At 41.2% G+C, this 72,089-nt stretch overlaps 3 protein-coding genes and 2 long non-coding RNA genes across 6 annotated transcripts; 4 read left to right on the top strand and 1 right to left on the bottom strand.

Moving 5' to 3' along the window:
- The first annotated feature begins 181 nt into the window (after window positions 1–181).
- Window positions 182–1,677, top strand: LOC133706587 (uncharacterized). The gene is made up of 2 exons (XR_009844625.1): window positions 182–455; window positions 1,039–1,677. It is a non-coding gene; the product is annotated as an uncharacterized LOC133706587 (long non-coding RNA).
- Window positions 1,678–46,227: 44,550 nt separating this feature from the next.
- On the top strand, window positions 46,228–47,272 carry LOC133742478 (glutathione transferase GST 23-like). Its single transcript, XM_062170150.1, has 2 exons — window positions 46,228–46,605; window positions 46,758–47,272. Exons 1-2 carry the CDS (start codon window positions 46,291–46,293, stop codon window positions 47,115–47,117), a joined length of 675 nt encoding a protein of 224 aa, XP_062026134.1. The 5' UTR covers window positions 46,228–46,290; the 3' UTR covers window positions 47,118–47,272.
- Window positions 47,273–47,715: 443 nt separating this feature from the next.
- LOC133742475 (pentatricopeptide repeat-containing protein At1g77360, mitochondrial-like) lies at window positions 47,716–49,777 on the bottom strand. 2 transcript variants are annotated; one of them, XM_062170148.1, is made up of 2 exons: window positions 48,014–49,777; window positions 47,716–47,889 (listed from the first exon to the last, which is right to left on the bottom strand). In XM_062170148.1, the coding sequence occupies exon 1, from the start codon at window positions 49,505–49,507 to the stop codon at window positions 48,098–48,100; it is 1,410 nt and encodes a 469-aa protein (XP_062026132.1). In that variant the 5' UTR covers window positions 49,508–49,777; the 3' UTR covers window positions 47,716–47,889; window positions 48,014–48,097. The 2 variants fall into 2 exon arrangements, with proteins under 2 accessions (XP_062026132.1, XP_062026131.1); XM_062170147.1 differs by having other exon boundaries at window positions 47,984–49,776.
- A 419-nt stretch (window positions 49,778–50,196) lies between these two features.
- On the top strand, window positions 50,197–54,710 carry LOC133742477 (uncharacterized). The gene is made up of 5 exons (XM_062170149.1): window positions 50,197–50,596; window positions 50,701–50,778; window positions 53,275–53,356; window positions 54,012–54,151; window positions 54,349–54,710. The coding sequence occupies exons 1-5, from the start codon at window positions 50,312–50,314 to the stop codon at window positions 54,550–54,552; spliced, it is 789 nt and encodes a 262-aa protein (XP_062026133.1). The 5' UTR covers window positions 50,197–50,311; the 3' UTR covers window positions 54,553–54,710.
- Window positions 54,711–63,400: 8,690 nt separating this feature from the next.
- LOC133707497 (uncharacterized) lies at window positions 63,401–66,161 on the top strand. The gene is made up of 3 exons (XR_009845135.1): window positions 63,401–63,739; window positions 64,294–64,370; window positions 65,887–66,161. It is a non-coding gene; the product is annotated as an uncharacterized LOC133707497 (long non-coding RNA).
- Window positions 66,162–72,089: the final 5,928 nt, after the last annotated feature.

The following is a 72,089-nucleotide window of genomic DNA, read 5'->3' as shown; positions in this document are numbered from 1 at the left end:
ATTCCCCCCTTCCCCTCCCCCCTCCCCAAAACCAAACCACCGCAGGGAACCGCTTTTCCACATATTAAAAATCACATGTAGACGTCCACATCCACTGCCCTCCCCACGTGGCGGATCCTCGTTGGCTGGGCCGCAGTATAAATAATAATGCCCACATCCTCCTCTTCTGTAGTCACCAGTTTCCATAGGGTTAGATAGAATAGGCAGAGGCGGGGCTTTGATAGAGTTACTGGCGGGTCTCTAATTCGCTTGGTGCAGGTCGGGAACTGCTTCGGTTTATAGAATACCAGAGCCAGGTGGCGCGACGCCGCTGGCTGGCTGCGATTTCCAGCGGAGCGGGTCCCGCCTTGCATCAACTGAATCGGAGACCGCGGTAAAAAAAAAGAGAGAAGGAAACCAGGCCGCGTCAGAGATCTCGCCGTTTTGCTCTGCTCGTTCATCAGATCTCACCTCAGGTTCGCTCGCTCATATCGATTTTTTTTCAATATAATCTGATTTTTAGTATCCGAATTGGTTTTTGATACAAGAATACGGTAGATCTTGCTCCTTTGATTATAGAAACACTAGTTTCTTTGCTTTAGTTGGTTGTTATGATCTAAACTAGTTTTTTTTTTCTTTTTTTTTTTAATTGATCCAAGTTTGATGTTCAATGCTGTGGACTTTTTTTGGTAATCAATCGATGTTAAACATCTAATTGATATATATTTTTTTTGTTTTATTTTTGGATTTCTGGATCGGTAAAGTTACTATTATTCTAATTTCCACTAACAGATTATCCTTGGCTTTTATATCTTTTTAGGATATGTGACATCACTAATTTATTCTCTTTTCTTTTTTATGGAATTAATTCCATTCTGGGAAGCAGAGTTTGATTAATAACAGAAATGTTGTTTGGAATGGGATATAGATAAAACTTGAAGTTGTTGTAATTAATTTTCCAAATGCTGTTGCTATCTTTAGGGGGAAGTAAGTATCGCTATCGTTCATGTTTCTTGTGTGAGTTAATTATTGTTATTATTACTACCTCTTCGAAATTAGGTATTCCCTGCCAGCCCATGGGTCTTCACCTTTTTGCAGTGTGTGTATGGAGATAGATCAGATAGTAGCCTTTTGTGGAAATCTGAGAAAAGCAGAGAATCTTTCAAAACAAAGACTGTTGAGTGATGATAAGAAAAGAGGAAAAAAGGGCTTTAGGGTGTGTAACATTTACCAAAAGGGGATAAAAGTCTTGAAGGTGAGCCTCCTAAAGTCAAAGATTGCCAGAAAAGTATGTTCACATTTTGTTTTGTTTTGTTTATCCTTTTATTTTATTATTATTATTATTATTATTTTTTGGGATTGAATTTGTCTGTTCCCTTTGTGTGTGTTCATTATTATTTCCCAATACAGTTGTGTGTTTAAAATGATAATCCTCATAAGCCAATTTCGTTCATATCAACACAACTACAAAAGCAGAAGTTTAGGTTAAAAGGAGATCCACACAACAACTTCAAGGCAGTTACAATAGAAGCCTAAGAGACGCTTTGTGATCCGAAACACATAGATGGAGAGTGCATGTTTATATTCATTGTTGCTTTCCCTTTATACCTTGTATATGTACGATGTGTCACGAGTCGTGACCCCTTGCCATGGAAAATATTAATAACAATGAAAAGATAGAAATTGATGAAGCTAAAATCACAATGAGCAAACCCAAGAGACCACTGTCTTTTTCAGAGATTACTACCTTCTTCAATTGAAGGGAATACGTGCATGTTCATGCGTTATTTTCACTCTAACATATAGTAGTCGCAAACCCTAGCCTTTATCTTCAGTACACTGCCTTCTACATCCTCTCTCCAACCCATATAGTACTTCCCTTCCTCAAAAGTTTAGGTGTTTCCCACATCACTTGGAAGGCCTCTTAAGTCTTTAAGTGACAATTCTAAGGATTCTGCACTTATCAATGCCAGTCTGAAAAATATGGTTGAAGAAGGTGTTATTCAACTATAGTTCACCTTGCACTCAAATACAGAGTTCTCTGCTTTGTGTATGGACCAAATTTACAATTTGGATACCTCATTTAACAAAATTTTGCCTACTGCCTCATACTATGCAAACCCTAGAGTACCTGATGTGCATTTCCCAACATACTTATTGCATGGTGTCTGCAGATGAAGCTTTGGCTTGGTTTATTGGCAAAAGTAGTTACTCTGCTTTTTAGAGATTGATGAAGATATATCAGGCTTTCGAATGGTGTATTGATAAACAGATGTCATCTTTTTAAATGGCGTATTGATAGACTGTAGTGAACTTTGGTGGAGCATTATCATGAGGATATCCCTAACTAAGGTCCCCAGTTTTATCTCGAGGGTTCTGGTTTTGTCATATGCTACTTTCAGGTTCTTATTTGTTTTTTTTTTTCTTAGACTATAATGAATGCAATGCCATTTAATTCCCATCGTGATCATTTCAGTTTTCCGGCGGCACTATATTTGTTAGCCTAGTTTCACCTCTTTGGATGGCCGGAGAGACTGAAAACATGAATTGTTTGAATTATTAAAATACATTGTATACTGGAGTGATGATGAGTGTTACTTTTTCATTTATTTATGGTAAGGTTGATCTTACTTGGGATTATTGCTTGTGATATGTGATTCTGCCTGTGTGGATGTGTGCTTCGGTGTCACGGCGATAGTGGTAAACTAGTATATCACTAAATCTGCACATTGGTTCCGAACTTTCCTTTTCTGGTAATTATTTTTGTAATCTCTATGCTAGCAGGCGTGGAAGCGCTTTATACTTGTTGTAAGTTTAGTTGTAAATATACTGCAAGTTTAGTTTCCCACAAGTATTTTACAAAGAAAACAGTGAGGGACGATATATGTAGTTTCATAAAACACTAAATGGGGCTGTCTTGCCAGGTCGAGGTTTTATGCTTCAAACAGTACTGGGGGTGGAGCTACCATGACCAAGGGGGCCATGACACCCCAACCTCTTCAGAATTTTCTTTTACTCAAATACCTCAAAAAATTTTAAAAATTCATGCAATAGGTCATGAAAATTATGAAGCATTACGCTGGCCTCGTAATGTGATAAGCTAGCTCCACCACTGTTGTACTCATCGTTGTAGTGGAACTACATGGAGGGACGACGTACTTAGTTTTTCTCAAGCAGTTTCAATTTCATACAATGCGGTAGAATCACGAGTGAAGGTAGAGTGGTGCACCTAGGTTCCAACAGCAGCTTAGCATCCTCTTAATCTTAACCAATTGACTCCGGTGAATAATATTTTTTTTTGATTAAATAAGAACTTCATTAATAATGAACTGATTTTTTATTTATTTCTTCCTCTCATTCTTCCATTTACGGTGCTTTTGTTCATTACATATAGAGCCAAAGACTCTTTTAGCAACACATTTCCATATCGATGAGTTTCTAGGTGGTGTGCCTTTTAGTAGATTGATTTATTCAGGTTTTTTTTTCTTCTTCTTCTTCTTCATGTTTCCTACAAAGGTTGCTTGGTTTGCTTTGGCTGATTGGAGACAGTGGCGGAGCCACATTGAGACGAGGTAGGACAAACCTCACCCGATTTTTTTTTCATAAATATTTACCATGGAGTGTATAAATACTATTCAATTTTATAAAATTGCAACTGCTTAGTTTACTGTGATGGCAACTGTTCTCGTGGCAAATGCTTCGTCTCAGGATCAACCTTCAATTGCAACATAATGTTTTTTTTAGATATATTTTGAAAATTACAACTATTTTTTTGTTCCTTTTTTTTTTTTTTTGAGTTCCTTTTTTTCTTTTTTTCTATACTTTTGACGCCCCCTCTTAAGATTAGATTTTGGACTCGTCTAATTTGATTCTTTCATGGCTATTAGGGCTGGGCACAGGTTGAGCCCAACATGATTTCCATAAACTTGGGATCGGATCGAAAAATACGGGTCGGACCTAAAACAAGACAAGAACCGGACCGGAACAATTTTTGGCCCAAAATTCGGGCTTTCGGGCCCAAACCCTAGTCGATTTCTCTCCTCAACCTTTTCTTATTCTTTGCCTCAGCTGCAGCAGGAGGAGTAGCACCACCACTGGGACAAAGGCCAACTTCAACTTCTCTCTAACAACCTATAACAGGCAATAAGCTCTGTTATGTCCTACCCCAATTGATGCACCTGAACATCTATCCCAATTGAGATGAACCATACTAAAGTAGTAGCCCAATTGCTTGTTGAACAACTTATTGGCTCAACTGTGAGTTTATCGACTTTAATCTAACTCATACATTACTTGGGGCTTAACCCCTAGACTCGCATATTATTTTGCTCCTAGTTTTTCTCTCCAAAACCCTAGCAAGTGGGTTTCGCCTCCTGCCGAAAGTTCTGCTCGTCCGGCGATGTTCCGGCTTCGGCACTGGCTTAGCCTTGTCGATGTTGTGAAGCTGCTGGACGGTGCTGATGGTCAAGGGCTGATTTGGCTTTTGGCGGGCGGTGCCTGGTGTTGACAGCGGTGGTAGACATGGTTTGATCGAATCTCCTTTGTGACCTGGACGATTGCGGGCATCGACTCAAGGCTGCGTGGAACGGATTTGGCGGCGACGTTTTGCTGCTGCGATGCTTTTTCTCCATAGGATTTCACTTGGCGGCTTGGGCGTTTTAGTTATTGACGATGTCCTCTGTTGGTGGTGTCGCGGCGGTGATGGCGGTCTTTGAGGCGGGGCGGTGGTGGTTTCCCTTTCGCTCACGGCGGTGCGGTGGTGGCTTCATTTCTGGCGGCGGTTTCGCTCATTTGTCTAACCAAGCACAGGGAAGGGAGGTTGAATTGGGTCGGGCCAAGCTGGTTGGGCTGTGTGCTGTCTTCCATTGGGCCAATGGGCTGCTGCTAGGTCTTTGCTTCTAGTCATTCCCTCTTGAAGGGAGGTAGTGGGCTCCGGCCCGATCTAGGCATTTTCCTGCTCCAGTCTCGGTACCTAGCATTTGATTCCAGTCTATTGCTATTTAAGTTTAGTTTCTCTGATTGGACACCAATTGAGGTCCTTGGCAATTAGGGTTACTCTAGAAAGGATTTAGATAGTTGTTGGATTTGTCTCCTTATGGCTAGGCCAAAACGTTATGCTCCAGTTGTTCCCAATGAGGGTTACCTGTTATGTGCTTAACAGATTAGACCAACTAGGTATTACTTGGTGTAAGACATTATATAATGTACGTACCTTCTGACAATAGATAAGTAATGAAATTATCTACTTCTAAAAAAAAAATACATTACTTGGGGCTTAGTTTATAATTTTTTTTCTTTGAATAAGGTCAAAATCATATTAAACGAGTCGCATTGGATCCAAAATGTTACCCGAACCTGAAATAAAAAAAATACATTACTTGGGGCTTAGTTTATAATTTTTTTTCTTTGATTAAGGTTGTGGCAGTCAAAATCATATTAAACGAGTCACATTAGACCCAAAATGTTACCCGAACCTGAAATAAAAAAAATACATTACTTGGGGCTTAGTTTATAATTTTTTTTTTCTTTGATTAAGGTTGTGGCAGTCAAAATCATATTAAACGAGTCACATTGGACCCAAAATGTTACCCGAACCTGAAATAAAAAAAATACATTACTTGGGGCTTAGTTTATAATTTTTTTTTCTTTGATTAAGGTTGTGGTGGTTAAAATCATATTAAACGAGTCGCATTGGACCTAAAATGTTACCCGAACCTGAAATAAAAGATTCCCTGATCCTCAACCCTCAAGTTTTTGGATCCCCGAAATGTCACACCCCAAAACAATAATATGAACCCATTCACAAATACTGCTTATTGTATCACAACAAATCCACACACACACACACACACACACACACATATACGTACGTAGTCATTCACTCAAGAATGCCACGTACTATTACCAATTATAGTTTGCAGTTAAATAAATAACTCCCAAAACGATAAGGTAACTCCGTTCGTAAATGAACATTGTGAGATTACTCACCTCAGAATCCCGCTGCGTCTTCTTACAAAACCAAGCTAACACAATCACAAAACATCCGTCCAAGACAACTTCATCAAGTACCTAATCACATACGGTTTTATCTTAGTACACGAAACACAATTCGATTAAAGTTCGAAACTCCTGTTTGAACTAAAACCTAAAAAGTAACGCCAATCGAGACAAAACTTCATTCGAGACCTCCCAAAGTCTTTGGACCACTTCTAGGATCAATATGTCAAAATGACAAGTCGGATCCTCACGGATCGAAAACTGAAATAATTGCAATTATGGAAAAATCCTAACATTTCAAACGATCTCTAAAAGTTATAAACCATATATCAAAACAATCGTATCGACGAGTAGATGATACTAGTGAAAGAAACTTCCCCAAACATGGCCAGACGCGCCGCCATAGACAACTGGGCGTGAGCCCCACGCGTCGCCATTCCAACCTCCATTCCAGGCTAATCCAACTGTCCAAAATGGAGTTTACACTACAAGGATCGACTTTAATACCTGAGACTTGACCCAATTTTGCCTAGATCGCCGCCGTTAGCTGAAATATACTGTTCATCGTGAGTTGAAGCCCCTCCGGTGCAAATCACTCAACACCACCACCAAGGATCGAAAAAGGACGCTGCCAGGAGCAAAACGCAATCAGTTTCGAGTCCTGCTGTCGCCGGAATCAGAAGATATCACTGGGTCCGTTGCCGCCTAGCTTTGCCGCCTCGATCCGTCGCCGTGGGTGAGAATCGGAGCTAGAGACCATTGTAGGGAGGACTGGAAGGAGGAGAAGGAAGAGATCTGGGTTGGTGCTGTGGCCGGAGAACGCTGGAATCGGGAGTTACCGTCGGGTCGGTTCAAAAGGAAAACTTCCGAATCCTAGGGTTTCGAAGAGAGAGAACAGAGAGAAAAGATTTTCCAAAAAGAGAAACTTTCCGAAAATATCACATTGATTTCTAATTCAGAAACTTTCGCTGACCATAACTTTCTCATACGATCTCCAATTTAGGCGTGCCACATGTACACAAACTCGTATCGACGCACTCTACGACTTTCGTGAAGGAAGTTTTCGGAGAAACTTAACGAATAAAAAGTCAACTCCTTTACCCCTCGAAAATAAAATGTTTCGAGTAATTATTCGTCCGAAACACTTCCACTCCATCCACGAACCACAAAATTGTCATAACAATCAACATAATAATTTATGAAAAATCATCAGAAATTAAAAATGAATTTCTGGGGTATTACAATACCGTCATTTACCCCTTCCCGGAGCCTTGAAAAAAAAAGATAACAATAATATTGAATCATAGAATAAAATCTCAAGGGCCTAATTTTCATAGACCCAATATACAAATAGGTTATGATGGGCTTTGTCTAACATGATGGATATAATCAATCCAACTTAATATATACGTGTCCTGATTAAACAATGTCAAAATTTTGTAGCCACCCTATAAGAACCTGAATATCAAAAATTGACGACTATCTTGAAATACACAAAAATCTGCTCTCTGAAAATCTTTCACTTAATTTTTATACTCTGATCACGTGTTATCTTACCCGGAGAAGAAAAGTAAGCTAAAGTTTTTAGCAGCGTGATCTACGTAAGATAATGTTGTCTTATATCTGCATAGAAACATTAGATGATACATTTTAGAAGCTTGTGACTTTGTAATTATTTTCAGTGACTAAATCAGGATAACTAGATCGACTTATTGTTGTCATGAGTAACAAGTTGCGATTGAGTTCAATCAATTTTTATGTTGTTGTTTAAATTTGTGTAAGAATATGATGTGAAGCACTCAATTAGACCGAGATATTATTTAAACCATATGCTGAATCTTTTGTAATAATTTGTGGAGGTTTTAGTGATAATCATATTAGCTATTTCGTGTTATAAAATATTTTTATTCAATCATGGAAAAAGCCTAATTCAAGTGGCTGTTCGACCCGTTCAAGTTTCTCAAGTAATAATATTTTCATATTTGTTTGCTATGTATCTTTTAGATCATAATTTTGCGACATGTTTAAAATTTGGGAAAATTTTGCAAACAGTACACCAAGTAAAGGCCACTAATAATTCTTATACATAAAGTTCCAAACCAAACATTTTGGTACACGAAATCTGAAACTCGACCCACTATCAGTACACGACGTCAATTTTTGACACCAAAATGTCCATTATGCCCTCAGTTTTTTTTTTTAATAATTTTTTTTCTGTTATTTTTTTCTATTATTTTTTTCCTTCTTTTTTTCTGTTATTTTTTTCCTTCGTTTTTTATCTCTTTCTTCTTCCTTCTTCCGGGCTCACTCCCTCGCTTCCAACGCCGCCTTCCTCACCTCCACTCTCACTCCCTCGCTTCCAATGCCGCCCTTGCCCTCCAATTGGTGAGATTTATGGTCCTACAGCTTATATTTGTAACTCAGCAAATATTTAGTCATGTGAAAAGAAAGAAAGAGATAAAAACGAAGGAAGAAAAAAAAAATAACAGAAAAAATGAAGGAAAAAAAATAATAGAAAAAAATAACAGATAAAATGAAGGAAAAAAAAATAATAGAAAAAAATAACAGATAAAATGAAGGAAAAAAAAATAACAGAAAAAACGAAGGAAAAAAAATAATAGAAAAAAATAAGGAAAAAAAATAACAGAAAAAAAAATTTATTAAAAAAAAAAGAACTGAGGGCATAATGGACATTTTGGTGTCAAAAATTGACTCCGTGTACTGATAGTGGGTCGAGTTTCAGATTTCGTGTACCGAAATGTTTGGTTTGGAACTTTATGTATAAGAATTATTAGTGACCTTTACTTGGTGTACTGTTTGCGAAATTTTCCCTTAAAATTTCAATTTTTATCCTGCATCCCCCAAAGAGGTTTGTGAAATTCTTTTATCAATGTTGTTATTAGATTACTTTGACATCATGTATCATCTTTGAGTTCTAGATATGAATATTATTAATATACGTAGCTTAATTAGTGTATTACATTTTAGCGAGTTTTAAGATTTCTACAAATCATATTTGGAAAAATGCCTCGACCTAGCAGAGCTCTGCTAGGGTTGGGAGAGCGCCGCCCTCGGGCTTGGCCTCTCTGTACCTATCTCAGTTCTGAATGGAGTGCAATTACGGCGTCTTCTTTGGGGTCGCCCAAATCAAATCAAGCTATTGCCGTATCTTCTCGATCGCAGCTGTCTCTGTGCCTTAGTGGCTGGCAAGTGTGGTAGCCTGTCTTTTATTTGTTCAACTTCCTCTTGATGTGATGGTTTGTACAGTCCATTAAGGGCGCAGTCTTGTGGTGGTTTATCTCGGCCAAGGCAAGCACGTCTTAAGTATAGAGTTGAGCTTCCAGAGACATTGGCAGATCTTGCCAAGATCGTAGTGGCGCTAGTGTTTATCCGAGTCAGGTTCGGCTCGGCTGGTGCCTTCTTTCCACAAAGGACAGTTCTAGTGGCGTGGACGCTGTCTGGCTGATCAGCATCCAATGAAGGACTGGTGGCAAAGCCATTATACGATGGCGACGAAGAGATGCAATAGGGTGATTGCTGGGATGTTGGTTTGTTTGACCGCTTTCCGAGGTATCAACGTCGATCTGGCTAGGTGAACAGGTGATGTGGGTGTCAGGGCTTCTTCAAACTTTCGTCGTGGACTGACTGGTGGTACGGCACTATGTTGGTACGGCGACAACGGCGGCAAGGACAGACGCATTGTTGGTTTGGTTGCTAGGGCTACTCCTAATAGGGCTTGGGCTCTGATCTGTTTCTCAGATTTGGGCTTGGGATTTTTTGGGAGTCTCAGAGAAGTGGCTTTTGGGCTTTTCAACTTTTGGATCCGGATTTAGGATCCCGGTGAATTTTCTATAAAAATTTGGGGATCAGGATGATCTATGTTTTGGAACCTTATCTATCATTTTTGTTGGGAACTTAGGATCAATACCCGCGAGGAATTGCAGAGCTTATTGGTCTGAAGTTGTCAACGAGTCTACTGATGGATATTGTGAAAAAAAATTTATTGTCAGTTTCTTATTAGTTTACTACCCTCCTGAGCTTCACTCAATTGGTGGAGAAGTAAGAAGTATTGTGTTTAGAGGTTTCTCTTTCTGACAGCCTCACTGGAGCCGGACACTGTGTAATATTGCTTTTTCCATATCAAATAAAAATGGATGACCTCCTTCTACTCAAAAAAGATTTCTACAAATCGTTTTATTAATTTCAAATCATATAGGTGCTAATTTATACGTAACTTTTCTCTTTCTTCAAATGAGGTGAATACGATTCACTTTCTTCAAAAGAATATTAGTGTTGTTTGGTTATTCAATAGAATACAATTTATAGATTTTAGATTTTGAAATCCAAACATTTACTTTTATAATAGATTTTATCTACTTTTACAATGAGGATAGTCTGATTCATTTCATAGGTGTTATTGTATAATCCAATAATCTGAATTACATAATTAGTAGATTACAACTTTTAGAGTTACGATTGCTCAAATTCAAGTCACACGTTAAATAATTATCCACTTTCTACAAATGATTATTATATGATTTAATTTTCTATTGTCATTCTACAAATGAGGATGATATTATTTAGCACATTAATGTGATTCCTTTTTAGGTTGTTCAATGTATGCAAACAATAATATTAATGTGTCAACCTTATTTAGCAGATTACAAATAAAAAATTCAAGATTTTCAAAATCCAAATGACAACTTTACAAGTCATTGTTCATCTTGTACAAATGAGGAATTGAGGATAACTTGGTACATTTGATGGCTGTATTTCTATATTCTACTACTTTAATGTGTTTGCCTCTTTAGTAGATTACAATTTAGGTTTATATATTTGGAAATCGAGTAATGAGAGTTCCATAAATAGTTTTTTGGACGCCTATATATAGCTTGATTGTTGATGGTGTGATGCATACTTACACAATTTGCATGAAAGATATCACCTTAGAACCAATTGTTAGAGTTGGAGATGACTTCTAGTCGGTCTACGATTTACCAAAAACTATTTAGAGAATTAACATCTCAAGTGAGATTTCTGGTAAATCGTTGATTCGATTAGAATTTGCTTCCATGGAAGAGATAGTTGTTTATATCTAAATTACTTGCCTTGAAGAACAAATCTAGTAGGTTAGTGTTTTACCAGAGAAGTGAGGGGTTTTGCATTGGTACTTTCCTAGTAAATCATTAATCCGATTTTATATCTAAATTACTTAGCCTTGAAGAAGAAATCTAGTAGGTTAGTGTTTTACCAGAGAAGTGAGGGGTTTTGCATTGGTACTTTCCTAGTAAATCATTAATCCGATTAAAATTCAATTTCAGAAAGCCTTTATACTATCGTCAGTAACTCAGTATCATGCGAGGCATAAACTACACTCACCAATTTTCTTTCCTATTAATATTTTTTTATTTATCATACTTTATTTATATTGAATATGTAATTCTTTCCCTAACTTCTGACTCCCAAAACGTTAAAGATTGTTTAAATATGAATTTAAATGTGATATCATGTCTATTATAGCCGGCCATGAAACTATCTTTTTTTTTATTTTTTTTTCTGGACGACAGTGTAACTTCCCATCCCTGATGTCAGTGAGATTTGAACCCATGACCTCTACGGTGTTAGTTAGGCTAGTTAACCAGTAGGTCACGACTCACCGACTGAAACTACCTTGTCCTAGGCTCAAAATCTATCTTGTTTTTCAAGACAAGAGTGTTTCTATCGCGGTCGTGTCATTACTATTTCTCAATCTCTAGTAAGATAGCTTCTCAAATGTTTGTTGCAACTAGCACATTTTTCTCCCTATGTTTAAAAGTCACGTTGTAGCAATTGATCAACCTCTCTATGAAGACCATGATGTTTTATTTTAGAGGAAATGCTCAGTTATCCTAATTTTAGGGAGGTTAGTCCCCCTTCTTCCACCAAACTATATCCCCATAACACATATTATTAGAGATTTTGTTCCCTAATAGCCAATTAAGCTCTTCTTTTTTTTTTTGACTATTTTTCCCTCTCCTCTTTTGTCACATAGAGAGAGAGAGAGAGAGAGTGGGGTTATCGAAGAGTTTGTCGGAGATCGCCCAACCTTGACGGTCACTGGAGAAGTCATTGGAGGGTCCCCGGAGATCTCACCAAAACCTTTATTAACCCCAATAAAAAAAAATTATTGATCTTCAATAAAAAATTTATTGACCCACAATAAAACAATTTATCAAAGGTTGATAAAAAAATCTATTGAGGGTCAATAATGAAAGCCCCAAAATCACCTCTAAATTTGGTTTCTTCTCATCTTCTTCCTCAATAAACATTTTATTGATCCTCAATAAAGAGTTTTATTGAAGGTCAAACATTCAACAAGTTTGTACTTCTTAGAGTGTTGCTGAACTATAATCTTAATAAGATATTATACTTCTTCTCTTAATTCTTAATATGTATTCCACAAATTCATGTGTTGATCATCTTCTTGGATATCATATATTAAAAAAGAAAAAGAAAAGAAAAGAAAAGAAAAAAGAATCATTTTCAGACTCAACTGTTTGCTACTCATGTCATCAAAGATATGATTACCAGAGCAATGGGACCGAATCATGGATACTGGTTTCAAATTATAGCTTTGAAACTAATTGGTTTTTCCCATTTGCTTCCGGCTCTTTAAATAATCTAATTGCTTATCTAATATGCCCAACATAAGTGTAAACCTCATGATTCTAATGCTTCAAAGGTGTCTTCTTACATCCATATGTCTCTGTATTGCACGAATAGATAGAGCATCACCTTTCCACTTAGCCAAACACAAAGAAGCAATGGTTCTCATTACAAGCAAAAAGGAGATACAACACTATCTAGAAAATCAAATAAATACTAAACACCCAAAAGAATCTCCATTAATTCTCCATCTTTTTGTCGACATCTATACCGTGAAATGTGACCCCAAATGAATGATACCGACTACCATATGCAGTGCCAAAGCTGGCTAAGACCTAGTCCAACACCACAACCTCCACCTAGACCAAGACCCAAGAAATTAAAAAGTGCCTCCAAAACCCCATCCAACCCCAAAACCGCAGCCAATGCCAAATCCAAATCCAACCCCAGCTCCATTGAAGTTAGTAATCACCAGTTCTACTATTGTAAATTGCAAGCAAGTGATACCAAACCTTCAACAACACCTTCAGGGATCCAGATCCGATTTGAATACTAGACGACCTCATCGTTTTAGTTTCTATCTATCATTAAGTTCCAAAATTGTATTGTCACAAACAAATTACATCCAAGTTTTGCTCAGCTCCGCTAGAAATCGGAGCCCCAAACTTGGATGTGACTACTGAGTTGCACGGTCTGATTCTGGCTTGTTGACTGACTTGACTAGCGTGGTTTAGATTGAGCTTTATAACAACACCTTGACCAGAGTCTTGCCGCCGCGAAATTCCAAGTTGACAAAGCTCCGACTGCTCGACTCGTCATTGACCACAAATTCATTTTAGTTCAGGGTAAAATAAGGGGGGTGAAATTTGCACACCCCCTTTTGCATTCTGCACACCCTTATCAATATTTTAATATTTTCTGATGTTCTCTTATGTTTGTTTCCCATAATACCCTTCTTCTCCAAGCACTCAGTGCCCGACTTTGCTTCTCTCCTCTCTTCTTCTTCTTCTTCTTCTTCTTTCTTCCTCCTCTGAAAAAAACCCACCATTAACAGACTCAACCTTGAAAACCAACCCACCATTACCAAAGACTCAATCTTTACATCACACCCAACACCCAAAGACTCAACCATTAAAATACCGAGTCTCCCAATTCAGAAACTGGATCATGCAATTACTGTGTCAGTTAAAATTGATTTGATCGCGAGCAATTTTATCTTGGCTACAGCTTGATCGAGCGTCATGGCTGATGCGTTCCAAAGATTCCTTTGTTGATTCTGTTGCTGACAACTTGTTAGATTGATTGGAGGTAAAATGATAGGTTGTGCTCCTTCACCCCCAAATAGCTCGTCGCTAGGTTCCGAAACGCCGTGAAATCACACAACGGAAAATGGATGTGGACGTCAATCCTACCCGGTCTGAGGAAATTCGGGTCGACCTGTTGAGCAAGTCGTCCATGAAGTTCGATATGCCGGAGAGGCTGACCGCCGTCGATTTCTCGGCGAAGAACCGATCCAGGTCCTCGATGAGGATCACCGACTTGCTCGTGGTCTGTAAAAGAAGCATCTTCAACTCCGAGTCATCTTTAACCCTAGAGAGGTCGAGATCGTAGACGTCGTAGCCGAGGAAATTGGCCATGGCGGCTATAAAGCTGGATTTCCCGGTGCCGGAGGGGCCTTAAAGCAAGAAGCTTCGCTTTAATACGGCCGCAGAATCCGCCGCCTATCGGCTTTCCGAACCTTCAACACCAAATTCCGGCAGTTATTGGAACCCTTACTTGCTTCGCTTTGCCACCTGACCTTGGCCCCGAGAAAGTCGTCTTCGATGGTCTGGTTGGGGTCGAGCTAGAGGACGATTTCGTTGGGCTTTTTTCCGGTGAAATCGGAGTCCTCAATGGAGGTTAATGAGTTGAGATAAACGGTGACCTTGCAGTAGAGCTGATTCAAAGAGGAGAGAAGCAAAGTCGGGCACTGAGTTCTTGGAGAAGAAGGGTAATATGGGAAACAAACATAAGAGAACATCAGAAAATATTAAAAGATTGATAAGGGTGTGCAGAATGTAAAAGGGGGTGTGCAAATTTCACCCCGTAAAATAAAGTATAATATCATTTTTTTTGTATCATTTATCAATTTGTAATTTTTATATACAAGTGGGACCATGACCACAAAAGAAGATTAATTGATGAAAAGCCAAAGTATTATAGTGAACCAAATGTTAGTGAAAATGAATTATTGGAATGTGGGAAAGTTAATAACTCTAAAATATAGGCCATGTCAAACAAAGGAGGACAAGTTCCTTACTCTTCCTCAGCTTAGAGCCACTTTATTCTTAGATCCAAGAGATATTCCTCTCTTCTTGTTTTTTTACAGGCGCATCTTTAATCTTCAACTCTTCTAGCACTTCAATGAGGTCCAGGGTCTTCTCAGTGAACTTGGCAGAAAATTCTGCCATTTCTAATTTTTCAATTGAGCTACCATTGCCCTTGAAAGCCCTAGCTGAACCATAACTTTTTGTTTCTTAAGGGAAGCAATATGGACCTCAACTTTGTTCCTCTTTCCGATTAAAAAGTCTTCAATATTGGTACAATAATCAATTCATCACCTCTACTAGCAACAACATTGCGTACCGCCACTAGACACTTAAGGTTCTTAGGAAACATCACTTCCTTTGTACCGTAGATCAAAAGAAGATTGACAACTTCTTTATAATAACTAGAATTGGGTCTGCAATGGGGGTTGGTAATGACTATTGAGATGGGATGTACTTTCAATGTCATCCCTTCACATTGGCTTTGATAAGCTTACACAGTCTCTCTTTTCAGATGATTTAGATATCCTCGATGGTTCGACAAGAGCTCTTCACCGATGAGTAAACCCTTTCATCACTTTTGAAGCTTGCAAGGATTGGCCTATCACTAGCGCTTGGGAGCCTTGGAAGACCGTATCTGATTTATTATGGAAGAACTTGTTGTCATGGTCATTTGATATATTGTAGTCTTGTTTGGTGTGTTAAATGTTGAATATTGGATATATGTGTCCTTATCACTTGAAAGAACTTGTTTCGAAAAAGATTGTCCCTAGTTATGAGAACTAAGGGGGGTGTATTGTATATGGAATTAGTGGAACTTTTTAAGAAATCTATGGAATTTAAAAATCCAGGTGTATTCAATATAGACTTTCAGCAGTCCATGAAAGTCTTGGGGTATTCGATTAGGATTTTTAAAGACTTTATGAATTCCACCAAAATCTAGGGGTATTCAATTAGGACTTTTAAAAATGAATAAAAGTTCAGAGGTATTCAAAATTGCATTCATACTTATGGAATTAGAAAATCAAGGATAATCATGGACTTTGTAGTGTTAACTATACATACCAAATTCCAATAATTTTCTAGTCACCAGACCAAAGATTTGAAAAAGTCTATCAAAGATTTTTTTTTTTTTTTTTAAATCTATCACTCTGCGCGCGAAGAGGTTGGTTATCTATCATCTCTCTTTCTTGTTTCTTCTTATCTTTTCTCTAATCTTTCATGATATCAATATTTTTTGATACCCAACATATTCATTATAGTTGTTGAATGTGATTTTTTTTTGTTCAGTTGTGATACTTGGAACCCTAATAGCAATGGGTAAAGCTATAGTATGTTAACATTTCTCATACATCAACTATTTTTACCACTTTAAGGACTCATGTTACCACTTTGAGGACTAATATTACTATTTTGATGACTCATATGGTAAACTAAGAAAATTTACCACTTTAAGGACTCATGTTATCACTTTGAGGACTAATATTACTATTTTGAGGACTCATGTGGTAACTAAGAAAATTTACCACTTTAAGGACTCATATTACCACTTTGAGGACTAATATTACTATTTTGAGGACTAAAATGACCACTTTTAAGGCAATTGTATGCATGTCATACGTTAACATTTTGTAGAATTTTCCAATAGCAATAAGAAATGATTTATGAAACCCTAAGACCCAAATATTGTGGTCTACCCCTAAAACCTTGAATAGTGTTGCTACGAAATACTGGGTTTTGTCTTATTAATTATTCTCATCAATTTGAATTTATATCATGGTTCAAGGAAAGCTTGAACAATTGAATTTCGATTGATTGATTATAGATCAAGACATTGATCAATATTTTTATGATATATGTTAATAGGTGAAAACAAAATTGATGAGAATAATTAACCATAAACATCAAGTGATCTATATTGTATCTTTAAGTTGATTGGGAGATTAGAAATGAGAACAAACTAGCTAGACAGAGTAATAATCATTCATTTGAGTCAAGTTCTACTAGAAGATACTTGACCATTGAAGAGGCAACGAGTAATTATCTTGTTTTTCATTTAGACTGCATTGATTGTGTTTTTTGTTTTTATTTACTAGAAAATCTATAGAAGTCATTCATAATAAAGAATATAGATTTTCAAGAATCAATAAAAAGTCTGTTGTTAGAATCAATGGTTTTAAGAAATCAATAGCAGTCTATCAACTTTTTAAAGAGTATGTGGACTTTTCAAAAAGTCTATCATTTAAAAAAAGTCTGCACAAATCCGAATACAATACACCAAGAGTCTCCGGTTATGAGTGTGTCATTCTATAATTTAGTCTACCTTTACTAATTCATTAAAAATTATGATGTTGAACAATTTATTGGTTCAACTACAAGTTTATCTGACTTCAATCTTACTCATAGATTATTTGGGGGTTAGTTTAGTATTTTTCTCTTTGAATATGATAGAATATATAGGGTCTTTTTTTTCTCTTCGCAGCTATTAGAGTTTTTTAGGCTGTAAAGAGGAGGAATGTTGAGCAACTAAAGAAAGAAGAACATGTCAACTTGGAATGAAATTCTTGTGAATCCATATTTTATTTATTTTTAATTTTTTAATTTTTTTAGTTTTTGAGGTATAGCTTCTCACAATTTTTGTACTAAGGCTAATTAGAGAATAAGTGGAAATTTTTAGATTATAGCTCTTTCCTCTACGCTTTATAGTCAATATGAGTAATTTTGCTTAATATACCGTCATTTACCATTTCCTCCCCCATCTCCCTCTAAAAAAAAATGGGCTAAATACTATTTAGTCCCTGTACTTTGCCTCTCTCATCGTTTCAGTCCCTGACATTCTAATTTAATCTAAAAACTCCCTAATCTCACAATTTCCCTCTAATAGGTCATTTCTGCGACAAATTAGGAGTTGATCTTGGGTGAAATGTCCAATATACCCCTATGTTATTTCTTTATTTCTTTTCTTTTTCTTTTTCCTTTTTAATTTCTTTTTTTCGTTTTTTTCCTATTTAATTTTTTTTTCCTTTTTCCTTTTTAATTTCTTTTTTTTTCTTTTTCTTTTTCCTTTATAATTTCTTTTTTCCTTTTTTTTTTTTCCCTTTTAATTTCTTTTTCCTTTTTTTGTTTTTCTTTTTTCCTTTTTAATTTCTTTTTTTCCTTTTTTTCTTTTTTCTTTTTCCTTTTTCCTTTTAAATGACCATCATATCCTGCTGCATCAGTAGCGCCACGTCGGCGAACCAATCCATATCGACCTGAAACCCCAATTATTGTTCTCCACGCCGGCGGCCATTTTTCTTTTCCATCACTATTCTTCTTCTTCACTTCTGGTTTTGGTCAACTTGGCCATCAAAAACCACCATTTCAACCAGACCCAAAATCCAAATCACCATTTTGAGCAAGACCCAAAAACCTCAGAGTCTGAAAAAATGGTAGTTTTCAGTGAAAAATTTCCAAATTGAGGCCTGATGTGGAGAGAGAAAGTGGGATTTGAGTGGGTGAGAGAGAAGTAGGCTGTGAAAACAAGAGGGGAGTGGTTGAGCGGCGAATTCTGAGCTGATTGGGATCTACTTATGTTTGAGAGATGGCGTCGGCGACGATGGAGACGAGGGCGGATCCGCTAAGAGACAACGAAGGGAGATGGCTTCAGAGAAGGTGAAGAAGTGATCGATCAGCTCCTAGCCTCTTGCTTTTGCTCGATGTCCATCTATACACCGCCAAGCTAGGTCTTTGCTGGGTTTGATTTCAATTTGGGGAGAGAAACAGATGGGTTGTGGAGTTTGATCGGAATGGGATTGGTGGGTTGAGGAATGAGAAAGTAGACAGAACGAAAAGAAAAAAAAAGGAAAAAAGAAATTAAAAAGGAACAAGAAAAAAAGAAGAAAAAGCAAAAAAGAAATTAAAAAGGAAAAAGAAAAAAGAAAAAAAAAGAAATTAAAAGGAAAAAAAGAAATTAAAAAGGAAAAAAAGAAAAAAAAGAAAAAAAAGAAATTAAAAAGGAAAAAGAAAAAAAAAGGAAAAAAAGAAATTAAAAAGGAAAAAAAGGAAAAAGAAATAACAGAGGGGTATATTTGACATTTCACCCAAGGCCAACTCCTAATTTGACGCGGAATGAACCTATTGGAGGGAAATTGTGAGGTAAGCCAAACTTTTCACCAGCGTGATCTAGGTAAGGTAATGGTTTCTTATATGTACATAGAAGATATTAGATGATAAATTTCAAAAACTTGCGACTTTGTAATTATTTTCGGTGATTAGATCAGGATAACTAGATCGACTTATTGTTGACATGAGTAACAAGTTGTGATTGAGTTCAATCAATTTTTATGTTGTTGATTAACTTTGTGTAGGAATCTGATGTGAAGCACTCAACAGATTGAGATATAATTTAAACCATATGCTGAATATTTTGTAATAATTTGTGGAGGTTTTAGTGAAAATTATATTAGCTATTTCGTGTTATAAAATGTTTTTGTTCAATCACCAAAAAGCCTAATTCTGGCGGCTGTTCGACCCGTCATGTTTTTCAGGTAATAACTCTTTTCATATTTGTTTGTACTATGTATCATTTAGATCATAATTTTACGACATGTTTAAAATTTTAATTTTTATCGTGCATCCCCCAAAGAGGTTTGTGCAATCCTTGTATCAATGTTGCCATTAGGTTCCTTTGACATCATGTATCATCTTTGAGTTCTAGATATGTATATTATTAATGTACGTAGCTTAATTAGTGTGTTATAGTTTAGCTAGTTTTAAGATTTTTGCACATCATTTTATGAATTTCAAATCATATAGGTGCTAATATATACGTAACTTTTCTTGAGGGCAGCCGCACCGGCCCTTATTTCAAAAAAAAAAAAAAGGAGGTGAATGCTGTTCACTTTCTTCAAAAGAATATTAATGTTGTTTGTGTTTAAGGAAAACTGAAATTGGGAGAGAATTGAGTCGTACTTTCATTGATAATAAGGGTCTCTTTATATAGAGGATTACAAGCATAGAGATAGAGTTGTACATGGAAACATAATCGTACATTGATTGGATATCTCCTAAGATTCTCCGAGAATATCTCTAATATAAACCCTATTTCAACTAGAGCAAGTAATCTCGAGTTTGGGCCAGACACATATTCTGGATTTACTTGAACACTCCCCCTTGTGTCGCCCAAACGTGGTGCTCCTCTCGTTGCCTCATTAAAAACCTTGCCGAGTAACAAAAACCCAGTGAGACAAAAATAACCTCGGTCGAAGGGGAAAAACAGCACAACACACCCTTCACGTTTCGAGACCATACATGTAGACACCTCCCCCTGATGTATGCACCTCCCCCCGATGACAACGGTCATGGGAGTTTGGATAACGTCCGCAAACGATGCTACCAACATGTTTCTCGAAAGTGGAATTTAGGCAATGACTTAGTGAGCAAGTCTGCCATACTGTCCTCAGATTGAACCTAGTTCACTTTGATCTTGAGGAGAGTCTGTTGTTGCTGATTATGCTTGGTGTTGTCGCTTTTGATGTAGCTTTTGCTTCTTTATTCAAAACAAGCAGCATTATCATAAATGCTCGTATGCTCATCTGTGGTAGACTTCAAACCACAATTGTTTCGAACATGCGTAATTATGGATCCAATCCATATACATTCACGAACCACTTTGTGAAGAGCAATAATCTCTGCATTGTTCGAAGATATAGCGACTAGGGTCTATTTCTGTAGACCTCCAAGATATCACGGTCTTTACCCATGGTGAACACTTAACCATTTTGGGAGTGACCTTTGTGTGGGTCAAAGAGATACCCAACATCAGCAAAACCTTCCAAAACACATGTCGTTTTGGGATGGGGATAGTGGACTCAGGCCAGTGTTGGCGGCGTTCCTGGTGTGTGATGGGTCCGAATCCATCATCTTTCTGTAGGGATAGAGCATGCCCATATCAGTCGTACATCTCTAGTATCAAAAGATATCTTTTACACCAATCTAATGACGTCGCGTTGGCGCAGAGCTATACCTTAGCTAACAAGTTCACTGCAAATGAGATGTTCGGTCTTGTGCATTGAGCTAAGTACAATAATGCGCCTATTGTACTTAAGTAAGGCACTTATGCCTCTAGCACATCTTCGTCATCATCCTTTAGACAAAGAGGATCATTTTTCAAGATCAAGACTACGGACGATCATGGGGGTGCTTGAAGGCTTGACCTTGTCAAAATGCCTAAGCATCTATCAACACGATACTCAAGTTCCAAACCGAGACATAATCGTGTTCTCCCAAAATCCTTAATCTCAAACTTGGATTTCAAGTGTTCAGCGGTTTCCCTTAACTCTTTAAGGGCTTCTAATGAAGATCATGTCCAACATGAACCGAGATAGAATCTGAAACTTGTTATGGAAATGCGTGGGCATATCCCTTCCCAATCAAGTAGTCACCTTAGTGAGCGTTTCAACCTTATTGTAAACACGCTCCGTGGTCTAGAGCCACTTGACTTGGGTAAATGAAGTTCACCATGAATCTTCATGTACATTCCGTATCTAGATCCCTATAGAGATACGTAGTGACCACATTTGTAAGCTGCATGTTCAGTTATTCGGAAGCTACCAAACTGACAGGGTAGTGGAGTGCAATGACATCCATTACGAGAGAATATGACTCATCATAGTCGATTCTAGGGCGTTTTATGAGAAGCCTTGCGCCATAAGGCGAGATTGCCATATCTTTTTCTCATCACGCTTTCTAACGAAGACCCATTAGTCAACAGGTTTTATGTTAGGAGGTGTTGGCATCATTGGCTCAAAAACCTTCCTCTTCGTTAGAGAATCCAACTTAACCTGGATCGCATCTTTCCATTTAGGCCAAATTTCTCTACGTTGGCATTCATTCATCAACGGAGCGTGGTTCAATATCATCAGACTCAACAAACTCATGCGCAATGAAATGCGCGACTACATCATCAATTATGATGGAGTTTCTATCCCACGTCTCATGTACACTAGTGTAAGTTTCATAGAGCTCTATATTCTCATGAATAGGTTCTGACGTTGAGGCGTCCCCCAACGATAACCATAATCCGAAAGATTCTCATGAGACAGATTTTGAGTCTTGATGATCAAAGGATTGGAATGTGCCAAAGTATCCTTCGAACTCATGGGCCTCCCACACATCCTAGCTGGGGCCATGGCCAGTAACGCCAGAGTGCCACTCTCATTGGCGTTGGCGCCATGCCTACCTCCGTGTAGGGTGGCGCTACGTCCTCTCGTAGGGACGTCCTTCCTTGCAAGCATGTTTGCAGCATATTTGTGTGATCTCGTCACTTTAGTAGGGATCGAGATGAGACATAGTGGGGACAGACCACGACAATTCATGTCGTTCCTGCTTAACATCTGTGTTCTTATCTCCCTCTAACGACGGGAAGACTGTCTCATCAAAGTGACAACTCGCAAATCTAGCGGTAAGGAGATCGCTTAACAAGGGCATGAAGTGGCGGACGATTGTTGGAGTCTCAAATCCAACGTAGTTGCCCATTCGTCTATGAGGACCCATCATAGAGCGCTGTGGCGGCGCAATTGGCACATAAATAGCACACTCAAATATGTGTAAGTACGATACTTGTACCCAGTCACTAGCTGTAACGCAGAGGTAGATTGAGTGGCGATGGGTCGTAGACGAATTAGCATAGCTGCATGTGATATTGCATCACCCCAAGCGGATATGAGGAGATTGGTGTGCATTACCAATGTCCGGACTACCATCGTAGTCGTTTCCGCGAGACCGTTTGGGTGTGTTCATTGGAATATGATGTCCAACGTCAGTCCCAATACAATAACCATCAAAAGTCTTCGATGTAAACTCTCTAGCATCGTCAAGTCCAATTGACGGAATTAGGATGATCTGGGGAGTGAGCCCGTTGTTATATGATATTTGCTAGGAGTGTAGCATAAGCAGCATTTATAAGTGGACAATGGCACAACACGTGACCAGCGTGTTTGCGTGTCAACCAACATCATGAGATATTTAAACGTCCGCAAGTTAGTTGAACTAGTCCACGGATTCTATGTAAGAACATAATGAGTATTTTTATATCTTTTGCATAGGACGGTCTCAGTCCTAATTTCCCTAAGGAACAGGCTTTGTAAATTGAGCGAGAGGCTTTAGAAGCAACCAACGAGGATTTTGGTTGGGCCTGAGCGTCTGAAACGCGATTTGAAGAAAGTTGGTGATTGCAGCATCACCTGGGGCGCCATCACCATGATGGACGCCATCCATGGTGTCATGGATAGGGACTGCACCAGCCCTAGGCTGGTGGTGGACGACGGCGGTGCCAGGGGCAGCGGCGGCGGTCACACTTAGTCCAAGAATCAACCTTTGATTCATGCTTCATTTCGCTCGAGAGAATGGATGTCCGTGTGAAGTCTTTTGTAGACGGATCATCATATCATGACTAGGATGATCTATCCTGTCGTGACAAAGTCAATATGTGTCTAAATCCAAGAGATCTTCTCTCATAACTTTTATTGGATTAATAGCTCGAATAGTGACATAGAATCCACTAGAGAGACACATAAACTTCTCTAAGATGCGCCCTTGTTCGCAATCATTAGAGGTATTGCAAAGGAACTCATTTCAGTTCTCTACATGTTTTTTCGAATGGAATCCGTTAGCTATTTATAGGGTACGATTTGCCCTAGGAGCGTAGAGAGTTTTTGTGACAGTAATCAAGGTGCCATTTGGCAAGGGGAACTTGGGCTATTCCATGTCCTTGAATTAATATTGATGGCCGAGCCATCGTAGTCACAAAGTCATATGCTCAGAATCAAAATGGAGTCATAATGAAAAGAACTCGAAATTTTATTCATAAGCCAACGAAGTTACATCATTGTCTCTTTGACCAAAGAAAATCTAATCCAAAATGCTAGCTAATGCAAAACAATGGTAGTCGTCTAACTTCTTTCGGTAATTCCAAAATAAATGTGACCAGGTGAGTAGAGAGATGTCGGTGGAGCAAGGCTCGCTTAAGTACCACTAATCTCAGAACCTTCCTAGACATCACACTTATTTTGGGTGAGCCTACTTTGAAGAAAGACTTAAACCATTGGCATTTACTACAAAGTATATGGCAATTGTCTATTACATCTCTTGGAAAAATAAAGACTTAAACAGAATTGGCGATCTATTGATCCCAGCCAGATTTGTAGTCTTCAACCCTTCACTCTAGATCATCTTCTTGATCTTCTTGTTCCATATTGTGAGCTTCTCTTGCTTCACAATATGCTTTGTAGGCGGTGACAATTTCTTCACGAGCTCTACAAATGTGTGCCCAATTATCAGACATTCCACATCGAGAACATACATCTCTTTGCTCAAACTCCATTTATTGAGGCGCTTTGAAAGCGTCATTTAGATGGCTCTTAGTGTTGGTGGCGCCACCAACATGGCCAGAGGCGTTGCCTCCCTCTCTCTTTCCACGTTGACCTCTTCGGTTTCGTGTTCGCCTATTTTGGAGATTACCTTCCCAAGTAGAGCGATTATATGGACCAGAGAGTCCAGAAGTATCCCTAAGGTTAGGGTTTCGCTCTTGGCGTCTTCTCTTAGGGGCGTGACTATAATTGGATTTTGGAATATGCTCTATTTCCACAGATCTCGAATAATAGTTCTTCACAAGGATGTTGTCATGCTTTTCAGCGACATTCATAGCTCCAATGAGCTCATGAAACCTTGTGATCCGTCGTGCAGTAACATCAATTCGATAGTTCTTAGCAACCATCAATGCATAGACGGGGAAGGTAGAGGGAGTCTTCTCAATCAACATCGCATTTGTGATTTCTTTACCACAAAATTCCTTCCATTAAGGATTTAATGCGAAGTGCTTCCGAGTTGTAGTCAAGAACTGACTTGAAATCACAGAAGCGGAGGCTATGTCATCTCACTTCTAGGTCAAGAAGCAGGGAGTCATGAACGTTGCCAAATCTTTCTTCGTGTGAGACCTACAGCCTTCTAGGGTCTTCTTCATTCATACACTCGTACTGGAGCGAATCATCCATATGACGAGTCATTAGGATGATGGCTTTAGCCTTATTTGCCTCTAAGGCTGCTCTACTTGCTTCCAAAGCTTGAGCTTGCTCAACAGTTAGCACGTCCTGGCTAGGCTCGAGAATTGTATCTAGTATTCCATCTGCCTTGAGATGCTGGCGGACATCACGAACCCACCTGTGATATTCAGAGCCAGTTGTTCCCAGTGGAGCAAAGTCCAATTTGTTCAGGTTACTCATCCTGAAAGAGAACAAGAAATTAGGGTTAGTTTCGGAGCGAAAAAGGCTACCACGAAAAAAAATAAAATTTCTGAGCGTAGTCGCTTCCAAGAAATTAGGAATTTCCGAGCGTAGTCGGTTCCAAGAAATTCGATTCCAAGAGGGTTTGGATTAGATCGAAACAATGATGTTTGCGGTCGATCGTTTTATCTCAACAAACTCTAAGTTTGGAGGACTATACAAGCTCCAAGCTTGGAGTGAGCACGAACCCCACAGTTCGGCTTAATTTGGTCTTCCCTATGATAAAGAAAGGTGGGTAGAAGAAGGGAGGTTGCAAGTCCCCGAGAAAAAGAAGAGAAAAGTAATAAAAACTTCAAAAACGGGAACTTTTAGAAAAATTTACCTCTAAATAGATCGTCGAAAAATGTGGCCGGAAAAGTGGTCGGAAAGTAACCGGAAAATCTCGTCTGAAATCTGGCCGGAAAAGTCGCCAGTGCCGGAGGTTGACCGGAGTTTACCTGTGGGCTGACCGGAGTTGGGCCTGCTGACTGAGGTTGGTCAGCTGCAGGAGGTGGGCCTGCTAACGTCATCGGCCCAGTGGGCTGCTCAGTCTCCCCCTTGTTTTTTTTCTTTCTCTTTTCTTCTCTCTGGGCCCGCTTCTTTCTTTTCTTCTCTCTGGTAGTGGGGTCGTGCCCTTTGTTTTCTTCTTTCTTTCTTCTTCCTTTTCTTCTTCTCCTGACGTTCCTCCCCTTTTTTTTCTTTTTTTTCTTCTCTCTTCTCATGGTGGGGTCGCGTCCCCTTTTTCTTAGGGGTCGTCATCGGGCCGGGCCTTGCTATATTTTTAAATAATAGCGGGCCGGGCTTTATTAAAAATAGACGGATCCAAGCCCGTCCATATAATGCGGGCTTTTTTGGGCCGGGCCTTGCGGGCTTTATGTATAAATAAATATTTAAAGACACAAATATATATATTTTTTAATCAAGCTTTGGAAATTCATTGGATAATGATCAAATACAATCAAAGATAACATATCTATAATTCTATAATGTACCAAAAAAAAATATTTATTTATATATAGATGCTAATTTATTGATAAATAAATTTTTAAAGGCACTAATTTTTTATAAATCTATATTTATACATCATACACTCCAACGAGCAACATATAGCAATTCAAAGAAAATGAGAAAACTGACCGTTGGATGTGATTATTACATTAAAATAAGAGTGTGGTTAAAAAATTAGTCAATTCATCATAGTTTCAAACTCGATCGGATTGGTCAAATGTAGTCACTTGCATGTTTTCTTGGTTGACCGATGGCGTGATGAAAGCAAAACTTGCTTATTTTTTTACATCACGTTTGTAAATATTTCATCGATGGATGTGTGTGGACATAAGATAAAAATTTCAATTTTTAATTACAAATACGTTGGCCTATACTAATTTGTCTCCTAAAGTTGTATGACTTATACATTGCATTTAAATTGTTGAGGTCCATTCTAAACCAACCGTGAAGTGGAAGATGAATTTGGAGAAACCAACCGCTTGATTGAGAGATTGTAATATTTTATGGTGGTTGTAAAAAATCTAGCCAATTTGGTTATCATTTCGAATTCGATCAACTAGGTCAAACGTAAGTACTCTTATAAACCTATATTTATATATCATACACTCCAAAGAGCAACCCCTATCAATTCAAAGAAAATGAAAAAACCGACCGTTGGATGAGTTTATTACAATAAATTATGAGTGTGATAATAAATTTAGCCAATTTCACCATATTTTCGAATTCGATCGGATTGGTCAACCGTAGTCACTTATATGTTTTCTTGGTTGACCGATGGCGTGACAACCGCGAAACGTGCTTATTTTTTCACATCACGTTTGTATATATTCCATCGATGGATGTGCATGGACATAAGATAAAAAAAATTAATTTTAATTACAAACACATTGGCCTATACCAATTTTCTTCCTAAAGTTGTATGACTTATACATTGCATTTAAATTGTTGAGGTCCATTCTAAAACAACCATGAAGTGGAAGATGAATTTGGAGAAACCAACCGCTCGATTGAGAGATTGTAATATTTTATGGTGGTTGTAAAAATCACAGCCAATTTGGTTTTCGTTTCGAATTCGATCAACTAGGTCAAACCTAGTTACTCTTCTAAACCTATATTTATATATCACACGCTCCAAAGAGCAACTCCTATCAATTCAAAGAAAATGGGAAAACCGACCGTTGGATGTGATTATTACAATAAATTATGATTGTGGTTAAAAATTTAGTCAATTTCACCATAGTTTCGAACTCGATCGGATTGGTCAACTGTAGTCACTTGCATGTTTTCTTGGTTGACCGATGGCGTGATGAACGCAAAACTTGTTTATTTTTTTACATCACGCTTGTAAATAATTCATCGATGGATGTGTGTGGACATAAGATAAAAATTTCAATTTTTAATTACAAATACGTTGACCTATACTAATCTGTCTCCTAAAGTTGTATGACTTGTACATTGCATTTAAATTGTTGAGGTCCATTATAAAACAACCATGAAGTGGAAGATGAATTTGGAGAAACCAACCGCTCGATTGAGAGATTGTAATATTTTATGGTGGTTGTAAAAAATCTAGTGTACATACTAGGGAAGTCTCAACTAAGTTTGGCACTATCGGCCGGGCCCCATCGGTACTCCCATGTACTATGCCATGGGCCGGGTTCACGACCCACCATGGCGGGGCTCATTTGGGATGCCACCCCGGGCACCCAGGGCCCTGGGCAAGGCCAGCACAGCCCAACTATTTACACACAGGAGGACTGATATGGCATCAGAAGAACAACTAGTGTCCCACATCGAAGATGGGGGAGACTTCCTTCACATGCTCGAGTATAAAGGCATTAGCACAACCACCTTTTACGGGTAATAACTCCTTTGTCTACTATTTACTTACTATACACCTATATTAGCTTCTCACTCAGGCATCGGAGAGGTGTAAACCGTCCAGTACGGTTTACCCCTCTAAGCGTGTGTTCTTGGTACAGGATTTAGGAGGCGCATCGGTACCCCAGACGGTATAGCATTCTGTGTGAGGTACCCGGAGAAAGCCACCAGAAACATTGGCGTGCCAGATAGGGGCCTAGTCATGACTGAGCCGGAAGGAACGGCAGGAGAGGGTAGAAGTGTCGCCCGGGCACTGATATTCTCTCCGGGTACTTCATCAGCAGAAGCGCCAGGTGTTGAAGAAATTCATGGTCTCGGATCCTTGGACCCGCATGTCTCAGACCAAGTGTCTCCGGTATCGGAATTGGAATCCATGCGGGCGGAGATAGCAGCCTTCAGGGAACAATCCAGGATCGATCGGGAACAACAGAGTACCGATAGGGAAACAAACCGCCTTACGCAACAGAAGATGCAGGATCTGGAAGATGAAAACACAGCGCTGGCCCGAGCACTGGACCGGAGGCACCAGCACAACGAGGCGCTCACCCAGGCCCTGGCTAGGGCATCCCAACCAGCAACAGGCGTGAACGCTGCCCAGCGGGTAATCCAAGTACCGGTAGAGTTATTCCCGGAAAGCTTGAGGCATCTACCACCACCACCGTTACCACAGCCAGTACCGAATATCCCCCCGGTAACCGACGCAAACACGGCATTACTTGTGCAAATGAGCAACTCTTTGCACGCTCTGCAGGCAAGGGTGCAGGCCACAGAAAACAGGGACACCTGGAGGGCCCTGGCCACCTACGAGGACCGCCCGGGTCCTTTCACCCAACAGGTCAGAGGAGCCATTCGAGCGGATATGTCGAAGCCACTGAAGATTGACTACACGGGGGTTGGAGACCCCTATCAGCATCTACAGGCCTTCCACTCGCAAACAAGCGCCAAGGGATATACGGATGAGGTGTGTTGTAATATGTTCCAGGAAACCTTGTCAGGGGAAGCTTTGAGTTGGTTCTACGAATTGCCGGTCGGTTCTGTAGGGAACTTCAAGGAGTTAGCTGACAAGTTTGTAGCTCGATTCATCTTACGCACCGATGGGATACACACACCAAAGGGCCTGTTAAAGGTCCAGCAGGGAGAGAATGAAACTTTGAAGTCTTTTGTAAATCGGTGGCAGGCGGCTACCGCCAAGTGCCGGGACTTTAATAAGGAACTGGCCGAGCTGGCTTTCAGGAGAGGCTTAAGGCGCGGAGAATTTCTCTATGGGATTAACCATAATCCTCCAGCCAACTACGACGAGCTGATGGCCACTGCCATCAGACACGCCCAGGCCGAATTCGAAACCTACGGGGATACCCCCAGACCAGAGCTAAGGGTGCCAACCCCGGCTTCAACTGTCAGAGATGAGCCACGAAAGAGGGAGTGGGCCCATAGTCATGACAGGTCACCCCATACCTCGGGCAAAAGAAGCAAAGAGTCCTCGTCCAGGACTAACAGTTATGGGACCACTCACCATCAGCGGGAGCCAGGGGTACAACAGGCCCCGCGAACCCCACCACCCCCCCGGTATGAGGTGTTCACAATCCTTAACGCTTCATATGAGACTATTTGAAACGAATGTAAGGATGAGATACCGGGCCCACCCCCAAGGAAGTTCCCGAAGAGTAAACTTACCCAGCAAGATACCGGAAAGTTCTGCACTTATCACGAGGATGCCGGACACAATACCAATCTCTGTGTTGCTTTAAAAAATACTATCGAGCCCCTTATCCAGAGGGGCAAGCTTCAAGGGTACCTGCCTGCTAAGGAGATAGGAGCGGTGGACGTGTACGGCCAAATCTTCACGATCCACGGTGGGGGCCCGAAGGAATTACATCCCCAGAGGAAGAGGCGAAATTCTAGTTTCGGTCATCCGGAAGTTTTCAACTTCCACAAGGCCTCGCGGCAAGACGGTGGTACCGGATGGACATCGGTGACATTCCTGCAGGAGGAGGAAGCCGATCTGAAAATGCCCCATGATGATCCCTTCTTAATCACGCTCCAAATGGACCATTATATAATGTCCCGGGTGCTCGTGGACACCGGGGCCTCAGTTAGCGTATTATTTCGCGATGCGTACAAAGCTTTGAACAGAGGGAGAGCCAAGCTGTCGCAGGATAATGAGCCCCTCATTAGCTTTTCAGGGGATATCGTCCAACCACTTGGATCAGATTACCTATCGATCACGGTAGGCGAAAGCCCAAATTGTTCAACCATCAAAACAGAGTTCATCGTGGTGGACTGCGTCTCATCCTATAATGCTATCCTAGGCCGACCGGCACTTTGGCGTCTGAAAACCTTCATTGCAGGTCACATGCTGATGATGAAAGTGCCAACCCCGGTCGGCATTGCTACGATCCGAGGTGACCAGGCCGCAGCGAGGAAATGCTATTCATTGACCGTATCTCGCGGTAGGGGAAAGTCTGAGATGTTGCCCGTGGCTACTAACCCTCTGACGGACAGGTACGAGGATCCCAGGGACGATACCGATTCAGACGAAGAACGGCCCGGTGCCGTAGAGGACATTGAGGAGGTGGTGCTATCAGAGCAGTTCCCGGACAGGACTGTTAAGATAGGTACTAAGCTGTCTCCGGTTATCAGGGAAAGGTTGATCTCGTTCCTCCGCTCAAACTCATCTGCATTCGCCTGGTCATATGAGGACATGCCCGGTATACCAATGGAGATAGCCACGCACAATCTTAGTATTGTCCCTTATTCAGCACCGGTAAGACAAAAGAGGAGGGCCTTCACACACGATAAGTACCGGGCTATCCAGGCTGAAGTAAAGAAGTTGATGGCCATCAACTTTGTCAGGGAAGTCACGTATCCCCGGTGGTTAGCCAACGTGGTCATGGTGCCAAAGAAATCTCAGGGATCATGGCGCATGTGTGTGGACTACACAAACCTCAACCGGGCTTGCCCCAAGGATAGCTTCCCGCTCCCGCGAATTGACCAACTAATCGACTCCACTGCTGGGTACCGGTTACTCAGTTTCATGGATGCGTTCAGCGGGTACAACCAAATCCGAATGAACCCGGCAGACGAGGAGCACACTGCCTTCACCACAGACAAGGGTCTCTATTGTTACCAGGTCATGCCTTTCGGATTAAAGAACGCAGGTGCCACTTATCAGCGACTCGTCAACTCTATGTTTGAGGAGGTTATCGGTACTATCATGGAAGTTTACGTGGACGATATGCTGGTAAAAAGTTTAACTCCGGAGGACCACGTAACCAACTTGTCAATCGTCTTCATCATCATATTACGCAATGGTATGCGGCTTAACCCGCAGAAGTGCATCTTCGGGGTCGAGGTAGGAAAGTTTCTCGGTACATCATTAGCCACAGGGAGATCGAGGCCAACCCGGAGAAGGTGCAGGCTATATTAGACATGGTATCCCCAACCTATCGGAACGAGGTCCAATCTCTTACAGGCAAGGTGGCCGCCCTGTCAAGGTTCATCTCCAGGCTGACGGACAAGTGTACTCCTTTCTTCAAACTGCTAAAAACCCAGCACGTCGAGGTAATAGCCTGGACAGCTGAGCACGAGACTGCTTTTATTGGCTTGAAGGCGTACTTATCAGCGGTACCTCTACTTTACAAACCTGTTCCAGGAGAAATGCTCTACATATATCTGGCGGCATCTTCAACGGCTGTAAGCTCAGCTCTGATTAGGAAGGACTCCGATTGCGAGTACCCGGTGTACTATGCTGGAAAGGGGTACACTGGTGCAAAATCCAGGTACCCGGACATTGAAAAAATAGCACTGGCCCTCCTGGTATCGGCCCGGAAGCTTAGGCATTACTTCCAAGCACATTCAATCAACGTTTTCACTAATCACCCGCTGAGGCAGGTTTTGCAGAAACCAGAGACATCGGGCAGGTTAATTAAATGGGCCATCGAGCTGGGAGAGTTCGATATCAAGTACCAACCCCGGACAGCTATCAAGGGCCAGGCAGCGGCAGATTTTATTTCTGAGGCGATTCCCTCCCATAACCCTTCCCTGGAATCACCTGAACCACTAGCCCCGGATCCGCCTCCGCCAAGCACTTGGCGATTATATGTTGATGGCGCATCCAACAAGAAAACAAGTGGAGCCGGTATCCTGCTAATTAGCCCGGACGATCAAGTCTACGAGTACGCCCTCAAATTTGCCTTCAAGGCATCCAACAACACCGCAGAGTACGAGGCACTCATAGCAGGTCTGCAGATCGCCCGGGAACTAGGGGTGCAGCACCTTAGTATTTTCAGTGATTCCCAGTTAGTCGTAAACCAGGTCAGCGGTAACTTCGAGGCAAAGGAACCCCACATGTCCTCTTACCAGGCTCTGGCTCGGGCATTAGTGCAGAGATTTACCTCCTACATTTTTACCCAAATACCGAGGGCAGAAAACGACAAGGCAGACGCCCTTGCTAAGCTTGCATCAACTTCCCCAAGTCCTACCTATGGAGCCACTAAAGTCGAAATACTCGAGAGACCTAGCACCTCTAAAACTGTGTCAGAAATATTCGATGTGGATCACACAGCTTCGTGGATGGACCCAATTTTGAAATACATGATCGACGGCCTGGCACCGGATGATAAGGTCGAGGCCAGAAGACTGCAGTTAAGGTCAGCTCGATACACGATCATGAATGGCAAGTTATACCGGAGAGGCCACTGCTTCCCCAGTCTGAGGTGTGTAACACCGGAGGAAGGTCACAAAATAATGAAGGACATACATGCTGGTGTATGCGGTAACCATGCCGGAGCCCGATCTCTTGCACACAAGACCCTAAGGGCAGGATATTTCTGGCCAACCATGTCGGCCCTAGCCCAAACAATATCCAGTTCTTGCCACAAGTGCCAAATGTATGCAAATATCCCAAGGGCACCGCCCATTGCTCTTTCCATCCTCCTGGCACCGTGGCCGTTCTGTCAGTGGGGTTTGGACTTGATTGGTAAACTTCCCACAGCAGTGGGACAATTCAAATACGCCATCGTCGCTGTGGACTATCAAACAAAGTGGGTTGAAGCAGAACCTCTTGTCGCCATCACCACGGAAAAGGTAAAAAATTTCCTGTGGAAGAACATCTACTGCAGGTTTGGAGTCCCAGACACCATAATCACGGACAATGGTACCCAGTTTGACAATGATGAGTTGAGGGCTTACACAGAGAACCTGGGCACCAGGATTCTATATGCATCCCCGGCCCACCCCCAGACCAACGGTCAGGTCGAGGCTGTCAACAAGATCATCAAGAGGATACTGAAAAAGAAGCTCGACGATGCCAAGGGTCTTTGGGCTGCTAAACTCCCGGAGGTGTTGTGGGCTATCAGGACCACGGCAACAGAGGCCACCGGAGAGACCCCATTCTGCATGGCTTTCGGGACAGAAGCGGTACTCCCTATTGAAACACAGGTCCAGAGTCCCCGGATCGAATACTTCGATGCGGGTACCAACTCGGAAGGCCTACAACTCGATGCCGATTTACTAGAGGAACGAAGGGATGTGGCACACATGCATAACTTGGCTAACAAGAGGAGGATAGCTCGCTACTACGATGCCAAGGTACAATCCCGCACACTGAAGTTGGGGGACTGGGTCATGAAGCAGGTCTACCCAGAGCCCCGGGGACTGGATCCATCCTGGACAGGCCCTTACGAGATCATTGAAGAGGTAGGCCCCGCAACCTTTTTCATCCGGGACATGGACGGAGTCGTATCCCGGCATCCATGGAATACCCAGCGCCTGCGGTACTATTACAAGTAGCTCCGGGAGCATCTTGTCCTAGCTTTTGCTTTTTGACCATACAGCTATGGCAAGCTACCCATCGGGTACTCATTCTGTATTTAACCACCATGTGGTATTTGAATGGAAAAATGAATTATTCAGACCATTTCTAGCATTTTTTTACCTACCCCGGACATGCCCGGACATAGCTATTGTCAGTTACTCTATTCCGGTAATAAGTGATGCAAGTAAGTGCTTAAGGTACAAAATCCTAGAAATTTTAATTCCTTTCCAATTCCCATTCAAATTCAAAAAATTTTAATCCACAAAAGCCTGGACTACCAAGCACAGGAATTACGCCATTGTTCAAGGCAAGGATAACTTCTACTAAAAAAAAAGAAGAACATATACAAAAAAAGGAATCCAAGTATTACTGCTCCCCACCGGTACTCTGGGATCCACCGGCACCAGACCTGGCCGCAGCATCCTTGTCTTTCTTCTTCTTCTCAAGAAGGCCCCGCCTGAATTTGGCCTCGTCCAAGTACCCGGCCGCCACCCATTCCTTGAACTTCATGATAACAGCTTTGTCTTGGGCAGCAGCCAGCATGGCAATGAGCTCTTCGGAGGCCTTGTACTCCTCTACAGCCTCGTGCTTCTCCGCGGGAAGACGCTCCTCCAGGTAGTCTGCTTTCTCCTTCCTGGATGTGGCAGACTCCGCAGCCTCTTTTTCGGAGTCCCGGGCACTTTTCACCTCTTCCCGGGCCTCAGAGATTTCAGATTCAAGCTCCGCGATCCGCTGCTTGGCCGCGTCCATCTCGGCAACCAGGGGAGTCAAAGACTCAATCTTCTTCTTCAAGGAGTCCCGCTCCTTCTCCAGCCTGGCCTTCTCGCCATGAAGATACTTCACCTGCCCGGAGAGACTGCTAACCTCCTCCTTCAGTTGAGTATCTTCCTCGCTGGCATCCACCGCGTACACATTGAAGAGTGCCTGCAAGCGCACCGATTAAAATGTATATATAGTAATAAAAGGCTACAAGGGTAAAGCAAACTCGTACCCGCATCATGGATTCCCGAGCAATACAGCGATTCTCTTTGGGAGTATTGTCTTTGGCCCGCACCCGGTCGAGATCAATATCCTTCAGGTCACTAAGCATGGCCCGCACGAACTTCTCATCAGCAACCCCGTACTCACTCAGCAGCTGCTTGATGGGCTTTTTGGGGATTACCGGCAGGGCAGGAGAGAACAGGGCAAGCGAAGGCGACGACATAGGTACCGGGTGATCCTTCTTCTGTCTCGTAGCACCGGATCCCTTAACGTCCCGGCCGGTGTACGTCACCTCATACTTCTCGCTTCGGTGCCGATGCTTGTGAGATCTCTTCTTCTCACCTGGAAGCAAGGCCTCATCACTCCCAGTGGAGCGGGAGGAAATAGATACAGAGGCCGGTGCTTTTTCCTTTCCGGTATCAGCAATGGTAATGACGTCAGCAACTGACGGCTGTATGACTTGGGTCGCGGGAGCTTCAGGATCAGGTTCCCCATACCCCGCATCAGTAAGCTCCAGTAGGGTCTCTTCAACGGACCGACCCGTAGTTTTCGACCCTAGGTCGACTTCAATGTGAAGGGCGTCTTCTCCCTGACCCATCAGCATATCCATCAGCTGATTATCATCCATCTTGTCCTCCTCTTTGCCTTTCCGGGGTTTCCTCTTCGGTGCTTTCACTGCAATCAGTTCGAAGTTAGTCAAGGAAAAAGGATAGGGTGACATACAAAAAAAAAAAACAAAAAAAAAACCTTTCAGCCTCACCGGGAAGCCATCCTAGTCCTAGCCTATAAAGTATAGAGTGCCGGATGAATCTATAAGAGCTCCTCTCCTTCTCATTCCAAACGGCATATACCCGGGCTATCCTCTTCCTTTCTACCTCAGACAAACTGTAGGCCTGGTCCCCGATGGCTTGGAAGGTACCGGTCAACTGCCACTTCTTATTTTTGATTTGCCACCGGCCCCCGGCTAGAAATACTTTGTTCCTCCACCTTTTGCTCATCGAGGAAGGCATATCGGTAACTAGTGGTTCGTAGTCCCTAGCAGCAAATGTCACCGTACCCGCACAGGACAGCTTCCTCGAGTACAGGACCCTGTGCACCGCGCGGAATTCATTTACGGAAGGCCACCCTTGTTGGCACAAGTCCCACATGGCCAACATACTGTATATTTGACGAATAGCATTCGGGGTCAACTGCCCCGGTGACAGGTTCAGCATCCGCCGCAGATACTGTAGGCACCGGGGCAGAGGTAGCGATAATCCTTGGTGGAACTGGTTCTCGTGCAGCGCCACCCACCCCGGGGCAGGATTTGCGGCCATCTCTCCATCCTTGAGAGGCCTAAGCTCCACTGTATCCGGTATTCCCCACTTCAGTCGCATGGCGATGATCTCTTTCATCGTCATACTTCTCCGGGGTTCGTCGCATACGGTCCCGTCCGCAAGTGTATACCTAGGCTTCGGTATGCCCTCGGGAATTGCCACTGTGACTATCGGGGCCTCCGTCGACCCTCCCTCGCTCTCACCCTCGTCGGACTCCTCACTGCTCTCCGAGAACACCCCAGTCGAGGATCCGGTATTCTCTGCTAATTGACTTACTTGCGCTAAGTACCGATCGATGTCCACTTCAGCTTGCCTGGCAGAGGACTGGTACGACGATCCCGCATCCCCACCCTTGGTTTCTGATTCCATCCTAACTACAATACCGGGGACTTCAAACTCGATGTATCTGGAATCAGAAGCACAAGGGTTAGCCTAGCCAGATCTAAGACCATGGTGAAGCGCAGATCACTCCCCACTTTAAACAAAAAACCCAGAAAAAACCCAGAAATTCAAGCAAAGTCCATAAACACCCAATCGGCCGTAGCAATCCCTACCCACTTTCACATATTGCTTATTCTGAGAAACCCAGAAACGCAAACAAACAAAAACCCAGAAAAAACCCAGAAACGCAACACAAAAAACCCAAGAAAAACAGAAAAAAAAAACATGCCAAACGGAAACACACAAGAAAAACCAAAAACCAAACCACATTCTCTTACCTCTTTTCCTGCAGTCGCTAATCCGGCCAAGGCCTTCTCTGTGATCGCACCTCAAGGCTTTCGTCTTCACTCCTCACAGCAACAGAGGCACACAGAGAGAAGGTAAAAAAAGCAAACTCGCAAATTCTCAGAATTTTGGAAAAAGTGAGAAGGGAAACAGTCTGTTTCCCTCTTAAATTCAATCTCCAAAGCATCAGGGCCGTTGAAGACGAAAAGACCTCAACCGCAAGATCACTACACGTGTCCCACGTCTCGAAAACCGTCAGTTGAGGGGACGGGCATTTATTGCACTCAGTCTGCCCCACGTGGCTGACATGCACCGCCTACCCCATTGGGTACCACGAGGCTCACTTCCTCTACCCCATCGGGTACCAGAGCCAAGTCCTCTCTCTACCCCATCGGGTATCAGAGCCAAGTCCTCTCTACCCCATTGGGTACCGGAGGCTCACTTCCTCTACCCCATCGGGTATCAGAGCCAAGTCCTCTTTACCCCATTGGGTACCGGAGGCTCACATCCTCTACCCCATTGGGTACCGGAGGCTCACTTCCTCTACCCCATCGGGTATCAGAGCCAAGTCCTCTCTACCCCATTGGGTACCCGAGGCTCACTTCCTCTACCCCATCGGGTACCAGAGCCAAGTCCTCTCTCTACCCCATCGGGTATCAGAGCCAAGTCCTCTCTACCCCATTGGGTACCGGAGGCTCACATCCTCTACCCCATTGGGTACCGGAGGCTCACTTCCTCTACCCCATCGGGTATCAGAGCCAAGTCCTCTCTACCCCATTGGGTACCGGAGGCTCACATCCTCTACCCCATTGGGTACCGGAGGCTCACATCCTCTACCCCATTGGGTACCGGAGGCTCACATCCTCTACCTCATTGGGTACCGGAGGCTCACTTCCTCTACCCCATCGGGTACCAGAGCCAAGTCCTCTCTCTACCCCATCGGGTATCAGAGCCAAGTCCTCTCTACCCCATTGGGTACCGGAGGCTCACTTCCTCTACCCCATTGGGTACCGGAGGCTCACTTCCTCTACCCCATCGGGTATCAGAGCCAAGTCCTCTCTACCCTATTGGGTACCGGAGGCTCACATCCTCTACCCCATTGGGTACCGGAGGCTCACATCCTCTACCCCATTGGGTACCGGAGGCTCACTTCCTCTACCCCATCGGGTATCAGAGCCAAGTCCTCTCTACCCCATTGGGTACCGGAGGCTCAACCCTCACCCTATCGCAGCGTGTAGATTAGCTACCTACAGCGTAACCCGCTCAAGATATCCCTTGAACGGGAACTTGGGGGACTCCCTATGGGCACACTAGTGCCAAACTTCCGAGACGATAATAAGTCCCCACCCAAGAAACATCTTGAACGGGAACTTGGGGGACTTGTACATACTAGGGAAGTCTCAACTAAGTTTGGCACTATCGGCCGGGCCCCATCGGTACTCCCATGTACTATGCCATGGGCCGGGTTCACGACCCACCATGGCGGGGCTCATTTGGGATGCCACCCCGGGCACCCAGGGCCCTGGGCAAGGCCAGCACAGCCCAACTATTTACACACAGGAGGACTGATATGGCATCAGAAGAACAACTAGTGTCCCACATCGAAGATGGGGGAGACTTCCTTCACATGCTCGAGTATAAAGGCATTAGCACAACCACCTTTTACGGGTAATAACTCCTTTGTCTACTATTTACTTACTATACACCTATATTAGCTTCTCACTCAGGCATCGGAGAGGTGTAAACCGTCCGGTACGGTTTACCCCTCTAGGTGTGTGTTCTTGGTACAGGATTTAGGAGGTGCATCGGTACCCCAGACGGTATAGCATTCTGTGTGAGGTACCCGGAGAAAGCCACCAGAAACATCTAGCAAATTTGTTATCGTTTCAAATTCGATCAACTAGGTCAAACGTAGTTACTCTTATAAACCTATATTTATATATCATACACTCCTAAGAGCAACCCCTATCAATTCAAAGAAAATGGAAAAACCGACCGTTGGATGAGTTTATTACAATAAATTATGAGTGTGGTAAAAAATTCAGCCAATTTCACCATATTTTCGAATCCGATCGAATTGGTCAACCGATATTTAAAATATATATATATATATATATATATATATATATATATATATATATATATAAGAACTTCCACACACACACACACACACATATATATATATATAAACACACACACATACATGATATATTGATATATATATATATATATATATATATATATATATATATATATATATATATATATATATATATATATAAACACACACACACACACATGATATATTGATATATATATATATATATCTATATATCTCTATATCTCTATATATATATATATAAACACACACATATTATATATATATATATATATATATATATACACACACACACATATAGATATATATTTGTGTGTGTGTGTGTTATATATATATATTTATAAACACACACACATATATAGATATATCTATATATAACACACACACACACACACAAATATATATCTATATGTGTGTCTATATATATATATATTTATAAACACACACACACACACACACACATATATATATATATATACATATATATATATATAATATTTTACGGGCTTTTACGGGCCGGGCCTAGCGGGTTTTTACGGGCAGGGCCTAGCGGGCCTTTGGCGGGCCGGGCTTTTGCGGGCTTTTTGCGGGCCGGCCCACTACCCACCCGAGGCGGGCTTTTGCGGGCTTTTTAACGGGCCGGGCCTGGCTTTTAGCCCTTAGGGTCGGCGGGCCTCCATCGGCCCACTTGATCCGCGGGCTTTCTGATGAGGCCTACTTTTTCTTCTTCTTCCTTTTGCTAACGTGGGCCGGGGCAGATGATTTCTTCCTCCTCTTTTTTTTTTTTTTTTTTTCTGCTTTCTTGGATCTTAGTTCCTGGGTGGGATCGAGAGCTTCAAGGTAGGGGTTGGTGGTTGCTAGGGTTTGAAGGCTACGATTTTAGAGTTTCAGGGTTAGGGTTTCGTGCTGATAGCGTGTTTAAGGAAAACTGAAATTGGGAGAGAATTGAGTCGTATTTTCATTGATAATAGGGGTTATATAGAGGATTACAAGCATAGAGATAGAGTTGTACATGGAAACATAATAGTACATTGATTGGATATCTCCTAAGATTCTCCGAGAATATCTCTAATATAAACCCTATTTCAACTAGAGCAAGTAATCTCGAGTTTGGGCCAGACACATATTCTGGATTTACTTGAACAGTTTGGTTATTCAATAGATTACAATTTATAGTTTTTAGATTTAAAAATCCAAACAATTACTTTTATAATAGATTTTGTCTACTTTTACAATGATGTGAGTTGTATAATTAGTAGAGTACAACTTTTAGAGTTACGAATGTTCAAATTTACGTCACACAGTAAATAATTATCCACTTTCTACAAATGAATATAATATGATTTAATTTTCTATGGCCATTCTACGTGTACATCAAAGTTAATATGGTTATTTTAATTAATACATTACAATTTATGGGTTCAAAATTTTCAAACCCAAATGACATTTCCAACTATCAACTATTTACATTCTACAAATGTGAACAATGTGATTCTTTTATGGTTGTTCAATGTATGCAAACAATAACATTAATGCGTCAACCTTATTTAGCAGATTACAAATAATAAATTCAGGATTTTCAAAATCCAAATGACAACTTTACAAGTAATTGTTCGCTTTGTACAAATGAGGAATCGAGGATAACGTAATACGTTTTAGGACTGTCTTTCTATATTTTATTACATTAATGTGTTTGCCTGTTTAGTAGATTACAATTTAGATTTACATATATGGAAATACATTAATAAGAGTTCCATAAATAGTTCTTTAGATGCCTATATATACCTTGACTATTGATGCATATTTACACAACTTGCATGAAAAATATCTCCTTAGAATCAATTGTTAGAGTTGGAGATGACTTCTAGTCAGTCTACGATTTACCAAAAACTATTTAGAGAATTAGCATCTCAAGTAAGATTTCTGGTAAATGGTGGATTCGATTAGAATTTTCTTCCATGGAAGAGATATGTGTTTATGTCTAAATTACTTAACCTTGAAGATGAAATCTAGTAGGTTAGTGTTTTACCAGAGAAATAGAGGGGCTTTGCATTGGTACTTTCCTGGTAAATCACTAATCCAATTAGAATTCAGTTTCAAAAAGCCGTTATACTATCATCAGTATCATGCGAGGCTTAGGCTACACTCACCAATTTTCTTTCATCTTAATGTTTTATTTATTTATTATATTTTATTTTATATTCTAGCTTCTGACTCCCAACAATTTGAAAAGTGTTTAAACATGAATTTAAATGTGATATTATGTTTATAGCCAACCATGACAATACCATGTAAGATAGCAAGCTCATCAAATATTTGTTGCAATTAGCACAATTTTTCTCCTCATGATTAGAAGTCACGTTGTAGCAATCGATGAACCGCTCCATGAAGACCATGATGTTTTATATTATTGTAATTTATTTTAGTTTGTTTTATAAATTGCGTTTGAGTGTAATTTTAGAGAAACATTAATGGAGATAATTAAGTATAGAGGCTCGTTCTAGAGATGACCTCCTTACTTTAAGAATTTAAGGATTTTTATTATTTTACACTAGTATGTGACCTAATTTAATGATTTCAACTTTAGATTCCTATGCAAGAATTATGTCTACAAAAAATCAACCAAATCCATAATCATTTGGTCATTCAAAATGGTGTAAACAAATGTGGTCCATTAGATAAAATTAAAACGAACATTGTGCTAATCAAATGGTTAAACATTTTTTGATTTGGCTAATTTTTTGTAATATTCATATGCGTGTATGTAACTAGAGGATGAATGGTTTAGATTATTAAACTACAAGCTAAAAATAAAGACATCCTCACTTTTCAAGTTTAAGGAGGTTCTCTGTAGATCCTCCCTAATGTATATATTCATTTTACTCTGAACTATAATATATTTTTTTTGTTTTTTGTTTTTTTTTTATCATTATGAATTTGTATATTTTATTTTTGAAAAGGGGGCTGGTGCGGCTTCCCTCAAGCCTTGATTAATGAAACTACAGAATACATGGGGGAGACGTAGAGCCTGAACCCCAGATAATAAGCATCAAGAGAATCTCCTGAAATAATATCAGAAGTCTATACAAAGTCTATGTATTCTAACAAGCACGAATTAGCAAAGAGTGTACGAATGACTAAAAGTGGGACCATGTCACCATGACCACAAAAGAAGATTAATTGATTAAAGACCAAAGCATTATGTTAGTGAAAATGAATTATTGCAATGTAGGAAAGTAAGCATCAGGAAAGGAAAGTTGTTCCTTTCCTGTGTTTGGGATGCAAAAGGAAAGGAAATACTTTCCCCCTTCTTTCCTTGCATTTATTACTCACAACACATTATTTTATTCTATTAATTACATATTTTTTAACAATTTTCTGGATTACTTTACTTACATTACCAAACATTGGAATGGAAAGTTCTTCGGAAATTTCATTTCTCTTCCCATGGGAAAGATAAAGGAACTACTTTTCTTTCCGCGAACCAAATGAGGCCTAAGGTATTAGACCATCTCAATCTAGGTTTTCCTTGAATTTCGGTGCCATCGTAGATTCGGGGGTGGGGTAGAACAGCCATTAAAATCTAGCCGTGGAAAGGTGCCGCACAACGGATGTGGCGGTGTGGTTTGGGAGCAGATCAAGTGGCTTTCCGGTCCGATCTGGATATGCGGGCACAACATCAACTGGAGATCTTGATTCCTCTTCCGAGTCGCATGCGGTTGCAATGGGCGGCAAAGATCAGTATGTTGAGCATCTAGAGGGGGCTTGGGCTGGGATCCAGGTTCATTGTTGGGCCTAGATTCTAGGCTGGGCTGAGGCATGGCAGGCTTGATCTAGAGGCTGGGGCTGGGTCCGAATCTGAGATCCAAGTTGCATTAGGGTTTGGATCCGGGTTGGGCCTTGAATTGGGAGAAATCCTGCCTTATTAAACCAATGAGTGGAAATATTTGGGTTGCCCACCGTGGCTGATAAATTAAAACGAGTTTGTTTCATAGAAAACTCAAGTGACTGGGTAGTTGGCAGGTAAACATTGTCAGCAGCAGGAATTGTTAGGAGCAGGGGCACAAGCACCCAATTCCCTCTAAGACACCATTGTTCCTCGACCAAAAGAAAGCAAGCAATACAGCGATTAATAGTACTCTTATACTATAAATTCCACACATATCAAATATGAAATTGAAGTCTACTACCCACATCAAGATTAGCTTATATTATGAAACTATTACGGTCACCTATAGAACAGAGAAGAAGCCAGTCTTCTATACAGAAAAGACCAGAATGAGAAGATCAGAACTTCTAAACAGATCAGAAAAGAAGATTAAAATCACGATGTCTGTAGAGCCAGCCAATAAGATCTTCCACCTCTTCACCAAGCCATCATATTCAAGGCCTCTTTGCACATCACTTATTTATCAGAAATTAAGGAGGCTGCATTTTGGAAACATAATGAGTGTCTTCAGGTTCAAACTCACATAATCATAGTAAAAGTAGATTTTTCCCGTCATATAGTGGTTTGTAATACAAGGAGGACCCCTCTGTTGATGCATCTGATCCTAAACTCTGAACAGAGGCTATTGAAAGGGCAAGGTTTCAACCAAAGTCCAGTAATGTAAGCAAAGTTTTCCATTCCCAAGACTCTTAAGTGAAATTTCCTGAGAGCATACATAAAAAACTGCAGGTATTTTCATTTCTTATGGTCAAGGGATTTCAAAGTGGCTTTACTCAATTTACACGATCACAATCAAGAAACAGAAGGTCGAAAAAGTGAGAAAAAGCAGTAGAGATTAAAAAAAACACCTTTTTGTTGAATGCTCTCTTTTGGAAACCAGCCTTACAATACCTGCAACTGCTCTGTATTGGAAACTAGCCTTTGAGTTTTCCCCACACCTCTCCTCCCAAAGCTAGTATCCCTAAAGGACAAAAGTCAGATTTGAATGGAAGTCCTTCCTAAACTAGAAAAGATACTGCACCATAGAGACTGAATAAGAAAAAAAAGAAGGTAGATTCTCCCACATCTTTTATTTAAGTACCCCACTAAATAATTGGATTTAAATTCTAATTCTCTAAATAAAACAAAAAAACACAAACATGATTTGTAGACTTGTTGCACCTGAAATAAATACAACTTTCCTCCTGCAATTGGTTCTCCCTTGAAGAAACAACCAAATTGATTTTAATAATCATTGGTTCAAAGAACAAGGAAATGTGGCGGAACCCAAAATTTGGTTCATCAATTCATGAGTTATCAAAGAGGGGAGAAAACAGATAAAGAGATGCCAATCTGCACCAGGATTGTTTGATCTTCGAAACAACAACCCAGCAACGACTCGAGCAATATGCACCCATTTGTGAAAACAAGCATGATTACTGGCAATGTACTGAGTTGAAGATACTATAACAGCCCCTGTAGCAACCCCCTTTCACACAAACTGTCAACAAGTTAAAAGGAGCACAAGCACCAAATATGCTACAAATGCTCCCTCTAATGTGGGATCATATATAGCAACTCTGATATTTAAAGCAGCAAGAACATTTGAAAAACTGTTCATGCACCTTCTGCAGATATAACTAATAATGATTTATGATCAATTATGAATTTGCAAGTATATAGATTTACATATACAATATAATTAACATGGCTATGTCAAAATTAGAATTGATATTCAATGTAACTTAAACATGAAAACAGAACTTCATATAGCAACTCAGATAATTAAATCATCAAGAACAATAATGACAAAGTTTGCATATTCAATTTCTGGAGAAATTGTTCTATAGGATCAAAATGTATTCTGAGTTCATTAATATAAACAGATTCGCATAAGTAAGATAATAACTATGTCAAATACAAGATTGTTATTAATCAGTAACATGAATCATAAACAGAAACACAATCTGCAGCAAAGCAGGAATTTAAAGTTAAAACAGAATCTAAAAGAACATGTAATACTAACACGATGATGATGGAGTGCCTGTGTCCATTGCTTTTCTCCAAGATCCACCCTTTATAGTCTCAGTTTTGTGATGGGACAAAAGAATATGAGTTATGGTGTTCTTGCAGGGATCAATGTAGGCTGTATAATCAAATGAGGCAGTTCCTTCCATCAAGGAACTGTCATGTAACTGCCATATTTTGTCTGATTAGATTAATCCAAATAACCATACAATTTGAATTTCAAATTCAAACAGATCATTATCACCAAACCAATTTTCGATTACAGACTTTATGTGTTTCTATGTGTCTCTATTTGAACTCAAAGCATCTCATATATATCAGCTTAAGTAATAATGCTGATATCTAGTTCTAATGAGTTTTACAAATTCATGTGCAGAGGCTTTCTATCTTATGCAAAGAATTCCTGTACAATCTTCCCTCCTCTTTCCGCATATGCGTTATCATCCTAGTCTATGTCTGAAGGTATAATCTGAGCCTTTGTAACTTTAACTCTGTATACAACTATATACACCATGCCATGTAACGTTCCCATGTTTATCTATTTAAAACTTCTCCTTGCCTTAAGTTTCCAAAGCTTATTTCGAGCAACCGCTTTCAATTGGTTCGATTCTGTATATAGAACTGGTTTTTGAACAAAGATAGTAGCTTAAATTTATGTGGTTTGAAGACTCAGGTTACATTTGGTGGAGCATACTACTAGAAGATATGATCATTTCTAAAGATCTCTATTTAGTGAGAATGCTCCTTGAACGAGCACCGGAATCTTCTTATTAACCAGGTTATACTTCAAAACAAGACTAATCTTCTTAACAAGGTTCTCTTCCACACATTCAGTACCAAACACCTAGTTTTAGAGCCCATATGATTCTTGTAACGAAAGGGACTGGGACATGTTCCTAGCAGCTTCACTTCTTCCATTTCTGTAAGCAAGTGTTTTCTTTCCCTCTTCAACACCTGTCTTCAACATAAGGATTGGCTTCGTTCTGCTTTTTAAATTTTGTAGTAAAATCTGGTCGACTTTAAGAAGAATAATAAACTAGTACAACTTGCTTGACAAGTTTTTTGTTTTTGTTGGAAAAACATGATCTTCAGAATTTGATATCTTATCTTCAAGATGTAGACCAACCACATATGAAAAGTAAAGTCAACAATAGCAAGCAAAGGACAAATTGGCCTCTAATCCTTCCTAACCTTGTACATTGAATGTGAGGCATATATATACATGTAGAAACCAGTCTAGGATGAGAACAGAACCCAGCAAAAATGGCACAAGTTACATTGTTAGGATTTTTCCCTAGTCCATTTGTTTACAGGGTTATCTGGGCACTTAAACTCAAGGGTGTAGATTATGAGTATGTAGAGGAGGAGGATGTGTTATACAACAAGAGTGACCGTCTTCTAAAGTACAACCCAGTCCACAAGAAGGTTCCGGTTCTTGTTCATGACGGAAAACCAATCGCAGAGTCTGCTGTCATTCTTGAGTACATCGAAGAGACGTGGCCACAGAACCCCTTGCTTCCTAAAGACCCTCATGGACGAGCTCTGGCCCGGTTCTGGACAAAGTTCGGAGAGGACAAGGTAAGTAATGATCACTCAACTATATATATATATTGTCAAATGAGTCACATGCATGTTTGTTTATGTAACTAGTTTACACTTGACTGTCTGACAACTAACAAAAAATCGAATTTTATCCAACTCGAACTAATGTAGAAGTTTGTGTGACATAGAGCCTAGCCCTGTTTAGATTTTTCGTTACTGAGGGAGAACAACAAGTGAAAGCAACAAAAGAAGCGCAGGAGCAGTTGAGAATCTTGGAAGAGCAGGGCCTCGGTGACAAGAAGTTTTTCGGTGGAGACGAGATTGGAATGGTTGATTTAGAATTCGGGTGGCTAGCTCGGTGGCTGGAAGTCCTGAGTGAAACAGCTGGGGTTAAAGTGATTGAAGCCGAAAGCTTCCCTCGCTTACATGCATGGATTCAAAGGTTCAAGGAGATTCCCACAATCAAAGAGAACCTTCCTGATCGCAGTGCAATGTTGACCTATTTCAAAGGTCGAAGACCAACATTTCTTGCTTTAGCAAAATCTTAAACACTAGCTAGCTAGAACCTGCTTCTGCTGAGCTTCTACTTCTCAAACAATGATATAGCTATTAGCTGATGTAAGGTTGTTTCTGTAATTTTCTTATCCACATCAACTCCAGCAAATAAAAGCTTGCAGCTTGAATAAACATATATTTCCATGGACTTATGGCATAGATATATGTTTGTATATGAAACAGAGTCCATAAGAAAAAAATAAACAGAGTCCATAAGAAAAAAATTGGATTTAAACTCTAATTCTCTAAATAAAACAAAAAACACAACATGGTTTGTAGACTGGTTGCACCTGAAATAAATACAACTTTCCTCCTCCAATCGGTTTTAACCCCTTGAAGAAACAACCACTTTGATTTTAATAATCATTGGTTCAAAGAACACGGAAATGTGGTGGAACCCAAAATTTGGTTCATCAATTCATGAGTTATAAAGGAATCAAAGACATCAATTCATGAGTTATCAAAGAGGGGAGAAAACAGATAAAGAGATGTCAATCTGCACCAAGATTGTGTGATTTTCTAAACAACCCAGCAACGACTCGAGCAATATGCACCCATTTGTGAAAACAAGTATGATTACTGGCAATGCACTAAGTTAAAGGTACTATAATAGCCCCACCAGCAACCGTTTGGCACAAACTGTCAACAAGTTAAAAGGAGCACAAGCACCAAATATGCTACAAATGCTCCCTCTAATGTGTCCTTTCAACCACCCGAAGCTCTGGAAACACAACCAGCTACATGCACATTATGGACGCAGGAACACTATCAAATCCAGTAAGACAAAATATAAAGAGAAGACTCCAAACAAAGGCAAAAATAGAGGAACAAGAAAAGAGAGAAGAAAGAAGTTAATTACATTGCTGGCAGTCAAACAAAAGAACAAAACCTGCTTGTTAGCCAGTGGGGTCTTCTACACCAAAAAGAGCAGAACTTCTATACAGATCAAACTAAGTAATTGAAGTCGCCATCCCTAGCGAGCCAAAGAGGTCTTCCACCTCCTTGCCAAGCCATCATATTTATCCTTTGCACCTCTGCCATCCTTATAGTAGGCGCTCTTCAAGCTCGCCATAGTCGATTCATAAATGCTGATCCTTCTATCAAGCATATCATCAGCACTCCTCCTCAACTCCGACAACCTATCCAACTTACAAAGACCCAAAAGCAACGCATTGGCAGCAACATCAAGAGGCTCCACGTGATTCTCAACCATAAAGTTCCAAATTTCGACCCCCATTTCCGGGTCATCCCCATCGAAAAACATGGTGATGGCCGCAGCAAAGTTGAAATGCGTCGGCAGGCACTCATTCTTCACCATCTCCACAAAGAACTTCCCCGCCTCGCGAACCTTGTTGTTCTTAATCAAACACTTGAATATAGCATTATAAGCAAAACAATCAGGGAAAGCACCACTGAACACCATCTCATCAAGCAGCCGAAACGCATGATCCACCTCATTACAATCGCACATCAATCCGATCATCGCATTATACATTGACAAATTAGGCAGCAGGCCGTTACCAACCATAATATCCCAAACCAATACAGCATTCTCGGCGCCCTTTTCCTTAACAAGAATATCAATAGCATTGGAAAAGAACTTCAAACCTGGCAAGCATCCATTCTTGTTCATCACTCCCAAGAATTTCACAGCCTCCTCGGTTTCCCCGCCCCTCACCAGCGTCGTCAAGAAGGCGTCGTAAGCCGACATGTTCGCCGGGCTCCACCCGACTCTCACCACCATATCCCCAAACACCGTCTTCGCTCTCGCCAAGTTCCCTTCCTTCTCCAAACCTTCCAGCAAAATGGCGAACGAGTCCCCGTCGGGGCCGAACTCCTCGCTCCCCTTCATCGTCTCCAGAAACCCTAGAGCCTTCGAAGCGCCGCCGTTTTGGCAGCACATGGCGCTGAGGAGCGAGTTCGCGGCCGCGACGCGTCGCGAAATTCCGTACTTGTCCATGACCTGAAACGTCATGACGGCGTCGTCGAACCTCCCGGCGGCGGAGTAGTTGGCGAAGGCGAAGGCGAAGGTGGTGACGGAGAGAGTGGCTTCGTCGCGCATGGAGCGGATGGCGTCCCACATGGAGTCGAAGAGGCGGTTGCGGCCGAGGAGGTCGACGATGAGGTTCCAGGCCTTGGGGGAGTGCTTGTGGGCGAGGCCGGCCCATTGGAAGAACTTGACGGCGGAGAAGGGGTAGTCGTAGGACAGGCGGAGGACTTCGATGACGACGTCGGGGGTGGGGACGATTCCGGTGGAGGCGAGGGAGGGGCAGATTTGCTGCGGCGATTGGCGGAAGAGGATCTCGCAGATGATCTTGGCCGTCGGTGTGATCGAGTCCGGCAGGTGTGAACAAGGCGGGGGATGAGAGCTCAACTCCTCCATTTTCAGTAAAAAAATATATTTGATTTACTGGACGATATAAAGTGGGTAGAATATTTAGAAAATTACACAGAGGGCCGCAAAGTCTGACTGTTTCCCCCCAAATGGCCAAACAAAAAGGGTAGGAATTAGGAGAACTATCACTGTGTTGCCAAAAAAAGTAAAAACATGTATTCTGAAATTACTGAGCTTTTGCATATAAAAATCATTTTTGAATTTAACCCTCTTTTTGCTGCTCCTAAAACAGCTAGGACATACTCAGGTTTTAATAGCTGAGGCCACTGCTCTCAAAAATGGACTTGAAACGGCATTATTGTTGTGTCATCATACTCACATACTGGTGGAGGGGGATTCCAAGTTACTACTTGATAGTGTTTTAGCTAAAGTTGATACTCCTTGGAGAATTGCCACTTTGGTCAGTGATATCAGAACCTTAGCTTCCCCAAGTTTTCTTCTCTTGTCTTTTGATATATTTTGAGAGAGGCTAATTTTATCGGACAAGCTACTTGATTTGGGACATGACCTCTTCAATACTTCGGTTTGGTTTCACTACCTTCTCTTTTATATATTTCCGGCGTTCCATTTGAATCAGCTAAAAATAGGTTGTTTTTCGTGGTTTTTGCCAGAGTGTACAAGTTTCAATAATAAATATCTCTCCTTTTTTATTATTTGTTTTTGCCACGGTCTTTGGAGCTATATGTACTTGCGATAAAGAATAGTTCTTTTCAGACAAGTCTACCTTCCCCATTCCAAAAGTGGTGCTCAACAGAGTCGGTTCCCAACTGATTGAACCAACAGTTACCGTTCATGACATTACCTCGCCCTCTGTTCTCAAAACCCATCAGCAGAACAGCACCACCACCACTTCTGATCACAACTTCAAAACCCAATACACACTTGAATGGCTTCTCTGCTTTCAATCCTCATGCTCTCAAGTTCATCGTCTCCATGGCTGCAAGCCCCGGACCCGGCATTTCTTCCGCCCCACAGCACTCCTCGTCGCCGCTGATCCCTTCCACCATCGCCTCCGACTCCGGCGCCTCGCAGAAGTCACCTAGTGTACTAGAGGCCATTGAGGCAGACTTGGAGAAGGTACTGAATAATATATTGGTATTCATTTTTGAGCTAATGAAATATAGTCGGATTCGGCTTGGTTTTGATTTCAGGTGTTTTGTGGTGTTTGAGTGGATTATCAGGTTATCTATGGATGTCGGTTCATGGCGTTTATGGCGGTTTTGGGGTCTTTGATTGGATCGCTTCTGTGTTACATCAAGGTATGATTGTTATATCGTTTGACATCTTTTTATTCCTATAGTTGAATTCGGCTGATTAGAGACTTGATTGCTGCATAATCAGAACTGTGAGCACTGAATTGATTCCATAATCAAAATTATCCATGGTAAATTAGTTCAAGTTTTAGGGTGTTATAATAAAATAAAATAAAAAAGAGGAAGAATTGGTGCAGTGTTTCTAGGGTGTTCTGTCAGGTGAAGAGCAATGACCTATTATTTTGTAGATTGGATGGAAGGTCGAGAGTAACAGTTGAGCTTATACTTTTATATAAGGTTGAAACATTTTGCTTGGTCGAATGAAATGTGCTTTTAAAGTGAGCATAGGTATAAGGGAACCTTAATATGGATGGTACTGTGCGGAAATATAACAGTATGAATTAAGCCTTTGTAACAAGACGGAGGCAAGACAAAGAAAGCGAAGGTCAAATGATCATGCAGTGTGCTTTAGAGTGTAGAGATCAGCTGGATTAGGTGGTTGGAGTAGGGTGTGGTTTGAGATTTTTGATTCCCTCTGTTTGAAGTAAATATGTAGAGGTTTAGTTGCTGAAGTTTATGTTTATGTTATGAATGGATGTGTGAAAAATAATTTTCCCTAAACACATGTCATCGATTAGGCATTACAGATTGCTTGTTCTGCTTTCAAAGGTACTGGTGGTGTTGTGATGGGAGCTCTTGCAAGATGGGCACTTGACTAGAGGTATAGTGAGCCTTTTAGTGGTCACAGTCTCACAGTGGCAGTAGAGGTATAACAAACCAAATAACGAAACCCAAACTCAAACATGGAAACCTTACAAGCTCAATTCATGAGTGCCCCTGCAACTATGACCTGTGTCTAATACTTTTCCTTAATTTTAGAACGTGCTATGTTGATTCTTACACTTTGAGCTGTGTGGTACAAATCGTAAGTGGGCATGTGGTACTCAGATGACCACTTCGGATAGGGAAGTACCAAATGATTACTTGTTAGGGGAATTAGTCATTCAGTCCCTCCCAAGAATCAGACAACCTTATCTTCCTTTGTTAACTGGTAATACATTTTGATTATTTCCTCCATCTCCATCTACAATCTAATAGATCTTGTTCAAATGCAATGCATGCATTTTGTGCATTGAAATAATTGAAAGGGCATATCTCTACTGCATTTTATTTTTATCAATTTTATTTTTTCAAAGAAGTAAAGATCACATAGATTACACAAGATAAATTCGGTCAACATCCAGGGCCCAGGGCTTTCACTGAAGTGCAAGCTTATTTTACTCTTGTATATGTAATTGGGTCAGGAAGGAAATGAAATGATTTAGATATTCTCTAACGAAGTGATCCTGTTACCTTTTCAGAAAGAAATTGCAATCTGTCATTATTATAACACGAATCAAAGCTCAATAGCCAGCATAGACAATTTTAAAGTAAGAGACCGAAATGAGACACCATCAAAGTTAGGGGCCAGTAGACAAGTACCCAAATCTACAGATTATATTAAGAACCCTGAACTAGAAGTGCATCCTAAGTCACAGTCTCACATCAGTGTGTATATACACATCCCCATACTCATTGATATGGTGGTTAATTAGCTTAATTTGTAAGATAACCTGCACTTGGAAAGTTAAGTGGGGCTTTCATTGTTGGTGTACTTTTGTGTAGAGGATGGAACTTTGGGATATGGAGTGGATTACAGTTATTGGTTTTTAGAATTTTTTATTTTTCGAAAAGAAACAGCTTTTTTTTGACTAACAAAAAGCAAAATACAAAGAAGCGGACAAGAAGTCCGCTAAAGAAAGAGAAAGATTGAGCAACAAAAAGGATGCTCAACTGAGACTATAACATACCATGGATGAAGTCCTAAACTACAACAGCCTGCCAATCTAGAATAATAAATGAAGGAGAGTGATCTTTAAACTTTCTAGACATAGAGGCCTAAAGAGATGCCCATAAATTAACTCTCTCCCACAACTTTTCCACCTCCGCACCGCCGTAGTCTTCAAACGTTCTTTTATTTGTTCCCATCCAAATCACCCAGATTGCATCTAACACGCCACATCCCCAAAGAGTTTTAGCCTTTTTACCCTCACCGAAAGCATTAGGCTTTTCGTTAAATAAATCGATCCTCAAAAAAGAATTCGACCAATCCGGTCTTGCCTCCCTAAACATTTTTTCCATGAAGAATCACTGTTATCAATTCTTTTTTACTCTATTTATACATGCATACTAAATATGTATATTCTTATTTTCAGTAGTGGTAATCTGGTTGGCCAAAATGGCTGGATATATACATCTCCCAATATACAATAAGCTTAGAGTTGCATGTGGCTCTGGAAGTTTGGATGTATCCCCTAATTCTCTATAGTGAATTTTAGTAGCATGGATTAGAAATATGACACCCAATGTAATAGAGATTGCTAGTTCACTACTATTACCATGATCTCTTTACACATGTTGGATTTCTCTTGGAAGCATAAATTTGTAATGATGAATATGCAGGGCTGCACTTATGTTGTACAATCTTTCATGGAATACTTTGCACATCGTAGTAAGGTCATCTTGTTGCTGATTGATGCCATTGGTGAGTGTACCAAATTATTTGTTATCATATAATTTGTTATTTCTATTGATCATGATTTTAGAATACAAAATCATTTAATTGTAATAGAGAGTTTTTCAAGATAGAGAGCAAGCAAAAGGAAAACATACAAAAAGAAAAAAGAAAAAGAAAAAAAAAAAAAGATTTGGCAGCCAGGAAATGGTTTCCCCAATGTGCACAGGATGGTCATTTCTTTTTTCAAGAGTCAAATTTCTTTCAAAAAATTTGCAACCACTGCAAAATAGTTCATTTCAAAGTTACCAAACAAGATTTGCGAGTGCACTACAATTACACTTTCCCAAATATGAGCTATGTTAGAAATTGATAGACGGAGGAGGTGACAGACTCAAAGGTAGGGTTGGTTATACAAGAGTACCATTTGTCCATCTTTTATGCACATTTTAAATCCGAGCATTAATAACTTATAAATAATGAAGTTGAATCTCTAGTTGTAAAGAGCATCCTAAAGATTGGCAGTTAGAGTTGGATATGTCACTGTTATTTTTAAAAGTTCAATATCTAGATGAAGTTGGACACACTCCTTTGTTGAGTTTATTGTTCAGACAACAGATTTTTGTTTTCTGTTTATACAAACTCGGAAACATGACTCACTAACTGCTGTCTTATGGCATGATAGATGTTTATCTTTTGGGAACAGTGATGTTGGTGTTTGGAATGGGTCTTTATGAGCTATTCATCAGCAACCTCGACAAGGTGAATTCTCTCTCAGAGGATGAAGCATGTACATCGAGTCTTTTTGGCATGTTCATTATGAAGGTGAGACTGAATTTTCTTGCAACTGACCAGCTTTCTTATATTTCTAGTTACATAATTTCACTTTCTTACGGCAAATGCTGAGGATTTGTACCTGAGGCCAACTAAATCAATTTGAATATTCATATGCAAAGAGACCCTCTGATGTGGTCCTTGCTACAAGTTTAGTTCAGTTTTGTAATTTTCATTTCCTTTTACAGGCACGACCAAAGTGGTTAGATATAACAACCGTCAATGAACTGAAAACGAAGATTGGCCATGTAATTGTAATGCTCCTTTTAATCGGGTTGTTAGAGAAGAGTATGTTAGCAGTTATTCAATCTCCTCTCGACTTGCTTTGCTTTTCAGCCTCTGTCCTCCTCTCCTCTGGTTGCCTCCTTTTACTTTCTAAGCTCAAGGATTAGAGATTAAAGGGACAGGTATATATTTCTTCTTGGAATGAGTGTGTATGCCTGTGTAAGAAAATTTGTATGATAATGTATATTACTTTTGTGTATATCAAGATAACTGTTCTACTTGATAATTGAATGTGTAGCAGTTAGAGAATCCGATTCAAAATCAACTGATAATGTGTGGTGCCAAAGCATTATATATTGTAACTCGAGGACCCAGGTTAGTTGGACATGCTTGTAGATTACTCTCAACAAAAGAGACCTAGGAAATTACATGTTGCAGCTCAGCGCTATGATCCCAGGTGTTGATTTCAAATTTTTAATTCTGAATGCTAAACATCTAGACTCATATCTCCTCTAGTTAAGAACCAATCATTGCTGGGACGGATTACTGCTTGTTTCGAAAGGCACTCCTCCAGAAACCCACAAGTGCTTGGCAAATCATGCGAAAATGTAGACCAACTCTCGATGAAGAGCTCTGCATGTGAATGCAACTCAAATTTACTTCGAGTGCCATTGGAGCTGAGATTTTTTGAGGAGAAATATGGTTATATGGGAATATCCACAAAACACAGGAACAGTCTCAAGCCTCAACACTGAGGATAAAAACTGGTTAGTAGTGACTGAGAACAGTGGTGAAACAAGCCGATCCTCATTGCTGTTCTCTTCCCCTTGAATACTCTGCTTGCTAATTTCCCAGTATTTGGACCTTTTGTTTGCAATTGGAGCATTTTCATCTCTAATAGTTTTCCTATAATTTAGCTCTAACAACTTTTTTAAATATACACTAGGACAATACTTTGCTTACCATAACTGGTTAGCAAAGGCTGATCTTATCCAATAATAAGAGGACATCTGTCATTTTAGAGCCATCACATGCGCTTTTATGTATGGCCTTCAATGGCTTTAACTGGTTTCTTGACTTTCTTCTCTGCCCTCTTTCTCTTGTTCATTTCAGTTGGAGGCTACTTTTCTTCTCTCTCCAGATGCTGGCGCAATTTCTTTCCCCATCCTCAAATCATCAGTGGCCATAGTCAGCTGCTGACAGAGAAGTTTAGGATTTTGGTCGAATGAGGGATTGAGAAATGAGAACTGATTAGAGATTTAGAGAGAATGAGGGATTGAGAGACTGCGATGAGAGATTTGTTCACAACATTTCTGGAATTCGAGTCTCTTTTTGCTTGAGAGAGAGAGAGAGAGAGAGAGAGAGAGAGAGAGAGAGAGAGAGAGGCTAGGGTTTGATCGAATTGGGATAGAGACGGATAGTGTTTAGGTTTTTACTTGGGTTCATAATCCCCTGTGCAGATGTATGGTAAACTTGATTTTGGACGAATAATATGCGAACATGTGTCAACGTATCAATGATATCGGGCTTTTTTTTAGCTTGTTTTCTAAGGCACGGGCTCGGACCATTTTATAATGGTATCGGGTCGGGTTTTCAATAACTTTCAATTTTTTAAAAAAAGCCCGGACCGTCCGATTCGGTCCCGGGCTGGTTCGGGTCAGGTTTCAGTTTTTCAGGTTAAATGCCCAGCCCTACATGCGGATCACTAACTTTCAAAAAAAGAAATTCTTAAAGGACAAATGTCCCTTTATTATTGGATAAAGTCAGCTTTTACTAACCAGCTATGGTAGTCAAGTATTGTCCTATACGCTCGCTGGCTTTGGATAAAGTGAAAAAAGGACTAGTACTATTATCTCTGGCCATCAACCAATCTACATGAAATCGTGTCTTCCAAATTTCCTCATCGAATCTCAAGATTAATATTATCAAAATGACGTGATATCAATAGCTCATGGTTTAAATTGATATTGTTCAAGTAAAACCTTATTTTGTGTCTAACCCAAACTCTAAGTTACTTGACCTAGTGGTAATAGGGTTTAATTAGAAGAATCTAGAGATTCCTATTCAATGTACGATTATCTTTCCTTGTATGACTCAGACTCTATGCATTGTAATTCTCTATATAAAGAGGCCCCTATTATCAATGAGAATACACAGCGATTTTCTCTCAATACCCATTTCTCTAAAACACGTTATCAGCATGAAGCCCTAACCCTGAAAACCCTAATTTCGTAGCCCTCATATTCCAGAATCCACCGCCTCACATATCGAAGCCCTAGTCCCAAGGAGCCCAGAACCAGCGGCGGAACCACCGGAACCAGCCGGAATCGATCTGAACCGGCCCCTGCCTTGCCCTGTGCCTACCCTGCCGAGACCTGCCGATCTGCCAAGAAGCTGCCGAAAGCCTTTGTCGAGACCTGCCACAAGCCCCACATAGGCCCCTGCCGAGACCTGCTGACAGCCCCGCACAGGCCCTTGCCGAGCTCCTGCGCGCCTGCTGCAGACATCTGCCAAGACACCTGCCGACAGCCCCTGCACAACTCCAGCACAGCCTCCGCAACAGCCCCGCACAGCCCAGCCTAGCTCCGGCCACCTGCTTCCGGCGGCCTCCAACGACCTTTTCCCGGCCACCTTCAACGACTTTTCCGGTCAAGATTTCCGGTAATTTTCCAAGGTAAACTTTTCTAAAAGTTCCCGTTTTTGAAGTTTTTCATTCTTTTCTTCTTTTTCTCGGGGACTTGCAACCTCCCTTCTTCTACCCCCATTTCTTCTTCATAGGGGAGACCGAAAGCCGAACTGTGGGGGTTCGTGCTCACTCCAAGCTTGGAGCTTGTAGAGTACTCCAAACTTAGAGTTTGTTGAGAAGAAAACGATCGACCACATACATCGTTGTTTCGATCTAATCAAAAACCCCTATTGGAATCGGATTTTCTTGGAAGCGACTACGCTCAGAAAATCCCTAATTTCTTGGAAGCGAGTACGCTAAATTTTTTTATAGTTTTTCGTGGTATCCTTTTTCGCTCCGAAACTAACCCTAATCTTGTGTTGTTTTTCAGGATGAGTAACCTGAACAAGTTGAACTTTGTTCCACTGGAGACAACTGGCGCAGGATACCATAGGTGGGTCCGAGATGTGCGCCAACATCTTAAGGCTGATGGACTTCTGGAAACCATCCAAGAGCTAAGTCAGGACGTGCTTACTCCTCAACAAGCTGCTGCTTTTGAAGCAAATAGAGCTACGAGAGAGGCAAATGAAGCCAAAGCTATCATTCTCATGACAAGGCACATGAATGACGCGCTCCAAAGTGAATACCTCAACGAGGAAAACCCCAGAAAACTATGGGTGGAACTTGAGCAGCGATTTGGCAACGTTCGTGACTCCCTGCTTCCTGATTTAGAAGTGAGATGTCATAGCCTCTGCTTCTGTGATTTCAAGTCTGTACTTGATTATAACTCGGAAGCCCTTCGTATCAAGTCTTTGATGGAGTTTTGTGGCAAAACCATAATTGATACGATGTTGATCGAGAAGACTCTCTCTACCTTCCCCGTCTCTGCACTGATGATTTCTAAGAATTATCGGATTGATGTGAATGCAGGATGTATCACAAGGTTTCATGAGCTTATTGGTGCTATGAACGTAGCTGAGAAGCACGACAATATCCTTGTGAAGAACTATAATGCTAGACCCATGGGAACCAAGTCTATTCCGGAGTCTAACTATAGTTGCGCCCCCAAAGGAGGACTTAAGGAGCGAAACCCGAAGAAAAGGGACAATTCTGGACGTTCTGGTTCATATACTCGCCCCAAAGAGGAAGTAAACCGCCAAGAGAGGCGTGCACGGAACCGTGGAGGTCAACGTGTGAAGAGAGAGAGAGGCGGAGCCTCCGACCATGGTGGTGACGCCACCAAGGGCAATGGCCGTCCAAATCGCGCCCCAAAGGCACCTCGATCAAGGGAGCCTTACCATAATGATGTTTGTCTTCGATGTGGATCAACTGGACATTGGGCCAAAGCATGTAGAGTATCCCAGAATGTTGCAGACGCATACAAGGCGTATCGTGAAGCAAGGGAGGCACACTACATGGAGCAAGAAGATCAAGAGGATGACGTTGCTCTTAGGGTGGACGACTTCAAGGGCCAAGAAACTGGCGATTTTGATTAAGTCCTTTTATTTTTCAAGAGATGTAGGCAATTGCCATATTATTTTTGTAGTAGATGCCAATGATATTAGTCTTTCTTCAAAGTAGGCATACTCAATGTAAGCATGATGTCTAGGAAGGTTTTGAGATTAGTGGTACTTAAGTGAGCCTCGCCCCACCGACATCTCTCTACTCACCTAGTTACATTTGCATTGGAATTACCGAAAGAAGTTAGACGACTACCATTGTTTTGCATTAGCTAGTTTATTGGATTAGATTTTCTTTGGTCAAAGAAACAATGATGTAATTCCGTTTGGCTTATTAATAAAAGTTTAGTTCTTTTCTTTATGACTCATTTTTAATTACGAGCTTTTCTTTTAGGAATGGATTATGGAGAACTACAATGTCTTGAGGATAGTGCGACTACGCACACCATTCTACGCCATAGGCAATTATTCTTAGAGATGTTGCCCGCATATTCCTCTATGACTACGATGGCTGGGCCATCAGGTTTGGTTCAAGGACATGGAATGGCCAAATTCCTATTGCCAAATGGCACCTTGATTAAAGTCGCAGAAGCTCTCTACGCTCCTAAGGCAAATCGAACCTTATTGAGCTTTAAAGATATAAGAGCCAACGGATTCCATGCGGAAACGCATACTGAGAATGGAAAAGAGTTCTTTTGCGTTACCTCTAATGATTGCGGATGGAAGCGCATCTTAGAGAAGCTTATGTGTCAATCTAGTGGAATTTATGTCACTACAATTCGACCAATTGAATCCAATAATGTCATAAGAGGAGATCTCTTGGATTCTGACACATACTGGCTTTGACATGATAGACTAGGACATCCTGGTCGTGATATTACTAAAGACTTCACAAGGACATCCATTCTTTAGAGTGAGAAGAAGCAAGAATCGAAAATTGATTCCCGGACTTAGCAAGATCGCAACAACCGCAGTCTCTGGCGCTGCAGCTGTCTTGGGCCGCCATAGGACTGCCCACATCCCTTGTGACAATGCCATAAATGGCGCCAACCATGGCCATGACGCCATGAATGTTTCTCCCCATGGCCAAGACGCCATGGATGCCACTTTCTATGGTTCCAACGCCATAAGGGGTGATGTAGTCACACATTTTGCTTCTAATAGCGCTACAGACGCTCAGGCCCAACCAAAATCCTCATTGGTTGCTTCTAAGGCCCCTCGCTCATTTTGCAAAGTCTGTTCCTTCGGGAAATTAGGATCGAGACCGTCCTACGCAAAGGATCCTAAAATACTCATTCCGTTCTTACAAAGAATCCAAGGGGATATCTGTGGACCAATTCAACCATCATGCGGACCTTTTAAATACTTTATGGTATTGGTTGATGCGTCGACACGCTGGTCACATGTCGCTTTGTTGTCCACTCGAAATGCTGCTTATGCTAAACTCCTCGCCCAGATTATCAGTCTACCGGCTCACTACCCTGACCATCCCATTAAGTCAATTCGACTTGATAATGCTGGGGAGTTTACATCGAAAACGTTCGATGACTATTTCATGTCACTGGGGATTGATGTAGAGCATCCAGTTCCCCATGTTCATATCCAAAATGGTCTCGCGGAACCCGCTATCAAACGACTACAGATGATAGCACGGATATTGGTTATGCGCACCAGTCTCCCTGTTTCTGTTTGGGGATATGTAATATTGCATGCAACGACGCTAATTCGTCTACGACCCACTGCAACCCAATCTTACTCTGCGTTACAGTTAGTAACTGGGTACGAGCCTGATGTCTCGCACTTACGCATTTTTGGGTGTGCCATTTATGTGCCTATTACGCCGCCACAGCGTACTAAGATGGGTCCACAACGACGAATGGGCATCTATGTTGGCTATGAATCTCCAACTATCGTCTGCTATCTTGAACCCTTGACAAGCGATCTCTTTATCGCTAGATTCGCGGATTGTCACTTTGATGAGACAGTCTTCCTATCGTTAGAGGGAGATAAGAACAAAGATGTTCAACATGAACGACAGGAATTGTCGTGGTCTGTCCCCACTATGTCTCATCTCGATCCCCGTACCGCACAGTCCGAACTTGAAGTGCGAAGAATAATCGAGCTCCAGAACGTAGCAGACACTCTGCCTGATGCGTTTTCTGATGTTGCTAAAGTGACGAGATCACACATACCTGCTGCAAATGTGCCTGGAAGGATCGATGTCCCGAATACTGGACATAACGCCACTCCGGTGACACCATGAGATGGCGCCATTGCCCAGAATGGCAATGATGTGGCGTCTATGGCCGCAGGTCCTGCAAGGAAGCGTGGTAGACCTGTTGGTTCGAAGGATACTCGCCCTAGAAAGAGAGCGAATGAGGCACAAACAAATCCTTTGATCATCGATACTCAAAATCTGTCCCATGAGAATGTTCCAGATTATGGTTATGTCCAAGAGACATCTTTGGGGGACGCCTCAATGTCAGAACCTATCCCTGAGAACGTAGAGATCTCTGTAAATTACAGTACTAGTGTACATGAGACGTGGGAAAGAAGTTCCATCATTATTGATGATGTATTCGCGTACTCCGTAGCGCGTGAGATTATTGAGACCGATGACATCGAACCACGCTCTGTTGATGAATGTCAACGTAAAGCCGATTGGCCAAAATGGAAAGATGCCATCCAGGCAGAACTTGATTCTCTAGCGAAAAGAAATGTATTTGGCAAAGTCGTACCAATACCGCCCAACACCAAACCAGTTGGTCACAAATGGGTATTCGTTAGAAAGCGTAATGAGAGAAACGAGATTGTAAGGTATAAAGCTCGCCTTATGGCGCAAGGTTTCTCACAACGCCCTGGAATGGACGTCATTACGTTCCGCTACCTTGTCAGTTTGGTAGTTTTCAAAAAACTGAACATGCAGCTTATGGATGTGGTTACTGCGTATCTATATGGGGATCTAGATACAGAGATATACATGAAGGTTCCAGATGGACTTCAGCTACCCAAATCAAGTGGCTCTAAACCACGGAGCGCGTTTACTATAAGGTTGAAACGCTGACTATATGGATTGAAACAATCCGGACGGATGTGGTATAACCGTCTAAGTGACTACTTGATTGGTAATGGATATGTCAACAATGAACTATGCCCATGTGTGTTCATAAAAATGACAAGTTCCGGATTTGCAATAGTAGCGGTTTATGTCGATGACATGAATATAATTGGCACCCTTAAAGAGTTAAGGGAAACCGCTGAACACTTGAAATCCGAATTTGAGATGAAAGATCTTGGGAAAACACGGTTTTGCCTCGGTTTGGAACTTGAGCACCGTAGAGATGGTATCCTGATTCATCAATCAGCTTATACCCAAAAGATGCTTAGGCGTTTCAACACTGACAAGATTAAGCCTTCAAGCACCCCAATGGTTGTCTGTAGTCTTGATCCAAAGAAGGATCCATTTCGTCCAAAAGACGACGATGAAGAAGTGCTAGAGGCAGAAGTGCCTTACCTAAGTGTAATAGGCGCATTATTGTACTTAGCGCAATGCACAAGACCGGACATCTCATTCGCTGTGAACTTGCTAGCTAGATATAGCTCTACGCCAACACGACGCCATTGGACTGGTGTTAAAGATATCTTTCGATACCTAAGTAGTACGATTGATATGAGCTTGTTCTATCCCTACAGAGAGACGATGGATTCAGACCCATCAAGTGCCAGGGACGCCACACATGGTGGACTACGTTCCCTCTCCCCATCCCAAAAAGATATAAGTGTTTTGGAAGGTTTTGCAGATGCTAGGTACCTCTCTGACCCACACAAAGGTCGCTCTCAAACTGGTTATGTATTCACCATGGGACAGACCGCGATATCTTGGAGCTCTACAAAGCAGACTTTAGTCGCTACCTCTTCGAATCATGGAGAGATTATTGCTCTTCACGAAGCAGTTTGTGAATGTATATGGCTTTGATCCATAGTTACGCATGTTCGAAGCAATTGTGGTCTGAAGTCTACCACAGATGAGCCAACGAGCATTTATGAGGATAATGCTGCTTGCATTGAACAAATGAAGCAATGTTACATCAAAGGCGACAACACCAAGCACATATTGCCCAAATTCTTCTACAATCAGTAACAACAGAAGCTCCTCAAGATCAAAGTAAACCAGGTTCGATCTGAGGACAATGTGGCAGACTTGTTTACTAAGTCATTGCCCAAATCCACGTTCGAGAAACATGTGGCAAGAATTGGCTTGCGGAAATTATCTGAACTCCCATTATCGTAGTCATCAGGGGGAGGCGCAGACATCAGGGGGAGATGTCTACATGTTCGTCTCGAAGCGTGAAGGGTGTATTGTAATAACCTGTTTTTTTTATTCAAAACAATTTGGTGGCAAACACCTTTGTTAAAAGGTAAGGTGTACCTTGATTCAAGGCCGGTTGTTCTAATCATCATACATGTCTGCATAATTGAAAGAAGCAGACAATTCTCTCTCTCTCTCTCTCTCGCTCGACCGAAACCGAAAGACAGAGCAAAGGCTCTTCGGTCTCTCTCTACCTCCACCGGCCACCAAACGGCGTCGAACCACTTCCTTTTGCTTCGTCTCAGCCTTGCGCAGCTGCCAGAGGCAGCCTTGCACCGTGACACGGCCACCAGCGGCGGCGGGAAGCTCCGCCCGGTTTGAGCTCGTTTTGGAACCAAGCTTGATATCTCAAGCTACCGGTCACCAATCCTCACCAAAATCCATCCACAAGCTCGCCTCAACTTCCTGAAGCTCCCAGAAGCAGCCTCACACGGTGGCGTGGCCCGTAGCAGTGGCTGCAAGTCAAACCCAACCAAGAACGAAACCGGAGCTATCGATCCGGATATATCGAGCTACAGACCATCATTTCTTGTGATTCTTGAGCTGGTGAACTCAGATTGAAGTTTTGAACAACTTTCATGAAGGGATCGAAGCGAGAAATTGAAGTTTTTACGTCGGAATTCAAGCTCGCCGGATTCTGGAAATTTTCCGGCCACCGACGCTTTCGATCAAGATATCTCGAGCTGTAGAGCTTCGTTTTGAGTGATTCTTGAACCAGTGAGTTCGTCTTTAAGTTCTGAACAAGTCTCCTGAAGGAATCGAAGCGAAAGGAGGACATTTTTACGTTGATCGGAGCTTCGCCGGTTTCTGCAAATTCTCGCCGGTTTCTGGAAAAATTCCGGCCACCTCGACTGTTTTAGGTAATTTCAACCACTTCCGGTCCTTTTCAGCTTACATGGTAGTTATGAAAGTTGTTAAGCATGATGAGAGGAAGAAGAGCAGCCCGGCCCCGACACCATTGGTGGTGGTCGGCGGCGGCTCTGCCACTAACTCCGGCGGCCCTTTCCGGCCACCTCCGGGGATCAAAAATATGGTTTCTGTACATTTTCAGATTCTATATTTCAATACGATCATTTTGGTATATTACACGTAATTTTTGGATATCGTATGATTAAGTTATGAATTTTTAAGTTTCGATCGATTTCGATCGTTCGATTTGTGATCTGTGAAGATCAGACCGTCTGATGGAATTGTAGATTTGATATGTTGATCGTATGACTGTCCCGATGACTTTGTGTGGTCACGGACGAATATCCGACCGTTGGATCTTCGTATAATTGAGAAATGGTGATTCGGGAGGCGATTTGTGAGAATCCATCCGTCGGATTTTTATATAAGTTAGAATCCGACCGTCAGATTCCCGTATATGTGTGCTTTTGAGTTGTTGGCTAAGTTAAGATCATTATTGGATTAGGTGATCGATGGATTTATTTGGCGGACGATTCGTGAGATTGTTAATTGAGCTGTTAAGAAGACGCAGCTGGATCAGAGGTGAGTAAACCTCACGTGGTTCATATTACGAACCGAATAAATTTAATTACTTTATTTTGTCGTAATTGTGTGAAAATATTTATGAAATAAATATTTGTTTTAAATCATATGGGCTTGATCAACTACGGTCCATAGGTAAGTAAAATGTATTTAAACTATAAAAATGAATTTCACGATTTTATTGTGTGGACTATAGTTGGTATTAGTGATTATCCCTGAGCGGATAATTACGTATATATATATTTATGTGGAATATATATATGGATGGTGTGGCATTGTGGTATGTGGATTATTGAATTGAATATTTACATATGTCGGAAACATATATGTATTGGTAGAATTGTTGTGATGCAAACAATATTTGTGAGTGAGTTCATATATTGTTTTTGGGTATGACTTTTCGGGAAACAATATGTCGTGGGAAATGGTATTTCTATTGTTTTGAAAAGTGTTTGAGGATTTGGGGAGTTGCAGGTTGTGATTTCTCCTTTTGGGTTGGGAAACATTTTCAGGTCCGGTATGACCATTTTAAATGTTTTAATCTGACGACCGGTGGTCTGAGGATTTGAGAGTCACAGGTTGTGATTTCTCCGTTTGATTTGTTTTAACATTTTGGGTCCAGTGCGACTCGCTTAAATGTTTTGATCTAAGGGTCAGGTTGGCCTAAAGATCCGGGGTTTGCAGGTTGCATCCTCAGGCAATATATCGTAATTACGCCTTTGGCCCGGTTAGTGATTTCGATCAGTTAGAGCTCTAGTCTGTCTGCCAACGTGTCCAGGTTGGACCGGATTTTCATAATGATTTGTTAGGTTAACATTTCCTATGATTTTGTCACGATGTGACTTGTAAGAGTCCTTTTGGTAAAAGGTGTTGAGTTTTGGATGGATTTATTAGTGTGAGTTGATGATGTTTTTAATTAATTTCCTTGTTAATTCTTTTGTTTAAATTTCTATTCTTTTTCTCTTTTCTTCTTTTTCGGTTATATTGTTTATTATCTCTATTTATTTCCTTGATCATTTCTATAGTTCGATTTCCCGTTTATTTCTCGTTTTCATTTTATTGTTTGATTTTAATGTAATCTCCTGAACTAAATTATATGCAGGGATTACTATGACTTCTGATTTTATGCGTGTTGGTTATTTCCTGAATTAACTTTCTATGCATGATTAATGTTCTTATTAGTTTAATTGGGAAGTGCAGTGATGGATGAGACTTGTAGAAAGTTGAGAAATATTATTCCGTATTGTGGGGATAAAGACATCTTGTTAAGAGTAGAGATGAGTGATTCATTTGATTTCTTTGTGTGTGATTTCAAATGATTTGGAGTTAATGATTTTGGTGATCGATTATCGAGATTGTGGTTTTCTTTGTGGATGTTGAAATTGTTGGTTGTTACTTGAGTTAAAAGTACTGTGTTATAATAAATCAACCATTCTTTCTTTTACTCATACTGGCTGTCAAAAGCTTACCGGGTTTTGTGTTGTTGCAATCCCGGTACACTATTCAAACGGTGTAGCGGATAATCCTACAGGACTGGAGAATTCAGGAAGGTGATCGAACCGTGTAGAGTAGCTGCTTTGTAATACTCTGATTTTCAGTTGTGAGGTTTGTTATGCTCATTAGAGCTTTACAAGTTACTTTGTACGAGTGAGTTGTAATAATTAACTCGAGGTCTTCGAGTTTTGAATTTGAGCGTGAGTGGCGAGGTTGTTTCTGAAAAAAAAAAATTCAGAACGTTTATTTGTTTAAGTTGTTTAATTCATGTTTCGGATTTGAATTTGTTATTCAAAATTCGGGGCGTGACAGTTTGGTATCAGAGCGTAAGGTGCATATTTGGTGATGTGTCAATACTTTCCGAGTGATGGCCCGTCTGCAGCGGATCCCCATCGTGTGCTCTTCGGTATTGGCTAAGTCATTGGGTATGCGTGAGTGTTGGGAGTTGTTTAGGCCGCTAGGTCGTTTTAGGAACGTGAATACCTTCCCTGTAGTAACAACTTGGTTAATATGGACTTGTATTTGACTTATACTGTGTTTTAAGTGTTATACGTGTATTAGCCAAGCATACTATACTTCTTAGATGATGGATATTCGAAGAGGTAGTACTTAGAACCGTAAAGTTGTCTTGTAGGTTCGTATTAGAATAAGTTCAGTTACCGCGAGTTACAATCTTTGAGGAATGGGAACCTCCGGATTTAACTCTGTTGAGTCAATGAGAATTGTTTTATGGAAGTGCGGTTCTTTTGAATGTTGAAGTGTTTGGTTGAAGGCATGATGTTGACCTATGCAAGTATCGAATGTGGATACGAGTATGAATTGATAGAAATTTTGCCTTCTTAAGTTGGACGTACAAATGTTTTTAGATGGAATGGTTGAGACTTTATAAGAGTAATAAGAGTAACTCTAAGGATGTGGGTTTTTCCCAGCTGACTCAGGAAGTGTTTAGCTTTATTAATCCCTGATTCTAGCGACGAAATTGTTTGTGTTTGGTTTGACTCTAAGGATGCTAGCTAGACCTCTGTGCAACTTAATTGATTGTTTGTGATAAATCATTATGATTGATGTGTGCAGCAGAGTTGTCAATGGTTTTGAAAATAGTATTGGGTGACCAAGGATGATCGTTGGTGTTATTGTTGGTTTAACAAAAAGAAGAAACGACATGCATGCAATCTTATTGATTTTATATTACAAAAAGGAAAACGAGGACTATGCTATGCTAAGCCTAGTCAGCAGCTCCGGATGGATTGAGGCTGAGCTCAAGAGAAACGTTAGAGCCACTGTTGTAACCGCCTGAGCCACCAGAATAGTAACCAAATGCGCTACCTTCCTCGGAAGTAGTATTCGGGTTACCAAAGACGTCCTCGCCGTGCACGGGGAACAGAGGAAGAGTTTCAACCTCCTGGTGATCTCCTCCTCGTTGTTGCAGGGATGTTTGTCCTCCTGTTGTGCCAAAAGAGTTGTACTGGTATTAGTGTTGAAGTGTGAGGAAGAATATGAAACAAAATTTAAATCAAGAAATCCTTCATTACCAGTAGAATCGGTGGAACCAAAGTTGAGATTAATAGATCTACCATCATCAGTAGAACTAGTGGACCCAAAATTGATGTCAATGGATCCACCAGCTGGCCCAAAATTGATGTCGATAGATCCACCAGCACCAGTAGAACCAGTGGACCCAAAATTGAGATCAATGGATCCACCAGTACCAGGAGAACTAGTTCCCATGGGCACTTGAGCAGCCTGATTGCACCTCTTCATCTGCTTCTCTCGAGCCCTGACATTCTGGAACCAAAAATAAATGTTCTTGCCCTCAACCTGTCCATACTGTTGCAGCTGGAGACAGATCTCGTGAATATGCTCTGTAGTTGGGGTCTTAACTCCCTTGTCGTAGTAAAGATCCCTGAGGATCCTTATTTGATCTGGAGTAGGAACCCACCTGGCACGGCTTCGCCAGAAATCTGTGTTGGCACTACTCCCGGCTGCTTGGTTGTTTCCTCCATCCTCGATTTGTTGCTGGGTTTGTAGCTCCATCAGTTGCAGAGTTCGTGGTTCCATGGTGATGGGTTGAGGGGATGTGAAGATCGAAGAGTAAAGTTGTCGAGTGTTTGAAGGAGTTGTTGTTAAAGGGATTAAGGATGATGATGGTGGGTTGGAGATCTGAAAGTTCAGAGGAAAGATGGGATTGAATCAACTAGATGGGAGAGAAGATCAGAAGAGAAGGATTGAATCGAAGAAGAAATGTTTTGAGTTTTGAAAGAAGAGGAAAGCTGAAGAGTTGGGAGAGAGGGGCTGGAACTCAGGAGAGATTTTCGTTCCTTTGGAGTGAACAGTTGCGCCTTCAGAATGCACCTATTTATAGAGCGAGGTGAGCAGATCTCCACCGTTGGATGGACGATTCCTGTGATTCATTCTACGCGTTGGATTAAAGTCGCCCTGAAACCCGGAAAAGTTGTTGGCGCGTGGAGAGCGTGTAAGGGGACCGAGGGAATCTCGAGGCGCTGTGGCAGACAGCTGTAGCCGAAAGCATATTTGACTGCCGTAAATCACGGAAGGGATAAGCCGTGACACAAGTGGGCCGTACTTGGGCCTGTCTCGGATCAAGGCATCACTGTAGCTGTGGGTGGAGGCCTGATGGGCCGAGGTTCAGAAACAGTTTTGGACATGATGGGCCGAGTTTCTGAAACAGTTTTGGATGTTTTGGGCCGAATTGTTGAAACAGTTGAAACAGTTGGTTTAAATAAAAGGATTGGTATGGATAATAACGTGAGCAGCTGTGCTCGAGTGGTTGAGTGTAAAGTTCGTGTACAAGAGGTCTGAGGTTCGAACCTCGCCTCTCGTTTATTTTTATTATGTTCGTTTATGACATAATAAGTATAAAATTTGTACACATTATATTAAGCACAGCTTGTGCTCCAGTGGTTGGGGACAAAGGTTTCGTGCAGCAGGTTAAGGTTTCGAACCTTGCCTCCCCCGTTATTTTATTTATGTCGCTTATGACATAATAAATATAACACGTGAGCATATATTAATGAAGGCAGCTCTTGCTTCAGTGGTTGGGAGCAAAACCTTCGTGTTCGAGGTCGGGAGTTCGAACCTTACCTCTTACAAATATTTTTGGATCCCATATATGCTTGATATACGGACGTATATACGGTATGTACGGTATACATACGTATATATGGTCTGTACGGTATGCATACGTTTATACAGTTGTACGATATGCATACATATATACGGTATGTACGGTATGCATATATATATACGGTATACCTACGGTATGTACAATTTCATACCGTAGCCGAGCTGGAAGTCGGTGGGCCGATTGGTAGGCCCAAATAGTAAGCCCAATTGTTCGGCCCGAATGGTAGGCCCAAATGTTAAACCCAAATTGGTTCGGGCCGGTTCGAAATGTGAATGGTTCGGTTTCTTCGGCCCAATTGGCCAGCCCTAATGCTTAGCCCAAGGATTGAGCAAGCCCAAGTCATCATCACTGGGTGACATGTTTTATTGGCGTGCTTTTGAGAATGATTTGTTTTGAGTGATGCATCTCTATTGTTGTGTAGAATAGTGCATGCTTAAGTTTTACTATAGAGATTTACCGTGATGCTAATGGAGTAGCGAAACGCTTTGTGGGAGTCTTTACTGTGCTTGTATGCCAGTACAGAGTGATGATCTATGTGAGGATCTATAAGATAATCTCTGTGAAGATCTAAGTGATGATCTATGTGATGATCCACGTGATGATTTTGTGTAATTGATGTGGAGTGATGTTGAGCAGTTGTTTTGAGAATTTACATCGTGATGAAAGGATTTAGTGGCCATAGGAATGTATTTTTATACAAAGGGCTGTGGCTTTGTAGATTACAACAGTTTTGGGAAAGATGGAGATTCGATGGTTAGGTTAACCGTAATCGAGAGCAATTAACTTGCGCTTAAATTTCGGGACGAAATTTCTTTAAGGAGGGTAGATTGTAATAACCTGTTTTTTTTATTCAAAACAATTTGGTGGCAAACACCTTTGTTAAAAGGTAAGGTGTACCTTGATTCAAGGCCGGTTGTTCTAATCATCATACATGTCTGCATAATTGAAAGAAGCAGACAATTCTCTCTCTCTCTCTCTCTCTCGCTCGACCGAAACCGAAAGACAGAGCAAAGGCTCTTCGGTCTCTCTCTACCTCCACCGGCCACCAAACGGCGTCGAACCACTTCCTTTTGCTTCGTCTCAGCCTTGCGCAGCTGCCAGAGGCAGCCTTGCACCGTGACACGGCCACCAGCGGCGGCGGGAAGCTCCGCCCGGTTTGAGCTCGTTTTGGAACCAAGCTTGATATCTCAAGCTACCGGTCACCAATCCTCACCAAAATCCATCCACAAGCTCGCCTCAACTTCCTGAAGCTCCCAGAAGCAGCCTCACACGGTGGCGTGGCCCGTAGCAGTGGCTGCAAGTCAAACCCAACCAAGAACGAAACCGGAGCTATCGATCCGGATATCTCGAGCTACAGACCATCATTTCTTGTGATTCTTGAGCTGGTGAACTCAGATTGAAGTTTTGAACAACTTTCATGAAGGGATCGAAGCGAGAAATTGAAGTTTTTACGTCGGAATTCAAGCTCGCCGGATTCTGGAAATTTTCCGGCCACCGACGCTTTCGATCAAGATATCTCGAGCTGTAGAGCTTCGTTTTGAGTGATTCTTGAACCAGTGAGTTCGTCTTTAAGTTCTGAACAAGTCTCCTGAAGGAATCGAAGCGAAAGGAGGACATTTTTACGTTGATCGGAGCTTCGCCGGTTTTTGCAAATTCTCACCGGTTTCTGGAAAAATTCCGGCCACCTCGACTGTTTTAGGTAATTTCAACCACTTCCGGTCCTTTTCAGCTTACATGGTAGTTATGAAAGTTGTTAAGCATGATGAGAGGAAGAAGAGCAGCCCGGCCCCGACACCATTGGTGGTGGTCGGCGGCGGCTCTGCCACTAACTCCGGCGGCCCTTTCCGGCCACCTCCGGGGATCAAAAATATGGTTTCTGTACATTTTCAGATTCTATATTTCAATACGATCATTTTGGTATATTACACGTAATTTTTGGATATCGTATGATTAAGTTTTGAATTTTTAAGTTTCGATCGATTTCGATCGTTCGATTTGTGATCTGTGAAGATCAGACCGTCTGATGGAATTGTAGATTTGATATGTTGATCATATGACTGTCCCGATGACTTTGTGTGGTCACGGACGAATATCCGACCGTTGGATCTTCGTATAATTGAGAAATGGTGATTCGGGAGGCGATTTGTGAGAATCCATCCGTCGGATTTTTATATAAGTTAGAATCCGACCGTCAGATTCCCGTATATGTGTGCTTTTGAGTTGTTGGCTAAGTTAAGATCATTATTGGATTAGGTGATCGATGGATTTATTTGGCGGACGATTCGTGAGATTGTTAATTGAGCTGTTAAGAAGACGCAGCTGGATCAGAGGTGAGTAAACCTCACGTGGTTCATATTACGAACCGAATAAATTTAATTACTTTATTTTGTCGTAATTGTGTGAAAATATTTATGAAATAAATATTTGTTTTAAATCATATGGGCTTGATCAACTACGGTCCATAGGTAAGTAAAATGTATTTAAACTATAAAAATGAATTTCACGATTTTATTGTGTGGACTATAGTTGGTATTAGTGATTATCCCTGAGCGGATAATTACGTATATATATATTTATGTGGAATATATATATGGATGGTGTGGCATTGTGGTATGTGGATTATTGAATTGAATATTTACATATGTCGGAAACATATATGTATTGGTAGAATTGTTGTGATGCAAACAATATTTGTGAGTGAGTTCATATATTGTTTTTGGGTATGACTTTTCGGGAAACAATATGTCGTGGGAAATGGTATTTCTATTGTTTTGAAAAGTGTTTGAGGATTTGGGGAGTTGCAGGTTGTGATTTCTCCTTTTGGGTTGGGAAACATTTTCAGGTCCGGTATGACCATTTTAAATGTTTTAATCTGACGACCGGTGGTCTGAGGATTTGAGAGTCACAGGTTGTGATTTCTCCGTTTGATTTGTTTTAACATTTTGGGTCTAGTGCGACTCGCTTAAATGTTTTGATCTAAGGGTCAGGTTGGCCTAAAGATCCGGGGTTTGCAGGTTGCATCCTCAGGCAATATATCGTAATTACGCCTTTGGCCCGGTTAGTGATTTCGATCAGTTAGA

Source organism: Rosa rugosa, chromosome 4, assembly GCF_958449725.1.
Source record: "Rosa rugosa chromosome 4, drRosRugo1.1, whole genome shotgun sequence".
In the NCBI taxonomy this organism is placed as follows: Eukaryota; Viridiplantae; Streptophyta; class Magnoliopsida; order Rosales; family Rosaceae; genus Rosa; species Rosa rugosa.
Note: the sequence above shows the minus strand (reverse complement) of the source record. Positions and strands in the feature narration are given on the sequence as shown.

Bases quoted from the DNA above. Each gene is read 5' to 3' on its own strand.
- LOC133742478 (XM_062170150.1), top strand. From the start codon at position 46,291: ATGGCACAAGTTACATTGTTAGGATTTTTCCCTAGTCCATTTGTTTAC. The intron at 46,606-46,757 runs GTAAGTAATGAT...TGTGTGACATAG, and splicing joins CAAAGTTCGGAGAGGACAAG to AGCCTAGCCCTGTTTAGATT.
- LOC133742475 (XM_062170148.1), bottom strand. From the start codon at position 49,507: ATGGAGGAGTTGAGCTCTCATCCCCCGCCTTGTTCACACCTGCCGGAC.
- LOC133742477 (XM_062170149.1), top strand. From the start codon at position 50,312: ATGACATTACCTCGCCCTCTGTTCTCAAAACCCATCAGCAGAACAGCA. The intron at 50,779-53,274 runs GTATGATTGTTA...ATGAATATGCAG, and splicing joins CGCTTCTGTGTTACATCAAG to GGCTGCACTTATGTTGTACA. The intron at 54,152-54,348 runs GTGAGACTGAAT...TTCCTTTTACAG, and splicing joins TTGGCATGTTCATTATGAAG to GCACGACCAAAGTGGTTAGA.